At 46.9% G+C, this 71,882-nt stretch overlaps 5 protein-coding genes across 5 annotated transcripts; 1 reads left to right on the top strand and 4 right to left on the bottom strand.

Annotated features, from left to right (window-relative positions):
• Positions 1 to 19,209: 19,209 nt before the first annotated feature.
• On the bottom strand, positions 19,210 to 21,117 carry LOC109754875 (uncharacterized). The gene has a single exon (XM_073499585.1). It carries the CDS (start codon positions 21,115 to 21,117, stop codon positions 19,210 to 19,212), a length of 1,908 nt encoding a protein of 635 aa, XP_073355686.1.
• Positions 21,118 to 25,192: 4,075 nt separating this feature from the next.
• LOC109754874 (putative disease resistance RPP13-like protein 2) lies at positions 25,193 to 27,330 on the top strand. The gene is made up of 2 exons (XM_020313763.2): positions 25,193 to 26,365; positions 26,456 to 27,330. The coding sequence occupies exons 1-2, from the start codon at positions 25,193 to 25,195 to the stop codon at positions 27,221 to 27,223; spliced, it is 1,941 nt and encodes a 646-aa protein (XP_020169352.2). The 3' UTR covers positions 27,224 to 27,330.
• Positions 27,331 to 32,468: 5,138 nt separating this feature from the next.
• On the bottom strand, positions 32,469 to 33,086 carry LOC109754872 (uncharacterized). Its single transcript, XM_020313762.1, has one exon. The coding sequence runs from the start codon at positions 33,084 to 33,086 to the stop codon at positions 32,469 to 32,471; it is 618 nt and encodes a 205-aa protein (XP_020169351.1).
• Positions 33,087 to 33,094: 8 nt separating this feature from the next.
• On the bottom strand, positions 33,095 to 33,718 carry LOC141023231 (putative F-box protein At4g22180). Its single transcript, XM_073499584.1, has one exon. The coding sequence runs from the start codon at positions 33,716 to 33,718 to the stop codon at positions 33,095 to 33,097; it is 624 nt and encodes a 207-aa protein (XP_073355685.1).
• A 583-nt stretch (positions 33,719 to 34,301) lies between these two features.
• On the bottom strand, positions 34,302 to 39,370 carry LOC109754867 (disease resistance protein Pik-2-like). Its single transcript, XM_020313758.3, has 2 exons — positions 38,468 to 39,370; positions 34,302 to 36,807 (listed from the first exon to the last, which is right to left on the bottom strand). The coding sequence occupies exons 1-2, from the start codon at positions 39,295 to 39,297 to the stop codon at positions 34,806 to 34,808; spliced, it is 2,832 nt and encodes a 943-aa protein (XP_020169347.1). The 5' UTR covers positions 39,298 to 39,370; the 3' UTR covers positions 34,302 to 34,805.
• Between the last annotated feature and the right edge of the window lie 32,512 nt (positions 39,371 to 71,882).

The raw sequence follows: 71,882 nt of genomic DNA, 5'->3' as shown, positions 1-71,882 counted from the left end.
ACTTTGTGATCTCCTTCGTGATGAACTCCTGCCTCTCCAGAGCTTGCTTCCTGACCTTCTGCTTAATGGGCCGTGCATGAGGACAGACAGCAAGATGGTGCTCAATCACTTCCCTGGGAACACCGGGGATGTCGGAGGCTTGCCATGCAAACACATCGACATTCGCCCGTAGGAAAGTGACGAGCTCGCTTTCCGATTTGCCGTCGAGGGTGGAGCTTATGGTAAAAGCTCCCCCCGTGCCATCCTCCTTGACGGACACCTTCTTGGTCTCTGGTGGTGCAGCTCTAGACTTCTTGCTCTTGCCGGTGGAGCTCTCTGGCACGTCCTCAATGGGAGCGCAACACCCCGAAGAGGTGCGCTTGCCGGAGTGGGTGCGAGGGGTCTCACCGGTCTTTTTTCCTCCCGGGACTCCGTCGGCAGGAGCAGGTGCCTTGGCGGCAGCTGTTGCAACTGCTTCCCGATAGAGTTGGTCGGCGGAAATCAACGCGTCTTTCTTGTCGGAGGGGACGGTGATGATGTTCATTGGCCCGGGTATCTTCAGCGTGTTGTAGGCGTAGTGAGAAGCCGCCATGAACTTGTCTAGTGCCGGGCGGCCGAGGATCCCGTTGTAGGGCAAGGGGATCTCGGCTACATCACAGACAATCCTCTCCGTCCTGTAGTTCAGCTCGCCCCCGAACCTCACAGGCAGCGTGACCTTTCCCTTCGGCTGGCTCCTCCCTGAATTGACCCCTTGGAATGTGCCCGTATCCTAGAGGTCTCCATCAGGGATCTACAGCCTCTTGACCACGACAGGCGAGATCAAGTTCAGACTGGCCCCGCCGTCAACTAGCATCTTCGTCACCTTGAGGTTGCGGATTTTTGGTGAGACCAACAATGGCAAGCACCCGACCGCAGTAGTGCGGTCAGGGTGGTCCTCGGTGTCGAAGATGATAGGCGTGCTGGACCACTTCAGCGGCATCCGTGCGTTGAACGACGGCTCCACCGCTGCGATCTCACGCGCCCACTACTTGAGCTAGCGGTGGGATGTATGCAGCGAGGCGCCACCATCGACGCACATGGACTCTGTGGCTTTCTAGAACTCGTGGTCGCCGGACTCATCGTCCTCGTCATGATCATCGTCTTGCTGCTCCTTGTCGCAGCCCCGGGCGGGCCTCTCCTGCTGATTATCTTTGCCGCGGCGGCCTCCTTGGCCGCCACGTTTCTTGCTGGATCCCTCCGCACCCTCTTGGCCCTTCTCGTTGTCCCGCCGCTCATACTCGGCTTTCTGCTTCTCAGCGAGCAGCTCCACTTGCCGGCAGTTCTGGAGGTCATGGCCCTTGGTTCGGTGGATCTTGCAATACTGCTTATCAGAGACCCCTGGCTTGTCGGCAGCCACCAAGGCCCGGCAAGCGGCACACCCGGCAACCTCCTTGACGGGGTCGCCCGCCTTGGCCTTCTTGGTGGCGCCGGTGTCGTCGGACCCCTCGACGGCAAGCACGGTCTTGCCCTTGCGCTTCCTGTTACAGTGCCGGCCCTTCTTCGCCGGGATGGCGGTGTCATCCATGGAGTCGGTTTCCGCGCCGGCATCTTCGCCGGGGTACTTCCTTCCCTCTTCAGCTCGAGCGCACCGATTGGCCAGAACATAAAGCTCGGCCACATCCTTGACCTTGTTCATCGCCAGCTCCTCATGCATCTTGCGATTGCGCACATTCTGATGGAATGCACTAATCACGGCGGCAGGATGAACGTCGGCGATGTTGAATTGCACTCGGCTGAACCTTTGGATGTACTTGCGCAAGGTTTCTCCTTCCTTCTGGGGGATGATATGCAAATCACTCGCCTGGCCATGAGCTCGGTGGCCTCCGGTAAAAGCGCCAACAAACTCATGACACAGATCCGCCCAAGAAGAAATGGAGTCCACCGGCAAGTGCATCAACCATGACATAACATTGGGCTTGAGTGCCAACGGAAAGTAGTTGGCGAGCACCTTATCGTCGCGAGCCCCTGCAGCTTGCATCACGATGGTGTAGATGCTAAGGAACTCCGACGGGTGGGTCTTGCTGTTGTACTTCTCGCCCACGTCGGGTTTGAACGTGCGGTGGGAGGGCCACTAGAACTGCCGCAGCTCACGGGTGAAGGCCGGAGAGCCCACCTCGTAGGGTAGGTCGCCGTAGCCTCCCGGCGCTGGGTGGTCCATAGTGGGCCCCGCCCGCCTGTCCAACTGGTGGCGCGCATCTCGTCGGTGCTCGATAGTGGTTCGAGCGTCTTCATGAGCTCGCTCCCGAAGAACTTGACATTGGCCGCGGTGGGTTCGTAGGTTGGACGACGCTATGGAGATATCATCACGAGCATCGTCATGACGGACCGACACCCGCGATGGCCGGTATGGAGGAGGGGAGTGCACCGTGGCCGCGTCGCCTCCGGCCCGTCCACCCCTGGCGTGCGGTGGCTCGACGGAGCGACGACCTATGGGCCCCGCCGGCTGCAACTCGTCGTTGTTAGCGATGCCGACGAGGCTCCGGACGGTGGCCCTCCATTCGTCAAGCTTCTCCGCGGCGGGAGGGAAGACAAGGAGCAGCTGCGCATGGGCTAGGGCTTCCGCTGGCATGGGCGGCGGCGAAAGCTGCGTGGACCGCAATGCGCTTCAACATCTAACCGCGTTAGAAGGAGCCCCATCACGGCCCTGCGGCCGTCCGCCACCTCCGCCAGTACCTCGGCGCGCATGCTGGCCCTCCTCGTCATGTGAAGGGCGCATGGGACTCTTCCCAGGGCGGCGCCCAGGGTCACCATCGGGGCGGCGCTGCTCATCGCGCACGACCTGAGGAGAGCGCATTGTGGGCGCCGGCGTTGGTGTCTTGGAGGTCGCCGCGCCGCCATCTGGTGGCACGACGACGCCCCTGGAGGGCCCCACGCCGCTTGCGGGGGGCCAACTTCGTCTCTGGAGCTCGCGACGCGTGGCTCGTCGCCCGGCGTACGAACGACGCCGCTCACCAGGCCTGGACTGCCAGGGCGATGTGGATGTTCGCGGGCCGCGCCACGAGTTCTCTCCGCGACTGGCCTGCTACTGGTCCGCACCGGTAGAGGCAGTCCGGTCCCAGACGAACCGATCGCCATGGTCGTCTTCTTCTTGGGAGCCATGGTGATGAAGAACTGTGCCACTGGCCCCCTACCTGGCGCGCCAAAGATGTCGGTGGGAAACGACACCTATGGGATCACGAGGATCCCTTCTGCGGTTGCGGGGCGCTGAGTGGTGAGGAGAGCAGGATCAACAGTCAGTACAAGCACACAGATCGTTTACGCAGGTTCGGGCCGCAGAGATGCGTAATACCCTAGTCCTGCTTGGATGTGTATATTTGTGTTCTTGAGATTCTCGAACTAGATACAAGGGGCGTAACTTGTCCAAGAGTCTGAATCCTTCTCATGGATGCACTGGGTCTCCTCTTATAGGCAAAGGGAGCGCCACAGTGGCACCAGGAGGTGGCATCGGGGTATTCTGGTTAAGCTTATCGCTAGCTATTATGGGACAAGACACATTTAATGCGTAGCTTAGGTGTCCTCTTGCTTTATCGGGGACGGGAGCGAGGCCCGTCCCGTCCGTCGCCGCTCCTCCTTGCTTCGACACGCGCCCTGGCCAGCGATGCATGCGGCGCCATGTAGGCAAACAAGCAGCTGAGGTGGTGCGGTGGTGGAGCCTTCACGAAGATCTGCATGCCACCACGCAGGCGTGTGTTGAGTTGGCCTGGAAGCTGCATGTTGCCACGCAGGTGCCTGTCTGGCTGGTTGAGCTGGCAGCTGCATGTGAACGGCGGTGGAGACTTGGTTGGTGCGGGCCTGGCAGCGGCCCCACTGACGCCCTTGGCAAGGGCCTTGCCGGGTGGCCCGGCAAGGGTCTAGCCGTGGCGCGCTGTCGTCCCCGGCAAGGATCTTGCCGGGGGTCTCGTGGGTTTCCTCGGCATGAATCTTGCCGAGGGCCTCGTCTTCTAATCCTCATCTGATCTTAAATATTCTTTGTCTTCACAAAGATCTGCATGCCACCATGGAGGTGCCTCCCGAGCCCTGGCCCAACGTGGTTGATGGTGTTGGAGACCGTGGGTTCGAGGGAGGCTCACTCCGCTGGTGTGGGCGAGCCGCCCCGACAAGGGTCTCGCCGGGGCTGCTGAGGCTGCCCCGGCAAGGGTCTTGTCGGGGAAACCTGCTTCGTCCATCTGCTTTCTGTGGTCTCGGTCTTTGGCGTTGTGCTGATTGTTTCTGTGGCTCCGGCCCTCTCCCTTGCCCTGCTTAGCGTGGTCGTGGCCGCGCGGCTCCGACTGCCCGTGCACTTAGTAAGGGGTACTAAAATAGAACCCCTATTTTAGTGCACCGACAGGTAGGCCCGCCTTCAGCCATAAGACCGACTTCTGCTGCATCCAGCAACCGGGTGATTCTCTTAATGACGGATTCTATGTCCTACACCACATGCTGGAGTACAGACGGGATCACCAGAACCTTCGCATGTCACCTAGATCCGACGATGCCCATATTCTTCAATGGGCAAAGGACTTAAGAGATATCGAGGATCATCGACTTCGAGCTGAGTTCTATCACATCCAGCGCAAACTTGCCCAAATCATCATGAAGGAGGTCATCGAAAAAATAGGGATGTTCTACGAAGAAGGACAAATGTCGCGGGAAGACGTCCGAACATGCATAGCCTCTCAGCGTCTCGACCTGAAGCTTTTCACTAAGCTCGGGGACTATCTCCCTGACATGGAAGGATGGCACAACATGTAGTGATTGTCGATATATGACAATGTGTCCGTTTAGTCCGTACTTTCTATATTACAAAACTTTGAGTTATGCACAACGAAACTTTATTTGTGATGTAATTAAATCGTCCTCCTCGACTAGAGAAGATCACTCTAGTTAGGGCATTTTGGGTACGATGAACTTTGTTATTTATGCTTATGATATGTTGCTTCTATTTTTGCCAAGTCTGTCTCTTTCTGTTGCTCAACTATATATGTTGCATATCATCGACTCATGTGACGATGCAGGTGCATAGATCATCGATGGCGAAGAAGTGCTATGCCGGGAGTATACGACGAGTGGACGGAGTGTCAGGCCCAGGTGTACCGCTTTACGGTTTCCGAGCGACAGCCAGTAGTTAGTTTAGGTTCACGCTAATGTGACAGAGGGATACGAACTCATGTACTGCATAGTTCCGCCCTCACTCATAGTGATAGCTCTTCTCGCGTATATCATTGTTTAGATGGATGACGATGTAGTTGCAAGTAATCGAGACTTGTATCACTATTTTCGAGATGATGACGAGAGACCACTTTGTGTTGGATGATGATTATGATGATGACATGATTTAATGAGACTATTTGTATGTATATACTATGATTACATTTGTATGTGTATGATATGCTAAAGATTATTGTATAAAGCCTATTCAAATACAAAACAAATATGTAGAAAAAAAAACAAAAACTAATAAAACTAGCAGTAGCGAGGGGAATAAAGTTAGCAGTAGCGCTCCCTTACCAGTAGCGCTTCCTGCTAAAAAGCGCTACAGATATTAGCAGCAGCGCTCTGCATTAAAGCTCGCTACTGCTAGCCATGTATAGCAGTAGCGTGGGATGACAGGCGCTACTGCTACACGTTAGCTGTAGCGCCTTATCAGTAGCGTGTCGTCCCGCGCTACTGCTAGGGTTTTCCCTAGTAGTGTCACCGTATTCAGGGGGCACATAGTTGTCATCATCCTCTTCTTCTTCGTCGTCTTCCATCATAACCCCTATTTCTCCGTGCTTGGTCCAAACATTATAGTGTGGCATGAAACCCTTATAAAGCAGCTGGGTGTGAATGGTTTTCGAGTCAGAGTAAGACTTCGTATTCCCACATATAGGGATGGACAACACATATAACCATTCTGCTTGTTTGCCTTAGCCACTTCGAGAAAATTATGCACGCCCTTAATGTACTCGGAGGTGTGTCTGTCACCGTACATCCATTGTCGGTTCATCTGCGTGCATTATATATAATTAAGTGTGTCAAAAACCATTACAGAACATCATGAATAGATAATTAAGTGATCAAATTAATAGAAGTTCATCATGACATTAAAACCAGAGTACATACATAGTTCTCATCTAACAACATATAGCTCTCGAGAGCATCTAATTGATTAAACCATATATTGAAACTATGTAAAATATTTCAATACGAAAACAAATGCGATCATAATCGCAACCAAGGTAACAATTGATCCAACGGCATAATACCAAGCCTCGGTATGAATGGCATATTTTCTAATCTTTCTAATCTTCAAGCGCATTGCATCCATCTTGATCTTGTGATCATCGACGACATCCGCAACATGCAACTCCAATATCATCTTCTCCTCCTCAATTTTTTTATTTTTTCCTTCAAGAAATTGTTTTCTTCTTCAACTATATTTAACCTCTCGACAATAGGGTCGGTTGGAAATTCCGGTTCACATACCTCCTAGATAAATAAAATATATGTCACGTTGGTCGGCATAATTGTCATAAACCATAAATGAACCAAATAGTTATAAAGATAATATATACCACATCTGAATCATAGACAGGACGAGGGCCAACGGGGGCGGGTACCAAAACAATCACACTATATAATAAGAAGGAATAATAAAAGTAAGAAAATTATACAAGTATCTATCTAAACATACAAGTAAGAATGTTTTCCTTTCAGAAAGAAGATATGAACAAGAGGCTCACCACGGTGGTGCCAGCGACAAGATCGGCGTGTGCGATCGACGGCGGTGAAGACGGGGACGGGACGTGACGGACCGTTAAACCTAGACAAATATTGAGGAAAATGGAGCTTGGAGGTCGAGCTTGGAGAGGAGAAAGCTTAAGTACTGTGGCTCGGGCATTCCATCGAACACCTCGTTTGCATAGGAGGTGAGCTAGAGCACCACAAAGCCCTCTCCCCTCGCCATCCAGAAAAACAGAGCAGTGTGCTATGCTCTTACGCGAGGGGGTATATATAGGCACATCATTGGTCCCGGTTCATGTCTTGAACCGGTACTAAAGACCAGCCTTTGGTCCCGGTTCAAGCCACCAACCAGGACCAATGGTGGTGGGCCAGGAGTGAGGCCCATTGGTCCCGGTTCGTCCCACCAACGGGACCAAAGGGGCCAGACGAACCGGGACCAATGCCCCCATGAGACCCGGCAGGCCCCCTGGCCTCACAAACCGGAACCAATGGGCCCATGGGTCTCGGTTCGTGACTAAACCGAGACTAATGGGCTTATCTGGCCTGAACGAAAGCCCTGTTTTCTACTAGTGGGAGTAGCAAAGGTAGGATCATTCACATACAAGTCTTTTATGTGCTCAAAGCCAATAACATTCAATTCAAGTTTAGTGACAAGCGTGCATATGCGGGAAAGGGCATCCGCCACTACGTTTTCCTTACCCTTCATGTACTTGATGACATAAGGAAAAGACTATAAATTCACTCCATTTTGCATGACGCTTGTTCAACTTAGTTTGTCCTTTTAAGTACTTAAGCATTTCATGATCGGTATGAATGATAAATTCATGAGGGCGAAGATAATGTTCCCATTCACGCAAAACTCGCACTAAAGCATATAGCTCTTTGTCATAGATGGGATAATTGACTTGCGCGCCGGAAAGTTTCTCACTAAAGTATGCTATGGGGCGCTTCTCTTGCGTTAACACGCCTCCTATGCCATTACCGCTAGCATCACAATGAATCTCAAAAGGTTTGTCAAAGTTGGGTAATGCAAGCACAGGAGCATGAGTAAGCAAATTGTTAAGCTCATTAAATGTGGTATCTTGGGATGGTCCCCAAACAAATGACGCATTCTTCTTACTCAAAGCATGCAAAGGTGAAGCAATGGTGCTAAAATCCTTCACAAAGCGATGATAGAAACCGGCTAAACCAAGAAAACTACGCACTTGTTGCAAGTTGGTTGGTTGGGGCCAAGTTTTAATAGCATTGATCTTAGATTCATCTACATGAACACCCTTAGAAGACACAACAAAACCAAAGAAAACAAGCTTATCAACACCAAAAAGGCATTTTTCCACATTAGCATAAAGGCGCTCTTTCCTAAGGGTTTGCAACACGGTTCTAAGATGGGTGACATGCTCTTTGAGGGATTTGCTAAAGACAAGAATATCATCAAAATAGACCACAACAAATACACCAATATAGGGACGAAGAACAAAGTGCATGACTCGCATGAAAGTGCCGGGTGCTTCGGATAAACCCATTGGCATAACTAGCCATTCATATAAGCCAAATTTGGTCTTAAAGGCGGTTTTCCATTCATCACCTTCTTGGATGCGCATTTGATAGTAGCCACTCTTAAGATCAATCTTAGAGAAAATGGCGGCTCCGCTAAGCTCATCAAGCATATCATCTAAGCGTGGAATAGGATAGCGATATCTAACGGTGATAACATTGATGGGACGGCAATCAGAAACCATTCTATAAGTACCGTCTTTCTTTGGAACAAGTATAACCGGAATGGCACAAGGGCTCAAGCTTTCACGTACTTGACCGTTGTCGATTAGTTGTTGTACTTGCCATTGGATCTCCTTAGTTTCCTCGCGGTTTACGCGGTAGGGAGCCTTGTTAGGTAGAGGTGCTCCGGGGATGAGGTCGATTCGGTGCTCAATGCCTCGTAGTGGAGGTAGACCCGGAGGTAGCTCATCGGGGAAATCATCTTGGAATTCCTGCAAAAGAGAAGACAACACTAAAGGTAGATCGTGAGAGGTGTTAGTTTTTGGTGCCTCATCTTTGCACACAAGGACAAAGTGCATAACATTAGATGGCTTCTCACACACTTCTCTCATCTCACTTTTGGTGGCAAATAGGACTAAGTTTTTCTTATCGGTCTTCGTGGAGGCACTCGATTTTGGCTTGTGGCGCTCACTCTCTTTTTGGTGGTTCACTCTCTCACTCTTTTCTCCATGATGGGTGGCTTGCTTTTCGGCGATCACTTGACTTGGAGACATAGGTCGTAGCACATACTCCTTCCCTTTCATCTTGATGCTATAGTGATTGGTACGCCCGTTGTGGATGACGCCGCGGTCAAATTGCCATGGTCGACCAAGAAGAAGGTGGCAAACGGACATCGGGACGACATCACACTCCAAAGTGTCTTCATATGCTCCAATTTTGAAGGAGACTTTGACCGTATGCTCAACTTGTATAGTGCCGGAATCACTTAGCCATTGGACCTTGTAGGGGTGCGGGTGCTTCATCTTGACCAATTGGAGCTTGGAGCATAGTTCTTCACTTGCCAATTTGTTACAACTACCTCCATCGATGATGACCTTGACGGACCTTCCATTGATGTCGGCCTTTGTGTGGAAGATGTGGCATCTTTGGTCTCCGTCTTGTTGATGTTAAGAGTCAAGACTTTGGAGACAACGAGAGCGGGGCTCGGATCCTCATCACAAAAGACTTGATCATCTTCGTCTTCATTCACGCGCCGGTGCATGGCCACTTTCTCAAGGGCTTCCATTTCCTCTTCACTCATGGAGTCATAGGTTCCATCGTTGTTGAGGATCATGGTGCGCTTGTCGGTGCACTCAAAGGATTTGTGGCCTCGGCCGCCGCAAGTGAAACACTTGAAGGAGCTTGTCTTGACGGTCTCATCAGTTGGAGTAGATGACGAAGCTCGCATCTTGAAGTTGCTTGTAGTAGGAGGACGACTTGAGGTTGTCGAAACTTTCTTGTAACCTGACTTGTCGCCGTTGGTTGTAGATGGCTTGGTTGAGGTAGAAGGTTGAGGAGTCGTTGAAGCTTGGTTGTTGGAGAAGCCGTAGCTCTTGGACGAGTACTTGGCATACTTGAAGTCATCTTGCACTTGACGTTCCGCTTTGGTAGCTTGATGCACGAGCTCAATGAGGTTGGAGTAGGGTTGGAAGTCGGCAATCTTCTTGATGGGATGATTGAGGTCATTCAAGAAACGCGCCATAGTTTGCTCATCATTTTCCGTGACATTGGCTCTTATCATGGCTATCTCCATTTCCTTGTAGTATTCTTCAACACTCTTTGTTCCTTGCTTGAGTAGTTGGAGCTTCTTGAAGAGATCTCGGTTGTAGTAGGTGGGCACAAAGCGTGCTCGCATGACATCTTTCATTTGAGCCCAAGTGGTGATTGGTGGTTCACCTCTTGCTTCTCGGCGCTCAAGGACTTGTTCCCACCATATGAGCACATAGTCTTGGAACTCAAGTGATGCCATAGCGATCTTCTTCTCTTCCTCATAGTTGTGAAAACAAAAGATTTTGTCGACCTTCAATGCCCATGATAGGTACTCTTCGAGATCATTGCTTCCATTGAACTTGGGCATGGTGAACTTTAGCTTGCCGTATCGTTGCTCTTCATTGTGTTGGGTCGAGGGTGATGATGACGCCCTTGACGTGGAAGATTATCAACCTCATGCTGCTCTTGGCGTGGCGGATTTCCATAGTCATCTTGCTCTTGTTGAACTTGAGGTTGTGGAGGAGCTTGTCGAGCTTGAGGAGGAGCTTGAGGAGCTTGACGATGAACTCTTGGTTGGTAGTTTCGCTCTTGGATTTCTTCGCAAAGTGCTTCCTCTTGATTGCGCCAATCGCGGTTGCGTTTGGTAATGGCTCGACTTGATTCTTGAAGGGCACATTGCGCCTCAAGAGCTTGTGCTTCACGTTGTCGTTGTTCTTGACGTTTGGCCTTGGCGTCTTGTTCGTCTTGATGTTGTCGTGCTCGCTCTTCCTCTTGGAGACGTTGACGTTGCCTTTCTTGTGCTTGTGCGAGAGGGACTTGGTTTTGTCGATGACGATGTGCTTGCTCGTCGAAATGCTCTTGTGGATGATTGTCGTGTAGAGGATTGTGAGATGCTTGACGATCTTGACGCGCGGCTCGACGTAGAGTGTTCGATGTCGGTGTACTTGAGCCGGAGAAGGTGTCGTTGGTGTGTCAACTCGAGCGGCTCCTTCTTGAGGATGAAGAAGTGGAAGAATGGCGGTTCACCAACAAGGCACGAATCTTGTCCATTCTTGTGTCGTTCTCTTGTTTGTGAGCGTCGAGCTTGTTGTCGAAGTAGTCTCTTGTTCGTTGTTCGGAGAGTCGCAAGTCGGTGGCGAGATTGTCGATGCGGTCGTCCATTGCTTGTTGCTCTTGATGCAACACTCGTTGTGCACCGAAGAGGTGGCTCTTGGTGACATAGGATGACATGTCGTCGTCTTGCTCGATGAAGAGTGGGTTGGTAGAAGAACTTGGCCTATCCATCATTGCAAGCAAATATGTGAGTGGGAGAAGGAGAAGAACATATACCAAATGTACCTTGACCGATGTTAAAGGCGGATCAATGATCACTCAAATGTGGACAAGGAAATAGCACAATTGGTACCAATTCTTGTCGGTTCTCACACCTACACAAGTAAAAGCTTATGGTGGAAGCTCGGTTAGGATGGTGGCACAAAATTTGATGCAATTGTTAGTGAGCTTCAATAATGTTGGAAAAGATTCACAAATTTGCAAATGCAACAAGTAGACAAATAGCAAGATGTGGTACACGAAAACACACACGCAAATGGATAAGTGGGGTCGTGCAACCAAGGGATGAGCCAAAATGTGGAGACCATGAAAATGCTCTTATTGCAGAACACTAGAGAGACGCTAGCACGATTGCACAATAGGTGGATACGGAACTTGTGCACAACCTACTAGGCAAAAATGCAACGACTTCTATCCCAAGTATGCTATATGTCTGGTATTCCGATGGTATGATCCAAGATGATCGGATATGACAATCTTAATGTAGTATGATGCTATGGTTCTTGCTTATAAGCTCTGTGCTTATCTTTCCCTCTTTGCTTAAAAGCTTGTTTGGCTCTTTCTCTTTTGAGCTCTTTTCTCATGCAAAACTTCACGAACCAAGATAGCAATTGTGTATGCGATGACAACTTTGTGACACAAAAGATGATACCAATATATGCACCATTATGATATGGTATGTATGCTATGGAGTATGATCACTAATGTGCACAAGTCACGTTGCCGGAAATACTCAAAGGCTAGTCTCGATGGGTAAGCAACGCAAAAGTAAAGCTATGTGGTTATCAATGCAAATGGCATGTAATAGACAAAGATCTCTTTGAGGTTACCGTCCTTGGTGATGATGAGTCCTTTGCGAAGATGAGCGGTGGTGATGTTGATGTCGAACCGAACCTATATAGCCGAAACACAATAGGACACGGGAACCACAACTCAAATTCTCAAACACCAAAACGGGTCAAAATCGTCGTAGGTGGTAGCGGTGAGCGATGGTGGTGCTTGCGGAAAGCGGTGGTGGTATTGGCGTTCACAAAAGGTGGTGGAAGGTGAAAAGGTGGTGGTGGCCGAACTGAAATTTTTTAGTTTCGTCAGGGTTCGGTGGACGTCCGGTGGGGAACGGTCGTCCGGTCGCCGGATGTCCGCTGTTCAGTGGTCGTCCGGTGCCTGGGTGAATTCGGGCACGGGATGAACACTCGGGTTCGTGGAGGAGGAAGGTGGAGAGGTCAAATCCGAGCGATTTTGTGGATGGAAATGGTGTAGAAGATGGGGGAAAGCTAGATCCACACGTGGCAAAACAAATCCGTGGATCAAATCCAACAAAACTTCAACATACCAAAAAATCACAAAAAAAAAATTGGGGCTATTTTTGGTGGGGATTTTTGGATTAGGACGAAAAACAACAAAATCAAGCTAGAAAACAAAGGGTAGGGGCTCCAAAACCGTGATCAACGTGGCTCGTGATACCAAGATGATGTAGGGTAGAACCCTAGAGGCCGATCTTTCACGTTTGGAGGGAATCCTACCAAGAACACGAAGAACACTAGGAGGGAAACAAGGGGAAAACACGAGAAAACTCTCAACCAACAAGAATATAGTCACACATGCGCTAGATCATTGAGACACAAAGTGATACAAGATCCGAAACCAACAAATGACGATATATAGGGTAACCGGTTCTTCTTCGAGAGGAGGTCTTGAGTTCTTCCCGTTAGGGGCCTTGAATTCAAGTGGATCTTCTCCATAGAGGCACGGTCTTTCTCGGAGGAGCAGATCCGGATGGATGAGCGAGGCTCTACCTCACAAATGAGCTATCACAACGCTAACCTTAGCTAGGAGGTGGGAGAGATCTATTTATAGTCGTAGTACAAATGGGGGCCGAAGTGAAGGGGTACATGGGCTTTAGCGCGAGGCTGCGTGCACACAGGCAACGGACGTCCGCTGGGGGCTGGTCGTCCGGTGGCTCACGGGCGTCCGGACGTCCGGTAGTCGTCGGACTTCCGCTGTTTCTGTTCTGTGATGGTGGTGCCGGACGTCCGGTCACTTCGGACTTCCGCTAATTTCCCTTCGGGTGTGTAGTTGCCGGACGTCTGGTGTGGCCGGTCGTCCGCTCGCTGGGCCGTGTCGCCTGGGACTTGAGTTGGTTGGGTCTTCAGGCGTCAGTTGTCCGGTCTGGGTCGGACGTCCGCTGGCTGGAGCGTCAGGCGTCGAACGTCCGGTCGTGGGTGGTCGTCCGCTCGCTGGAGCATCTTCTTTGGCTGGGACTTGGGCAGGCTGGGCATCAGGTGCCGGACGTCCGGTCCCGACCGGTCGTCCGGTGGCTGTAGCTTCAATGGCAGCTCTTCTTCTTGTCTATCGTACTTGGTGTCCTCGACGTCTTGGCCATTGGATGTAGCTGTTCCGTGGCCTCCTTCTAAGTACCTTACCACACATAGTGTTTCCGCTTGAGGTAGTAGCCATGTCTCATGTGTAGAAAGGGGTAGTTCGGAGAGGAGCGTGTTCGCCTTATCTTCGATAGCCTTTGCTCGAGCTCTTGCCATAGGTCCAAGTGGTGTCGTGGAAGATGTAGGTACGTCCATGGGGATGATCGTGGAATGCTCCGCATCATAGAGAAACTCGATAGGAGGCATTGGCCATGCCGTAGGTGGAGGTGCTATCGACCATGGTGGAGCAGCCATCAAGGCGTCCGTATCTAGCAATGGCACAATGGAGGACCATGTCGGCGGCAACATGGGGTGAATCTCATGGCCGAGGCACGTAGAGGAGTCAACGGCGGCTCCGCACAATGAAGTTTATCGTGGAGGAGCTGTGAAGAGGCCATGGTTGACGAGTGTCTTGACGGTCACGCACATGGGAGCTCATAGCTGGGGTGCCACTTGCAGTGATGGAGGCTGCAGATCTGACAATTTCTTGCGGCCTGTTGTGGAGGAAGAGGAAGGAGGGGAATGGTTTAGGAAGGGTTCTCGATCAGAGTTGGAGAAGAAGGGGCAAATGAATGGGCCAATAGCTCATGTGCGACACATTTGAGGTGAATTGGCAAGAGTGTGACGTTGTTCGAGCCAATGGCTGTGGTGCGACAATTTTGAGCAGGTAATTAGCCCACGCACGACATGGCTGTTAAACTGAACTGATGCCATCGTTAGCTATTGGGGGCTGGACACACCACTTATCCACGTAAGCGCTGGACCCATCACTTATCCACGTAAGCATGGGACCCACCACTTGTCTACTCGCAGGACCCACCTCCTCGCAGCTAGAAGAGACGAGCGCTCGTGCCCGTCCGCCCGCCGCCGCCCATTCATCCCCTTTCCCCAATCTTTCTCTTCTCCGGCGACCTAGCGCAAATGTCTACCTCCTCCGCCACACACTCAAAATGGCGACAGTATGGACCAGTGCTGCTCACAAGGTGCCCTGACTGCCCACGCCCAGACCCTCTTAAACGGTTGGTCACTAAGAGGGATGACAATGGCAATCTTGGGCGGGAATTTGTGAAATGCTTGAGCAAACCAATGGCAGGAAGGGATGGCAAGGTTAGATCTCAGTTCTTAGCCCGTACTTTCGCTGTCTTTTGCTCTGGTTTCTCCATATTTTGTTTTTTCTCCTCGAATTTGGGATTTAGGGTTCATGTTGTTCTTTTCAAATCTTGAAGAAATGTTACCATTTCGAGTGGATTGATGAATATGTTGATAGGATTCAGTTTGAGGGCTACGTTGATTCGAGCGTGGCCGCAACGTGGGATCTCAATTTGGGCGGGGTGCCGCCGATTGCTGTGGAGAATACGGGGAGCTCGGGCGGAGGGGCGGGCAGAGTCGTGCCGATGGCGATGTATGTGCGCAATGCTGAACTGCATGCGGAGTCCGAACTGACTGAGGAACTGAAGAAGATCAGGAAACATCTAATGCAGATGATCGATTTGCAGAAGCAAGCAAATATCATGGCAGCGGGGTTCTATTGTTGTATCATTGCTCTGTTTTTGTTTTATTTGTTGTTCATCCGTCATTAGAATGGGCATTTAGGCTTGTCAGGGTAGAGGATGTGATCTGTACGCCATGCCAAGTTATGTATCTGAATTGAAGCAGCAATTTGGAACACAAATTATTCAGTGTTCATGCTGTGTTTCCTCTGTTTTTGATCTTCAGTTAACAGAGTACACACCCAAATTCAGTTTCTAGTAAAAAACAAAATTGGGCTGCCGAATAGATGTTGGGCCGTGACCAGCCCACCCGCGTAGGGGCACCAGCCCACCCGCGTAGGGGCACCAGCCCACCTCTAACTTCGGCAAATAAAATGGGGCCCAATAAAATGTTACTTGTTTTTATTTTGGCCTTTTTCTTGCACTAAATTTTGTGATGGATCATTTTTGATGCACTAAAACTAAATGTTAATTATTTTTATGCATGTCTACGGTTCCATGAACTAAATGAGTTGATGCTTGCATGAAGTGCCCGAAGTAAATTAGTTTGCATTTCCTAGTTGCACCCATGTCCATAGTGGGTTTGCATGGGGCTCCTAGTTGCATGTCCATGGTTTGGCCAATATTTTGAAGATGGTGTGTGTGGTGATTGGGGTGTAGAAACCCGGGCCCGTAGCAACCCATAGCAATACACGAATAATTAGCAAAAACAACCCATAGCAATCCACAAATAATAGCACGAAACACACAATATATATAGTAGCATAACGATTATATAGAAGCATAACGATTGCAACCCATAGTTCCACGATAGCCTTACAACTCCATGATAGCCTTACAACTTAAAGTACTAATAAAACTTAATAATAGTAGCATAACGATTACAACTTAAAAAAACTAATACGATATATCTATAGCAAGCTAGATAGATAGGGGGGCACCAAACACAGGTTCTTCGGGTTCTTCTTCTCCTCCTCCTCCGGGGCCACCTCGCTCCTCCGGGCGCCGCCCTTCACTCCTCCCCGTTGTTGATGGGGTACGGGAGCATGTGCATAACGCCGTTGTTGGGGAAGATGCCGTTGAAGTCGGTGAAGATATTGTAGGTTGTGAAAGCTATGAACTCACAACCAACCCAATACGCTCGCCCGAGGAGATGGAAAGCATCGAAAGGGTTAGTGAACGTGGCGAGGAGCCCAACCACAACGCCGTTGTGGTTGACCTCCTCAAGGTGGTACATCCGAGGAGAGCCGCGGGGGAGGTGGCGGAAGCCGGCCGCAAGGAAGAACTCCGTTAACTCCCTTGCGCTCCTCCACCTCGAGATCGCCCAAACCCTAAGGGTTCTCTCTACATACACTCCGTCCGGGTAGAGCCTTTCCGGCACGGTTGGGGGGAAGCGGTAGGTGGGGCCATTGTACTGCAAGGTGGCGGGGTGGCTCAAGGGCTCGATCGGGTTTGATGGAGAGGAAGGAAGAAGGAGGGCAGAGGAGGCAGAGGATGGGGTGTGGATGAGGAGGGAGAGGAAGGCGATAGTGCCCGGCTTAAATAGCCCAAGTGCGACGTGGTTTCACCCTGTAGAATTAATGGGCGGGCGGCGTTTGGTGGCGTCCCATGAAAGTGTGTACACGAGCATGGGAAACGGGCTGCGATCCTTCTGTGCCACCGGTCGCGGGTCAAGGGGGACGGGCTCACGCACGCGTCTGTGCCGTCGTGGGTCAAGGGGACACGCCTGCCCCGGGTTCTCTGCGTGTGCCGCCCGTGCATTCATGCCGTAGGCCATTAATTTGCACACCTTGCTAGGGCCTGGCTAGAGGGCAACGTTCGGTCGATGGGAGACGTGACAATAATGGACGGCTTCATTTGCCCATCTTGTAATGGGCAGCACGCCGTTTGAACTGCATCGATACCCACATCGGTACCCCATGCCAGTATTGCGTCCTCAAAGAGGAGCACGCCATGTACAGCACGGCATGCAGCGTTGGCTTTTTGGTTGTCTTCATCGGGCTGCTGCTTTGTGGCCGGGTGCATGCTTTGATGCGACGATGCATCGGTTCTAATGGTAGGCATGCGACAGCTTACTGTGTCGATAGGGGTGGCGGAGCAGGGCTACGTCGAGGGCATGCATGCAACGCACGGGCGCAGTTCTGCGGGTGGGCATGCATGCTGCGGGTATGCACGGGCACGCATGCAACGATGGAAAGGGCACTGCGTAGGCTTGGTCCATGCACCGCGTCAACTCTTGCCGTTGGATTCAAATGAACGGTCCTGAGGCCCCAACGAGAGAGGCTGATCCAAACCCCACCGATTCAACCAATCAGCGCGTCTCATGCGGATCGATGCACACTGATTCAACCAATCAGCGCGTCATGCGGATCGATGCACACTGTAGCTAACCCTAGCGGATCTCAACCGTCCACGCACAACGATCGACGACCCGGTAGTGTGCGGGGTTTTGAGGGGTTTTGAGAGGGGTTTTGAGGGGTTTTGACTGATTCGGGTTGAGCATAACTAATTCAAAAAAAATCACAAAAATATATAACTTGCGCACATAGTCTTATTATGTCGTATAGTAACGAGAAAAAATATAAATATGGTTTACATACATTTTTACGAAAAATCCTTCACAAAATTGTCATTCCTCGAACAATGTAGTATGGAGTTCAAGGGAGAGAGTAGTGGGCACCCGAGAGTAGGTGGGGTTTTGAAAATGAAAAGTGTGAAAACCTCACCAAAACTTCATTTTGGATTGACTAAGAAAGATCTTAACTTAGTTTTCTCATTTTCATGTTTTAAACTTGTTTTATATATAAATTTCTATTAAACCTTGTTTAAAAAAAGAAAATAAGAGAAAATTAATTCAATAAATATTGAGACTTTAGATTTACACTATATAGGTAGAGTAGATGTGTAGAAAAATTATTTGGCTGGTTTAGACAAGGTGCCAAAAAAACTTGCTTAAATATGAGGCCGTTTACCCTACCTTTGGAGGTCATTTGAGACACACTTTTCATGACTATGAGTTCAACTTACCAAAAGGGCTCGGAATGATCAGCAAGCAAACATATTTCAGTTGAGGTACTTTAGATAGCATTAAAACATCAATACCCCATCCCTAATTCAAATTTGAGCCCAAATTTGAATTTGAATTTGAATTTTATTTGGCTGGTTTAGACAAGGTACCAACAAACAAGTTAGAAATACGGGGATACATAGTGACTACCAGTACGCACCAAGTTACAAATATTATTACATGCCCCAAATTTTCAAACTGTTCTCTGTTCTACCTCTTCCTACCATGTCGCGTGCCCTTCTTCACCTTAGCACTTCTTGGTTTTGGTTCTACTACACACACAAGTTCACTGATCATCTTGGTTTTCTCCACTGGTCTTTTCAACACCTCGCCAACACCCTCGTGATCAGTGTCTTCAGTCTCAATGTTGACAGCAGTTTCAGTTTCTTCGGTGTGTACCTCAACATGGGTTTCTTCAGTCTGAACCTCGACACGCTCAGGTTCAGTTTCAACCTCGAGAGCAGTTTCTTCAGTCTGAATGTTGACTGCAGCAGGATTTTCTTCAGTCTGCTCAGGCTCAGGCACACTTCTCTTCTTTCTACCGCCATTGACTCTTGCTTTTTTTGTTGGCCAACACTGTTCAACAACAAGGGGCTGACTTGCTCGCTTCCTCCTGGCCATTGGGAATATGTTATAGATATAGTAATTGGAAAAAAGCACCAAATCAAAACACAAACAAATAAACAAGAACATACTTTGGCTTATCAGGAGTGTAACGGCATTTGTCAGATCCCACTCTGTGCCCAAGTTCCTGACACAACTTGCATCTGTTTTTGTTACCTTTTTGGGCCCTTTTTGGCTTTCCATCTTTCTTTCCCTTCTTACTACTCCCACCTTTCTCAAACCATGCCTTGAATCTACTCTGTTTAGGCCTGCCAGCCTTTCTTTTCGTCAAGGGAGGACACATGGAAAATTCAATGTCCACTTCAGGCCACTAAGACTGATCTGTAAGTGCTGGAATTGGAGTAGCATATGCAGCTTTGAATCTTGCTACCGAATAATATTCATGCAAATATGGGTGCATGTTTATCTTCGGTTGGGATGCTAAGAAGAGAATGGCATGCTCACATGGTTTACCAGTGTGTTGCCACTCGAGGCAAGTGCAATCATGCAATTCAGTGTTAACAATATGTCTCCTTCCAGTTTTGTTATCTCTAACTTCAGCACCCCAAGGTGAAGATTTTTCAACAAACAAATGTGAAAGACATCTGCTCCTATTGACCACCTGCTGTACCATTGCTGGAAGCTTATCACCTTGCAGACAATCACCTATCCTTCTTCTCAATTCCCACAACCGCATGAGCATGATCCTGATTTGGTCAACCATGTCATGCACAGGCAAATCTTTTAACTCCTTCACCTTGTTGTTGAAACTCTCTGCCAAATTGTTGTTGATGTGGTCACACTTGATGGCAGTGTTGAATGATGACTTGTACCATAACAAAGAATGGTAGGTGTTCAGCCATGGACCAAACTCATCACATGCTGCCATTATCTTATCAAGATGATATTTGTGTGTCTGTCTAGTGTAAGATCTTGCTCCTGGCCGCATGCGCCCAAATTCTTCTCCTCTAAATTTTTTGATCAAATTCATCCACAAATGACCGAAGCACTCCCTCTGCTCAGCATGTGGGAAAACATTTTTCACTGAATTTTCAAGCCCCTTACATGCATCTGTGTGTATAGCCAAAGGTGACACTGGCCCTAGGCATCTTTTCAACTGGATCATGAACCATGTCCATGAAGCCTCTGTTTCTGACTGAAACAAGCCAACAGCAATAGGAAACATCCAGTTGTGTCCATCTAGAGCATTGCATGCTGCCAACTGACCATTCCACTTGCCTGTCAAAAATGATGAGTCTATGCTCAAATATGGACGGCACCCTGTTTTGAACCCATCGATGCAAGGCTTCAAAGCCATAAAAAACTTGGAGAACTTGACTTCACCTTCGGCTGATACCTCTGTATCTATCTCCACAACACTGCCAGGTGACCTCTTTTCCACCTCTGCTTTGAAGTTGTAAAGCATCCTAAATGTATTTGCCCAATCACCATATAAATTTTTCATTGCCCTTTGTTTTGCCTTCCACACTGTGGTATATTTCAGTTTAATGGGGTACATCTTTTCCAAGTCTACTTTGAGTTTCTTGGCAGTAGTGTTTGGTGTTTTGGCTAAAATTGGGGTGATCTTTTCTGCAACCCAAAGTTGTGATGTCATGGTTGATACTCTCTGTGAACTTGTAATACAAGTATGTTGATTGGGGATTTGGTTAACCCTGACAGTACTTCCATCAGGTTGCAGTCTAGCAGATATGTACCACTTGCAAGGCTTCACACTACCATCAAATCCTCCACACCTCGCATAAAACTTCTTTCTATCAGTCCAAACAGTCTTGGCATCAAACTCATGTTTCACTGCATTAGTCTTGAAACACATCCTAAACTCCTTCATGCTTGGGAACAACTTGCCTACTTCAATGACAGGGTTTTCTTTGTCATACACATGCACCAGCTCATCATCATGTGCATCATCTACTTCATCTGCAGCTTGTCCCATCAACTGTCCATCTACTTCTTCATCAGCATTAGCAGGCAAACTAGATTCGCCCCTCTCCTGCTTATCTCTGTCATCGACTGGAATGCCAAAAAGTTTGGCCATCTCAATGTCAGGCATTGGTGCAATGACCAAATCAGTAGGCTCATCTAATTCAACTACATTCCAATCAATAGTTGCTGCAGTTTCAGTTTCAGTTCCAGTCACCTGTCCCTCTTCGGCTATTACTGTAAGTTCAGTACACAAGGGATTCAATGGCCTCTGTGTAGCCCAATCATCATCTACCATCTGCGCAGCCAATTGTGATGGCACATATCCAACCTTCGAAAAAATGTTCAGATCAACGAGCTCAGCAAAAAAATTAGCCCGTTTGCTTGTCCAGCCGTTTTGCTGATCGATTTCTTCAATAATCTGTTCACCATCTTCTATTCTCACATACTCTCCTTTCCAATCATCAAACTGCAACAGTGATACTTCTTGCTCTGGACCCCAAACAATATTCTCCCCAATTTTTTCCACCTATTTCTTCACTGCCGGCTCTCCCATGTTCTGTAGAACTTGTGGATCAATCTCTGTAAACTCAACCTCCCATTTAACTATTGTGTCTCTCTCAATGTTCGATATGCTACCATCAACTAATTTTGCCTTTGATGGAAAGAAATTGACTGTCAATTCGAAGGTCCGAGCGGTAGCATCCCCTCTGTCAGTGGAGGACAGTGTGAGCCCGTGAGAAAGAGCAGACGAGGCCACCCCCTAATTGCATGCAAAATTGTATCGGAGAGAGGCGCATTACCTATTCGAAGTTGAATCCGGCGGCTCCATCTCAGTATGCCCACGGGCTCCCCTCACAACCTATCGATTCCACAAGTGAAAACAGAGGAAACGAGCTGAGATCTACGGGCCCGAGAGAGGAATGGGAGGGCGACTAGGGTTTGAATTCACTCACCATTTTCTGAGGACGAAGGCTCCGCCGCCGTTGAGAACGAGGGCTCCGCCGCCGCCACCGAGAACGCAAGATCCGCCGCCACCGGAGAAGAAGGGGGGCAGAGTGGCGGGCCCGGCACGGTCGGGCGGCAGGGCACGGTCAGCTGTTTTGAGGAACAATTAAGCTGGACCCACATGTCCTAACATAAACGGGCGGGCTTGGTTGACAACCAACTTAACCACATTTAACACCCCATGTGGCCTGGGCTATTTACCTGCTCAAATGTGTCGCACCGCAGCCATTCGCTCGAACAACGTCGCACTCTTGCCAATTCATCTCAAAAACGTCGCACAAGAGCTATTGGCCCCAAATGAATGGATAAGTGTACGGAACCACTAGAGGAGTTGGTCGTTTAAGGGAGCGTTCGGCATCCCTCCGCTCTGCAACTCCCGTGCGGAGCGGAGCGGCGTGTAGCTATGATTTAAGGAGCGGTTGGAACCACGCTCCGTGCGCTCTGCTGCCCTGGAGGGTTGCCGAACAGGGCCTAAGTATTGTGAGGGGGGAGGGACAGGCTATCGCCATCGTTTCTGGCCAAAACTGATAGCTATAACTAGCATCACCATGGGGCTCAACAGAGACTCAATGGCTAAACTATCGGTCACCTTCGGTTATGGAAAGCAACCGATGGCGATTGGCCATCGTTGCCATTGGCTATTGGCTGGACCTGATGGTGATGCCTGCTAGTATATAATACTGCATCGCAACCGGTCAAAATACATGGTCATTGGGCGTGTCACTATCGAATCGTCACTGATGTGACAGGATCGTCTCAAATGGACGATCAACCTTTTCAACCATCCGTTCTTCACATGACAACCATAGTTATCCATTCATTCAGATTCACATAAGTAACATCAAATAACCATCCATTCGTTCACATTCACGTATGTGACATCCATATATGACACTAATTCATTAAAATATAAAGAATAGATGACATCCATATATGAGCCAACATAATACATAGAGACTTCAGTTGTTGCCATCCTATGAACCGATATAGATATATATGGAACAACATAATATGTAGACCGTTCAATTGGTTAAGGTGATCTACTAGAAGAATAGTCAGTTCGGCAGAAAAGCCTTGCCTTCCTTTCTAGAAACTTGGTTCTTTGTGACGCCATTTAGCAACTTGTCGTTCAACACGGTACCCTGGTGACGGATCTGAGACTCTTGTTTTCTTTGAGCTGGATCCGAGGACTTTTCTCGGCGGGAGATCTTAAGAGGGAGGCACCTGGGACTTCCCGGTGAGCGGTCTTGGTGGTAGGTGGTGGACTGCGGGGTCCCCTTGCCAGTGGACGGACCTTCGTTGGTGGCCTTGTGCGGATCTGCTTCGACCGCCGCGGTGGGGCGACACAGTGGGTGTCGGTGGGGAGGTTGGTGGGAGGGATTGGCGGCGCCGTCGCTCAGGCTACCCGTCGCCGGCACGAGGTGTGACGGTCGTGGATGCGTCCGCTCCCCCTCCTCCCCATTCCCCATCCGTTTGTGTGCGGCGACAGCTCCGAGTAGTTCAAGGCCGGATGGGGGTTGTGGTTGCATCGGTTTTGGGTGTGCTCTCGGACCAAAGCTGGCCACTTTGGCTGCTCTTGGGGAGGTCCATATGTCGGGCGGCTGCCCGGGTGGCGGGAGGCGTGGCGTTCTTGGGCGGAGCATGCGTCTCAGGTGCGGGCAAGCAGCCATGGCCACGTGGGTGGCTTGGTTGTTGGTGGTTGGCAAAGCTAGGGTGCGCCGGAGGGAGGTGAGCGCCGGGGTATATCACCTGTCAAGCCGTGTTCTGGCCGACGGTGGCGTCGTCGGTGACGTCGTACCCTTACTGAATGCTCCGTCGTGGTGTTCCCTCTCCCTCCGTCTCGCTCCAGGTGAAAACCTGATCTCTGGATCGGGCGATGGCGGCTCTATGGTCGTTACCTTCTGGGAGGCACCGCTCTGGAGTCCTGCCTTTGTCGTTGTCTGTTTCACCTCTATATGGTGGTTTGTCATGATGGAGGTCTCCGTTGGCTCCAAGCGGTCTCCTTTGCATATTCGTAGTTAGCTTGGTGGTCAGTGGAGTGGTGTTTCGGTGCCCGGCACATTTGTATCTTGCCTTGGGTGTGTGTGTTGTGTGCGTTGGTGGCGTGAGTTTGTATCATCTCTCGGATATATTGCGGTTGTGCTTTATAATATAAAGCGGGGGGAAACCTTTTTTCGTCAAGAGGGAGGCACCATCATAGTCAGATAAATACACAAATAGAAGACAAAGGCAAACAAGTTAGAATGAAAGTACAAACATCCTAGTCGGTGAAGGACTCCAGTTCCTATATCTCGTGCCAAGGAAGGTAGTTAGCAGTCGACATTATACAGGTCTTCAGTTCTGCACCATCTCAGTGAGATCTGTAAGGCGGTGGTGGTGCCACGGACGATATCCACACACACGCGTCCATGAGGTGGAGGGGCGGCAACCAATAGGTGGAGAGAAAGAGAAGAAGAGACCACCATGGTATAGGAGTAGCAGGCAAGGGCGGGGAGCGACGACCGGGAGGTGGAGGGGCGACGAGTGGTCGCAGCTACCTCGTTCATATCTAGAGAGGGTGAGACCATGAGAGAGTGAACGATCTATAGCACTGACTATGTTGAGTCAAACATAAAAAACGCACACTCAATAATATGCTTCAGCAATGTGATACCTCACCTCGCACATGGGTCTTTCGGGCCGAGCATGTGCCATCAGCCGCGCTGGGCACGCTAGCCTTTGGGCCCCACCTCTTCTCAAACGCAAACAATTTGGCAGGCGTGTGTGGAAGTTGTTTCAGAAAATGATTTTGGGCTAACCATGTTCGATGAGGGGTCTTGTGAGACCTGCCCGCAGCTCAAAACTAGTAGAATACACACAGAATCCGATATTTATATATTTTGCAGTCCCAAGAAGCCACGACCACCGGTTTGGCTATAAATAGAAGTCCTAGAGCCCTCTTCCAAAACAACATGTGTAAACTACTGCTTCCATTCTTGTATGTAAGGCACAGTTATATTTTGGATCAAACATTGACCATGAATTTGACTAATAAAATGCGTTATATATGTAACAAAAATTATAGCATTGGTAACTTTTTTCGAATAAGAATCTAATAGTATACTTTTTGTATCATAAAACTTATATTTTGCTACTCAAATTCATGGTTAAAGTTTGACCCAAGATAGGAGGGGTCTTGCATAGCCAAACAGAGGGAGTAGTATGGCCATCACAACAAATCAAGCTACCTTTGAGCACAAGATATATTTGTTTATGGGAAAATGTTATAGAAGACGAATATATCAATGTGGCGTACTATATGTAAAATGCTTTGGCCCTACACGTTTTGAAGTTAATCAATCCATTGGTATTAATCACAATACTTAATGAACAGGCGGGATGGTTATGAGGATGCCATAGGTTTGCACAAAGATGTGAAGACAGTTAAGAACATGCTGCTACGTGAAGATCATCCTCAACAAATGTTTATCTCGATACTTGGGGAGAGTGGTGTCGGAAAGAGTACCCTAATAAAGGCAATCTTGCGACATAGGGTGGTGATTAATCAGTTTGAAATTATAGTTGGGCACGACCTGCCGCCAGATATGACTGCAGAAGAGATTCTCCAAGAAATCTACAGTAGAGCATCATCAGAAGGACAATGTCAGCTGGATGAAGGAATTGATATCACTGATAAGCTCCGACACATCCTGGAGAAAAAGAGGTACCTGGTGGTTATCGGTGAAATATCCTCCAAAACCATCCTCAACTGTGTGAGAGCGAGCCTACCAGAGGACAATAATGCCAGTCGTGTTCTGCTCGTGTTGGACAGTGAGAGCGAAGAAGTGGCATGGCATGCTAACTCCATGAACAAAGATGGCATCAACGGAATCCACATGTTGGGACGCTTGGATGAAAAACGAAGTGGAGAGTTGTTCTGTTGGAGGGCTTTCAGGAAAGAAGTGTTTGATGTAAAGGAAGACACGAGCAAGTATGACAACATTGTGCATGATATAACTGGGGGCTACCCTTTAGCTATAGTTCTCCTGGCTGGACTCCTACGATTCAAGGAGAAGCCAGGCCAGTGGGAAGCAGTGTTGCAACAGCTCAGGCATGGACCAGGAACAAGGAAAGAAGCACAAGGCGTTGAGGGCAACAAGATGAGCTCTACAACACAAGATAACCTATCCACAAGAACGACCCTCGAGAGAGTGTTCTGGGAAAGCTTTGAAGACCTTCCCAATGACCTCAAGTCGTGCTTCCTCTACTTGGTCGCCTGCCCCAAGAACACATCAATAGATGTCGATGTGATCGTGAGGATGTGGATGGCCGAGGGATTCATCAAGCCGCAGTCGGGCAAGACTATGGAGGAGCTGGGTTACAACTTCCTCAAGGAACTAGCCTTGAGATGCCTTGTTCACATTGAGAAGATGAACCGCATGGGCAAGATTGAGTTAGTCAGCGTTCACCGTAGCCTCTATCAGTTCCTGTATTCAGAGGCTCGCGAGGCTGGATTCATTGATGTTCATGGCATGCATGACATCTTTGTTCCACCATCGGTGCGCCGACTCTCCATGAGTTTCCAAGGATGACACACGACATTCACCAACAAATTCAGTAAGCTGCGTTCCTTCCTATGCTGGGTCAAGGAGAAAGACCCAAGCAATGACAGCCAAAGCAGGAACCACAAGGGTCAGAATGATCTCAAGTTTTTGCGTGGGTCCAAGTTCCTTCGTGTAATCTCTGTACGTGGATTGAGGATTAAGGAATTGCCCAGTGAGATTGGCGACATGGTTCACTTGCGGTACCTAGCTGTTACTGAGTGCGAGGACCTCAAGGAGCTCCTCTTCAGCATTAAGGGTCTGCTCAACCTGCAGACACTAGACATGAGAGTAACTCAAGTCGAGGAGATACACCCATCCTTCTGGAAGATAAAGACGCTGCGGCATGTGCTTGCAGACAAGCTCACACTTCCAGCGTCCATCAAGGAAGAACTGGACGAGCTGCAGACGCTATGGGGTGTAAAACCAGCCCTAGAAGGAGAATGGGATCAAGGGAGTTGCCCACTGCACAAGATGACCAAACTCCGGACATTGTATCTGCACGGATTCAATCAATTTAAACACGGGGCTGCACTTGAGAGTGCTCTTGGGAAGATGAGTCTCCTTGAAAACTTGTGGCTTGACGGTGATGAGATCCCTTTGTGTGTTTTCACCGCACAGAGCCTTCGATACCTTCAGACAGTATGGCTCGGTGGCACAATCAAATGGCCTGAGGCTGGATACGATGTTCGCAAGGTCCGGCCAAACCTTGTAAGGCTCACAGTCACAGTGGTCATGGATAGCAGTGAGGAGGTGCCCCAGCACATCAAGGACGAACTGCACGGGATACTAGTAGTAAAGGTAAACGATCTATAGAGCCGGACTCTGCCTTCTCATACGTATTATCTACTACAAACCTTCGTTGGCAGTTCACTCAATAGGGTGCCTTACAAACAAGAAGAAAGCGATGCGGCAAAGTTGAATGGCAGATATGCAGCATAGCATGAAGGAAACTACCTCCTGCCTTTGGGTTGGTTGTCACTCATGTCTCTAAATATCTTTACTGTATGAAACAATTAATATATTATTGTATATATAGTGCTGTTATGTATTATTTGTTTCGAACCTCTATTTACTCATGTCCTGTTGGTGCTGTTGCAATCGTGAGCTGTCCTGTCAAATAAAACAAAAACGATAATGTATTTGTAATTCAGACACTAGGGTGATTTTTTTTTTTTTTGAAAAGGAGGATGACTCCCAGCCTTTGCATCTGGGCGATGCATGCAACAATTTTATTAATTATTCACAAAGACGTTACAAAGTAATACAACACTAAGTCTGAAGCCACCATCCTGGCAACATCTATCGCTACTCCTATGTATTTGATGAAGAGGCGTTGAAAGTCTGAGCCGAATACCAAAAAAACCTCAGACCAAAGCTGAGCATCAAAAGCCGGGGCGCCAACCAAGACATTGCCCGGGTCTGGGCCACACACCAGTCCGACGCACTCACAGAGGCCGCCACCACCATCTTCCACTGATCCATCCTCGGATCATGTACTGGCGCATAGACGTTGTCGGGCCTGCCGACGACACCCCCACGGCGCCAGACAACGCCTCCTCCCTACGCGCGTCCATCATCATGCAGCTGTCGCGGAGACCTCGCAGCACCTCGTGCCTAGACTCCACAACATCAATACGTCACATGAAACACCGCTCAACCGTTAGAACCATCCACTGGTCCCTTAAGACAATGCACACCTCCAAGGAGGACGCCCCCAAGGGGAGAACGATACAAGAGCACCGCCGTCATCCGATCATATGATCTAAGGTTTCCCCCGGAGGTAGCGGAGGGAGTCTGGAGCTTCTCCTCGGCGATGTCTTCCAAGATGTAGATGACACAGGAAGCGCCGCCATCGCCGACTTTAGCAACTGAAAGCAGGTTTTTGCCCGGATCTACTTTATGAATCTCCGTCAACCAGCGTGTGCACCAGACTGCCACCTTCGGACAATCACCAGTACAGCCCGACGCGCCTCCAAGGCTTGGGCTGATGTGCCAGTCAGCCTGGCCACGCCTCATCGGCGCAGCCTGGCCACCATATCCCATGGGGCCGTCGGCCACCCCCAAGCCAGCCGCCTCCATCCCCAATTGGATCTGGGCAAGGGCTCCTAGATCCGCCACCAGATGGCTACACCACCAGTGGTTCCCAGATCGTGCTAGAGCGAGAAGACTCCACTGGCGAGACGAGGGCATCGTGGGAAGGGCCGGACTTGGGGACAACTTGAATCCCCACGGCGCTGATGTAGAGAGGAGACCCCCCACCCCACCCGCATGCCAGGAGAGGAGAGCCCCATCGCTGCCAACACCATGAGGACTTTGCCGGTGCCGCACATCGGCGGCGGCGAGCAGAGGGGCGGTAGGGATGGGGAACCCTAGTTGCCGGCGGTGTTCTCCCGGGTCGCCCACGGGGGAGGAGACACCCTAGGGTGATATTGCATACCCTTTTTTTGACAAAAAGAAACATCTTTATTAATTGGAAATGACGGTTACATCGTCTATTAAAAGTGCTACAATATCGTCGACTGGCTCCTCAAACCAAGAATTTGGTGCAGAAAATTTTCCTAGCCTAGCAATTGCATGAGCAACCATGTTCGCTTCCCTATTACAATGTTCGAACTTAGTGAGAGGAAAGTTACAAGCCAAAAAGTAGCAATCATCAAACGCTGACGTCGTTGCTCCCGCCGACCGTCCTCCATTCTTCATTGTCTCGATCACTTCCATATTATCAGAGTTAATAACAAGACGATTGCATCCCGCCTTTTGTGCAAGAGATAATCTGGATCTCAAAGCTAGAGCTTCTGCTGTTAGAGCATCAGCACACCATTCAATCTTCCAGCTTCTGCCAACAATAAATTTTCCTTTGTCATCTCTGAGTACTGCGCCAGCGGTGCCCCTCAGTAGATGATGACCAAAAGATGCATCCACATTTAGTTTAACAAACCCCATAGGCGGTCTACTCCAACCCCCTCTTTTCCTACTTGCATTAGAGGAGTGAGCTTTCACATAGTTCGTCGTTATTGCCCCGGACACCCATGGAAGTCTGTTGTGCATCTTGCAGTTGTCCGTCATGAACCAGCAAACGTCTATCCCAATCATTTGACGTGCGTTCTGGAGGCCCAAAATAGATAAGTCCTAGTCTGGCATAAGGAGTAAGAATTCAAGAACCCCCTCACCCGCACAATCTATAGCACACGCCGTGTTAATCATCTCATACATCCTTAATTTTTTCCAAACCTCCTTTGCTTTATGACAAAGAAATAACACGTGTTTTGTGTCTTCTGCCCCCCCCCCCCCCCCCAGAACAGGAAGGGCATATAGGGGAGACTTTCATGTGTCTCTTGGCAAGTGTAACACGACACGGCAGAGTTCCATGCAACGTACGCCAAATAAAGATTTTTACCTTTGCCGGACACGATAACTTCCAAATCTTACACCAGATGGGTTTGACATTAGTTCTTCCCATACCATCAGTATGTTGCAATTTCATCCCATGTTGCTTATTCCATTCCGCCAAGTAAACTGATCGCACAGTGAACAACCCATTTCTTGTGTAACTCCAAGCAATAAAATCCGACATATTATGCATGGATAGGGGAATGGTTAGGACCAGTTGGGCATCAATTGGCCACAATGTTTGTCACACCAAGTCATCATCCCAAACATGCGTGACTGGATCAATAAGATCTGAAGCCTTTGATAGAAGGTGCCCTCTTCTATGGTAATAATTTTTCTATTTGCACAATTTGGAATCCATGCATCTTTCCAAATGTCGATGTTCTGTCCATTTCCAACACGCCATATATAACCATTTTTCAATGAGTTTACTCCCGCCATAATGTTTTGCCAAGTAAAAGAAGAGCCCTTTTTTAGACTTGCATTCATCAGACCACCATCAGAAAAATACTTTGCTCTCAATATAGTGGCATATAAGGACTCGGGATTATCAAGAAGGCGTCACACTTGTTTAGCTAACAATGCCAAGTTGAAACAATGTATATCTTGAAAGCCCATACCTCCTTGATCTTTTGGAACACACATCTTCCTCAAGCCTTCCAATGCATTCTCTTCTGATTGTCCTCGTCACCCCATAAAAAATGCGACATTACGTCAATAATTCCTTTTGCAAATTTTTTAGGAATTTTAAAGACGGACATGGCATAGGTGGGGATAGCTTGTACAACGGATTTGAGAAGAATTTCCTTCCCTTCAGCGGATAACAATTTTTCTTTCCATCCACTAGTTTTCGTATTGCATACCCGTTTGTTGTACTGTGCACACACTTTGTGTGCTTAATACTGGAAAACTGGGTAGAGCAGGAGGGGTACCAGTATCGCGAATGCAAATGTTGTGCCCCAACATATCCAAGAGAAACTGAGAAAGGTAGGATCTAACCGCTCAGTTTATTGGATTCCGTACATATAAGGAGAAATAGTTGCGGAAAAACGGGAGCATCAAGGTAAATCAAGCACAAGCAAAACGAAACAGTGGCACCAATGGTGAGGAAGCTAAAATGTGATTCGGCCTCCTGGTTTATATCTCCCGAGATAACTCACTGGCACCAATCACAGGGGCGCTGCTACCAGATCGAACTCGGCACGAATCCAACTTCCAACGAGAAAACAGGGCCGTTAAGCATGGCCAACTTGATTACACCAGAAAAGATCAACAAATGAAAAGTGTTGGAAATTTTTTTTTAACATAGTACAGACGCAACCGCTCATATACACACGCATACACTCATCTCTATGAATGCGCACACGCACACCGTACCCCTATGAGCACCTCCGAAAGACTAAGCCGGCATATCATCTTGAAATTTACGAAGTCACCGTAGGCACCTCGTCGTCGACGGGAACGTCTCCTCCCACTGAATGCGCATCGCCGGAAGTCCTAAAATAAATCCAGGAATAAATGCGAGCACCAGGATTTGGACCCTGGTGGGCTGAGGATACCACAGTCCCTCTAGCCATCCAACCACAGGTTGGTTCGCAAAAGTGTTGAAATTTTATCACATGATCGATCACATCAAATCATGACAAACAAGCGTGCACGAAACACTGACAGCCAAGGGCGTGCCTTTTCCTGTTTATTTATTTTCTCTCTTTTCACCTCACATTACAAATAATCGACACAATTTCTAAACAGAGTCAAACACCTAGCTAAGACATCCGTGCAATACGACTAGTACTCTCCTGGTTTTGCCCGGACTGAAACTAGCTACGTATGGCCTACAAGCCGACTACAAGGTTAACTCTTAGTACTACTTTGACTAGTAATCATACTCAGCATACACAATATATAGCAAACTAACCCGTATCCAGCTACACAAATTAGGCAAGATTATTCCAACAAAAAGTACTGTCGGCACAAGACACAAAATCCTGATTTGTATACGTACATACCACAAACAATGTGCTAATATTTAACAAATAATTTGTATGTTTCACTGCACTGACAGGTGGGTCCAATGGGTCCACCTGTCAAGTCTTAATGTTTCAGTGATAGGTGATTCTCCGAGGGGTCTTTCGTGGCTCTTAATATAGATAACAACAAGTCATGGAGCCGTCAGATGCAAACGGACATGCTATGTGGCTAGTCTTTGCCGTGTGGGGCTCTCGGTGTCTGTTGCATTTGCTGACTGTGCCTTGTTCTTCATGATGCACCGTCGGCAACATTACCTCGTTGCCGTGAACGCGTGGTTGCCGAGTGTTACTCTCGCATATATTAGTTTGCCGAGTGCCCGTGGTTTGGCGCACGGCGAAGAGCCAGACACCCGGTGTATAAGGAAATTCCAATAGTATATCAAAGGAAGGGTGATACCAAAATTCTGATTTGTATAAATTACAGACAAATTCGAATAAACCTTGGCAAATGTTTGGATCAACTCCCGGATTTTACTTTTTATTTTTTCGGCCAGTAAGCAAAACAACCATGTAGTATTTGCCGCCCTAACCAGTAGTTAAAACCTTGGCATGATCCATATTGGAGCCGGTAAATGCAGCCAAGAATACATGTTTGGCCACGCATCATCAAGTTTTTGCATACTCCTATTCCTGATGTTCTAGATGCAAAGAACTTTTCGTAGCATTGGGCCGTAGTATAAACAGGCGTCCGTGAGGTAGACGCTGTTTGGCTCGAACGCCGGGAAGTCCTTGGTCGGAAGGCACACGGCAGAGTTGAGCCCAAGAAAGAGCGCGTGATCCCCAATGTCCCTTAGTTTCACCAACTTCCGCCGCTCGATGTCAACCTTGAAGACCAGGAGCTGGACCGTGCTGGCCTTCTTGACAAGCCGATGTGCCATTTCAAGCGGTCGTGATGCATCAATATCTTGGTCATCTTCACTGGCTAGGTTGATGTCTCGGTAAGTGTCATGATACTTTAGTGAAATATTTTTGGGACTCCACTTCCTTTCTACCTGCAAGAGTTCACCTGATGAACCAAGGGCGAGGTACATGGTATGATAAGGGGACGAACTTATCTCGCGGCGCATGATCATGGTCAGTGATGGTGAAGGCCCGCTGAGATCCAAGGTACCAATGGAACCATTCAAATATAGGATGTAGAACAAGCCATCCTTGTCATTGTAAAGGATGTCGCCGACCGCGTGTGTATCTTTGGGGAGCACCCTTGTCCACCTCTTGTCTCCAGGCCTGGCGAAAGAGAGACCAAACCACGACATGTTCACGATCAAGACGGTGCATTCTTTGACATCGGCGGCGGCGGAGAGGCGACTCCCAAAAACTCCCGGTGACGCGCCCATTTGATTTTGGGTTTCATGATACCATATTCGGGGGCAGCAGGCCAGACGTGCTTGCCGTGGTCGTCATAAAACTTGTCACTTCCGTAGATTGTCTTGAGCGGCGGGAGCACGGCCTGGGCGCCGGTGACGGGGTTGAGGAGGTACGGGTTGCCGATCTCGTCGGTGGTGAACACCCAGCCGCCTTGGCACGCGAAGGCGAAACCCCGCTTCTCGTGCGGGGGCCCCGGGAAGGGGACGCGGAAGGTGGCACCAGTGGCTGGGCAGTAGAGGGCGGCATAGTTGGGCCCGTACTCCTCGCATGCGTAGAGCAGGCACGGCGCGCGCTCAAGCTCGGGGAGGCGGAAGGCGTGGTGCGCGGCGCGCCAGGACTTGCACACGGCGCCAGTGCGCCGGAGGCTGGGGACGTCCAGCGACGCCATGATGGTGAACAGGAGGTCATCCGGCAGGCTCGACCAACCGGCGACGTCATCTGCCGTGGTTGACCTCCTTTGCCGCACGTAGTTCTTGGTCGCCGTGGCTGCGTCGGCGGCGTAGGACAAGACTGATCCCATGGCTGCTGGCTAGTTGCGTCGAGCTTGCAATCGGCTGTTTTGAATATCGGCTGAGAAAAACGGATTTCGGCCATCTCGGCCTAGGGCAAAAAATACCGTCCAGCAAAAAAATGGATTTTGGTCAAAATTTGGTCAAATTTAAGCCAATTTTTGTTCAAATTTTGGTCAAATTTCGGCCGAAATTTTTGAAAATGGCCGAAATTCGGCCATCTCAGCCTGGGGCGAAAAATTTCACAAACCGAAAATCAAAACCTCGAGACGGCGCACTTATATACATACAGTACAGTAATACGGACAGCGAGCACCAGTCCGAGCCGGGCGGGGCTCAGGCGCTCAGCTTGTTCATAATTCTGAGTCAGCAACATTGTTGGGCAGAACACCAGTCCAGCCCGAGTCCGAGTCGAGCACCACTCCGGCTCGGACGCCAGGCTCTGCAATGCAGTAATAAAAGCTTTACGAAAAGAGTGCTCTTTCAGGTTACAGCACGATATCGATACATAATAACAAATAATCCAAAATACAGCAGACGGAGCACATAGCCACATACAGCCGTCCGACATAAATAATCCCGAATACAAATATCCCTAAAAAATAATCCCGAATACAAATAGAGCATAGCTTATTAGGTCTACCAAAAAGTACACACCGGAAACATAATACAAGTGTTCAAGATGAATAATACACAAAATCCCAGATGCAAACAGAGAAGCCTTAGTCACCAAATTAAGGTAAGCAACGGAGAAAATCAAACACAGTGTATGTATGTAGCAAGTAGCAACTTGACACTAAAATACCTCTGAAATAATAGTATACTTCATTTTGGATTGACTCTCTTTCAGCTTTTGTTTTCAAGTTATTACGGGTAAGTGCAAGGAACTGTAGCTTCAGCCTCCTTCTGTATGGCATTCCAAGCTAGCCAGCCAGGCGCACATCATCATTGGCTGGTAAAGCTAAAATATTAGAACATGTGAGTTTGAGAAGCATGCAGCACTTGTGGAAAAAATGGATCATATACTTGATTTGAAGGGAAAAAACATTTTAGTACCTCTTGACCTTGAGGACCATTTCATCTGGGAGAGTGACCATTTTAATTCCCCTCCTCTCTGCTCTTTCCTTCATCATTATCAGTCTTTTCATTGTTATCTTCATCTTCATCCGGTTCCTCCAAAATACAGACTTCGGGATGGTTGGGATGGGCACCTGCTTCCTCCCTGATGGCAGCGGCTGCAGCCTTCGATTCCGAATGTGTGGCACCTTCGTTGCGAAGAACTACTTGTATTAGTTTGAGAGATGGGAGATGCTCAATGCCTAAATAGAAGCCATACGCTTTGGCCACTGACACATCAAAAGACAACAAAAACTCCTCAAGATTCCACATGGACCCTTTCGTGAGCATCACATATGCCCCATCCCAACTAAAGAGGTTAAACCTCTTGAGGCATGGGAATCCAATTACGGTAAGCTTTTTGCTTCCTCCTGAACGCAAACACAATGCTAGATCCAGTAACGATGGGAGCAAACCAAGAGTGTGCAGACCTTCCTCCCTCAGTTCAGCCACATTGATATCCAGATTAACAAGGCTTGTGAGTCCCGGAGAAATCCACTTTGGAATGTTTGCTAAATGCATGTTGCTAGACATATGAAATATCTGAAGGGAGGATGGAGGGGACCAAGAATCTATAAAGTTGAGTGAACCCCATTCCCTACTTATGTATAAGGACCGGAGTTTGCAACGGCTAAGCTTGCATAGTGAGGAGAGTAGCACCTCCTCATGCGTCTTGTACCTATATCCATCAGACAAGTGCAAAGAGAGCTCGTTTAATCTGGTTAGGTTCCCAAGCTCCTCCACTGCATCCAATGGACTCTTGGTAATATTAAAATTTGGGGTTACCCGTAAGCTCCTCATATTGGTGATCCCAATAGGTATCTTATGTTGTGTTTCAGTGAGTAGATACTGTAGTTTAGTGAGCAGAGCAATTCCATCTGGCAGATCTTGTTGCATGGATGTCATCCTAAGATCAAGGGTCTGTAGGTTACGTAGCATTACAATCCTTGATGGTGGCTTTGTTATGCACGTGCCCCTAAAGCTGAGGTACTTTAGTTGGAATAATTTGTCTATATTGTTCATATCATACTCCTGCAAACCTTGACAATCTTCAAAGTCCAGTACACGTAGAGATTCAAATTCAACAAGACTAGGAAAGTGTTTCATGCAAACTGATGATGTTACCGTCAGAGATCGAACATGGCTTAGATCTTCATTTGCCAATGCTGATAGCAACTCCTGGTCAATGTGTTGGACTGATAGTCGCCGAATAAAACCTTGATGACTTTTCAAACTTATCTGACCTCTGCGTACCACAGTGACAAAATTATCTTCAATGGATTTTGAAATGATAATTTCAAGCATCATGTCGTGCACTTGGCAGGCACGAACCTTGCCATCATATCCAATATCCACTGGTTGAACCATGCTTTTGTTGACAAGCTCATAAAAGTAGTTCTCCGCAACTTCTTGCTGGCTCTGCCCATGTTGTTCCGAGATAAATCCTTCTGCTATCCATCGCCTCACTAACCTCTCTCTGTCAATAACATAATCCTCAGGGAATACACTTAAATACAACAGACATGTCTTGAGATTAGGTGGAAGATCATTATAGCTAAGAGATAGTATACTACTCATTCCCTCTAGACTCTGGTTATTTTCTAGTGCGCAGCCAATTGATCTTTTAACCTTCTCCCACTCATCCTTCATAGCTGGCCTATTCGCCAACAAACTTGATATACTGATAATTGCTAGTGGTAGGCCTCCACATTTTTTTAGAATTCCATCTGAAACTTTGTGCAACACTTCAGGACAATAGTTACTAGAGCCAAATATTCTTTTCGAAAACAATGTCCTAGAGTGAAGATCATTTAGGGCTTCCATTTTGTACATGCGGTCATCAGTATTCTGACAACATGACTTTGCTACATCAATGATGCGGGTAGTAGCTATAATTCTGCTAGAACAATTATTCTCTGGAAAAGCACACTTGATAGTATTCCATGCTTGTCTAGACCATACATCATCAATGATGACGAGATACCTAGAAAAATTAGTATATGGCATCAACCAACTATGATAAAACCTCTTGAAAACTCAAACATGCAATGAGAATCCAACGTTGCATATGCTTCATCTACTTAAATGAAGTAATTAAGAATTTCTTCATGCTTATTTCTTATGATTTTCTTATAAATTTATCTCATGTATGTAGCATGCGTACTTCATTGAAATTTTAACTATGACTAGAAATTATCTCTAGTCACTCGAGCATAAATGAGGTATAATTACTTTTGCAATGCTTATTTGAGTTTATATGAAGTTCAGAGTGAAAATAATGAACATGACATGAGACTCCAGTTTAGCATATCCCTTAGGTGTTCAACTACTAGTTAGTTAAGCGTACATGTTGTACACTTTAGCTTCTATATGTAGTCTGTCGTACATATGTGCCACGCCTACAGTTTATTAAAGATTTAACTATTGGAACTCATTTCTATTCAATGGATTATCACATCCAAAATCTTTCCTTGGTGTCTTTTCATTTGTAAATATATTCCACAAATGTTTATTGAGTATATGTGAATACAACACATATAGTAATAATATTGCTGCAGTCGTCATGCATGCGCCAATGAGTTGACCTACAAGCTACCCTAAGCTAAAAAAATACACACACGTGTATACTACTCAAAACGGGGTGAACTAGTCTGTGGTGGTCTTGAACACATATCTTTCAAGTTATCGGGATTTGTTTGCCTGTACAAGTTTTTGAATTGGGTAACTAGCTCACACACAAGACTAAGATGTCAAGGAATAGAAAGGTGTCCAATATACTCATACTTGAGAGGTTATACAGGTTTAGTTGTTCTTTGAACGTTGGAGAGAACATTTTGAGTTCTCTGAGTACTTTTTTTCTTTGAAAAGAGGATTACCCCTGCCTCTGCATAACAAGGATGCACATGGACAGTTGTCTGAGTACTTAAATAAAAGAGAAGCAACCAAGTGGATTCGGGACTAAAGCAATGGCTATAAATGTTTTGGGTATAACCTTATTTCATATTGGGAGTAGCAATCAAGTGAAACAGTAACGGAAGGAATGCTATAACTGCTTTCATGGTATGCTTATTCTATATTAAGTGTGAATCAATCAAGTTGGGATCCGCCTCCCTATGGGTTTTTTCAAACCTAATGTTGATGCTTCTTTGGATCAAGACTTGCTTCCCGTTATGGCAGGAGCGGTTTTGAGGGGTGATAAAGGAAATTTCATCATCAGGGGAGTAGAAAAATCGACACTGAAGAAGGGTGTAATGATGTCCTGGAGGCTGAGAGCAATCTGTAGGTTATTGACACTGAAGAAGGGTGGTCATTCTTGGGGGGGGGGGAGGGGGGGGTCGGTGATTGCTATCATTCTATTTGTGATTTTACTATTTCTAGTTTCGAACATTGTAATGGGGAAGCAAATAAATCTGCTCATGGGCTTGCTGCTAGGTTCGCTAGATTTTTTATTTTGACGTTTGATTGGTTCAAGGAACCTCCGATTGTAATTGTACCCTTTCTCATATACGATATAACTGTTATTTCCAATGCATAATGTTTTTGTGTTTTGTTTCAAAGAATAAAAAGTAGGAATTTTCCTTAAAAAAAGGAACTGAAGGAATGGCTAGACATGTTTTAAGGGACATAATAAAGGTCAACATTACCTTTTATCTTGTAGCATTTCTCTTAGCTTTGCAATGGACTTCTTTTCATCCCAATCCATGGTATCTTGTGTGGATCCATCTAGGCATGGCATTTGAGAGATAACATCCTTGATAATTTTCTTTATATCTGGCTTTTGCGAGATCGATACAAAAGCTTGGCAATGGAACCGTCCTTGAATCTTCCGACGGACCTCATTTGCCAATGTTGTCTTTCCCAATCCACCAAACCCAACAATAGACAACACCTTGCAATGGCTGGACGAGTTGTTTCCTTCTTCCATCATCCAGTTAGCAAGATCGTCTCTTGGACCTTCCATACCGACAAGATGTGCCTCTTCGGCAAAAATCGCGTGCAGTCGGGGATCCACGACTCCATGGCGAGTTGTGCTGGAAGGAGCACCATCCAATGTGTAGCTATCCTTGAGATCTTTCACATGCTTAATGCGGTCCTTGAGGTCGTCAATCTGGTCAGCGATTCCACGGCGAGACCCAAGCGTCTTGAGATGACAGATGGTCTTCCGGAAGAGCTTCTTGAAACCGCCGTGGTGCCTTCGACTTCCATTGACAAGCTGGTGGACGAATTTGTCCAAGGCATCCTCGGTGTCATAGGCCAACTCCCTGACCAGCGATATCCATGTCTTCACTTGGTCATTTGGGTCTTCTAGCTTGGTGTACTCTTTGAGTGCAGCGTGCATGCTGCTGAGCTCTGATCTGAGGGAACGGATCTCGCGGCGGACCCCTTTGAGCCTAGCATACTCGTCGACGAGCAAGGTGGTGAGCTTCTCCAGCAGAGGACCAAACGCACCATGTGCAGCGCTCACAACCTCCATTGATCTCTCTACTATTTTTCTCTGCTCTTCTAGGTGTTTGTGTGCTAGATTGGAGTATTGGAGAGATGGGTCAAGCCAAAGCTTTCCTCTGGCTCAGCATGTGCATCTGCATCGATCCAAGGACGAAAACTAGCGCTTGGTGTATTATTAGAGGACGGGGAGAGGGAACCCCAGTATATTACTTAATTCACATTATAATACACAAAACCGCAGCAGGAAAGGACGCATTCACTCATAATGCATCTTAGAGGCCACTTGTATGTTTAATTAGTCCCCCATTTTTCGAGCTAGACGTGGACGTGCTAACAAATGTAACATTAGTCTGCCACCACATTCTGCATCGATGCCCTCTACCTATTCGTTGACTCTGCACGGCGTCTCCATCGTGCACAGTTTGTGGTGGTATTTGGGTGGTTGCTAGCTACAATTGAGATTGTGCTTGCAGTCGAAAGAAGGGCAGTTGCTTGACTCACCTCACAATTGCGCAATTAAGAATCAACATATGTATTCTGACCACTGGGTTTCCGACAGGGAGAACCTTATTGGCAGTAACATATTCAGGTTAGTAGTCAAACCAAGCAACTTGCCGGCCACATGCATGTACATCGATCGCAGAGAAATCAACAACTTCTATTAGTTTCTTGGATGCCAGGCAAGTTTCGCTACCCCCTTCTCATTGATCTCCAAACTGAAAATTGGATAGATCCAGCTACAGCTACACACTGCTACAACTTGGAGGCCGGCCTCAGCAAACTTCTGTTACTTGACAATGACATGCATCAAGGCTCAAGCTGCAGCCAGCGTTTAGTCTTCTGAGTATGTATGCCATTCCTGTAGTATTTCATTAACACTGACACATTTCATTTAGCTGCTGCAATGATAGTGACATATTTATTTTTTGTAGTCACAAAAATAAAAGAGGCTACTGATTCAATATCTGCTTCAATAATGCACTTGTGAATAGTAAATATGAAAAATATTTAGACCAGTGATATCGATAGCATTGCACTTCTTCATACATACGTTTGTGTGTGAATATATGAATCTCATTCAAATATGCCATGGATGACTAACCTGTGCCCTTGAAGTAAGTGCCCTTGGCTTCCTTTTTCCTCATAAAGGACGCTTTTCATTGGCTCATAACATCACTGTTAGAAGGAATAGAGAATGATTGGTGGAATCGATGGATGGTGTAATGCGTTGAATGTATTACTGAGCCTCGAGGGCGAGTATATATTAAGTACAAAATTTGGAGGGCAACGCGCCTCCTAGGGATAAGATGGAAACAATACCTATCTAATCCCGGACAATCTCTAAATACCAAATATATCTCTAACATCCCCCGCAGTCGTAGCGGTAGAGCTGCGAACAACAGGAGCGTCGCGGACGGTCAGACTAGAGAGTATAGCAGCCGACGGGCTGACATCCCCCCGCAGTTGCAGCGGGAGCGTCGTCGATGGTGTCGCGTCGCGTCGCAGATGCTTGGACTGTAGAGGAAGCCGAGCAAGTTGCTCAAGCGAGGTGATAGCCCTTTGTGCCGTTGTAAATGTGGTCGAGAGCATACGGTGGTGTAGCCGTGGTCGAGGTAGCCGTGCGAGGGACGCCGTGGTGGATGTCGAGTCGGGGTGGCCGGTGTCGAGGTAGTCGCCGTGGACCGGGAAGAAGAGCGGTGGCGGCGGCCGAGGAGGCGGCGGCTAGGCTTGGCGGCGGCGGTGCTCGATATAGGCGAGGAAGAACCCGACAGCATGACAAAGACCAGCGCGGACGGTGTTGTTCCCGCGCCTAGGAAGGTGGTGTGGCGCATACCATATAGAAGTCAACGTGCCTGGACGGCAAAGTGGACCACATGACGCGGCGGTACAGCCCGAAGGGGCAACGTGCTGGTTGGGATGACGGTGTGAAAGACCTCAGGGAGACGGTAGGGACCGTGTGCCACGCTCGCTACGGCTCGATGGGTGATGCAACGGCAAACGAGGGTCGGCGCAATCACGAGAACGTTCTGGAGCGGACGGCCTCGAGGCATCGATAGACCGCGGGCCCCAGCACTACGATCCAAAGGGCGACGCAGCGATAGCGCGTGGGTCGATGCAGCTATAGGGAGTACCACGGGGCGGTGATGCTGCGGCCCAACGAAGCGACATAATGGCAGCCCGTTGCTCGCTCGATGGAGCAACACGCGTACTTGGAGACGATCTTCTCAAAAGCTTGCGAAGCTGTGCAGAAACGGTTGATCAGACCACCGGCAGGCGAGATCAAGAAGACGGACCGGACTGTGGAGGAAAGCTGAACCGTAAGTCGTCCATGCAAGGAGGCACAGTCGCACGGGATGGAAAGACGTGGGAGCAGCAAAACATGCATGGCTGAGCAACCCACACGCGGGATGCGAGAGCGGCTCGGATCAGCGGGTTTGCAGACGGGGCAGGCGGCGGCTGCACATGATACACTGCCCAACGTGAGGCTTTGGATGTGGTGATGCCGCAGATCTGTCTGGATGGAGGCCGCACACCGCGACAGGCTACGCAATCGGAGAACATGTCGGTGTAGCTGCCGTCAGGTCGGAGTAGAGGCGCACTGTAGACAAACGATGTGGGTTACTCAATCCTCAATCTGATCTTAGATCCGGAAACAAAAAACGTCGATCAAACGAACGGCAAGAGAGAGAAATCCGGATCAAAGGATTAGGCAAAAAGACTCTAGGGCAGCCGGACAACATGACCAGCGGACGAACCCTAGGTACGGGCAGCGCGGTCCCTGGTGGCGATCATGGTGATCGACTACCCCGGGGGCGCCGCGGTGCCGAAGCAGCCCCGGTGGCTATGGTTTGGATCGTGGTTAGGTTGACACCATGTTAGAAGGAATAGAGAAGAATTGGTGGAATCGATGGATGGTGTAATGCGTTGGATGTATTATTTTGAGTATAAAATTTGGAGGGCAAGACCTCCTAGAGATAAGATAGAAACAATACCTATGTAATTCCGGACAATCTTTAAATACCAAATATATCTCTAACAGACACATCAATACAATACAAGCACAATTAGCATACACCCAATCTCAACGTAATTGAGATGTACAAAGCCAATACGAATACACACATGGCATCAATCCTGACAAAGAGCAAAGTCATGCTAGACCCGAACTGTGCCTAATGCTTAGGTGGGGCTGCAAAAATCTGAAGACTATGCCCCCATCCATGTGTGGTAAAAACATCACTACATCTTCCTACTGCATACACACCGAATTGAAAATAATTGTCAGTGTTCCTGTAGCTGAAAATAGATCACAAACGGAGTTAGTGTATATACTAGTAGGTATCTGTAGTACAGATTTTTTTTACCATTAAAACCCTATCATTTCTGCAAAGTTAGCAATCAAATCAAGGTTGACGCTTTCACTCTTATCATGTCTGATATAACATTGAGCTAATGACCAAACATATTGGCAAAACAAAAAATTGCTAATAATTGGCAACTTTTTGAGAGGTAGGCAAGAACCAATTGGTAGCCAACAAGAACCAATTGGTAGCCAACATTGTTGGCTACCAATTGGTTCTTGCCTACCTCTCAAAAAGTTGCCAATTATTAGCAATTTTTTGTTTTGCCAAATGTTGGCTTGCCAAATATTGGCAATGCCAAACTTTAACAGCGAACCAATTAGCCTCTTAGTGCTTTGGAAGACCAGCCATGTATGAGTCGTTCAAATCAAGGATGATGCTTTCACCCTTATTAACATGCTAAACTTGTGTGATATAACATTGAGCCAATGATCAAACATATTGGCAACCCTGCAAGGCGGATATAAATTAGTGACTTGGATGACTAGCCATGTAATGCGCGGGATATTTGGATGAGCCGTTCAAATCAAGGTTGACACTTCCACCCTTATTAGTATGCTAAACTTGTCTGATATAACATTGAGCCAACAACCAAACATATTGACAACCCTGCAAGGCGGATACAAATTAGTGACTTGGATGACTAACCATGTAATGCGTGCAATATTTGGATGAGCCGTCCAAGTCAAGGTTGACGCTTCCACCATTATTAATGTGCTAAACCTGTGTTATATAACATTGAGCCAATGACCAAACATATCGGCAACCCTGCAAGGCGGATGCAAATTAGTGACTTGGATAACTGGTCATGTAATGCGCGCAATAGTTGGATGAGCCGTTCAAATCAATGTTGACGCTTCCACCCTTATTGACGTGCTAGACTTGTGTGATATAACATTGAGCCAATGACCAAACATATTGATAACCCTGCAAGGCGGATACAAATTAGTGACTTGGATGACTAACCATGTAATGCGCGCAATATTTGGATGAGCGTTCCCTCTAGGTCGCGGTGAAATGCAGGCCATCGCCATGGGCATCGCCAACAAAATTGATCGACCGATTGTGTCACAGCTTATTGCTTTCGCCGGCACATATGTTGTTTGGGCTCAACTCCATCGTCCTCAAATATGGTGTGTATAAACTAAATCAAAAGTCAGTGCTTTCTAGGTTTGACCAATCATATATGCAAAAATGGAAATAAACAATGTAAATCAATGTCAAAATATCCAACCTTAGATACATTTTTATAATAATTTATTAATTAATTATTATAGTTGTTGATATTTTCTTCTATTAGCAAAAGGGCTTGTGTGTTGCAACGGGAGAAAAAACATAATCTCCTATGGCCATGAACACATTTTGCTACATCACCAGGATACACAATCACTCTGAATTTCGTGATAGCCTGACAATTTTTGAAATCATGAACATTTTTTAAATTCAAGGACACTTTTACAAATTTTCAAACATTTTCTAAAATCAACAACATTTTTTAATTCATGAACATTTGATACCATTTGCAAACCTTTTTTAAAATTGTGAAAAATTTCAAAAACATTTTTTAATAGCCAAACATTTCTAGAATCAGCGGACATTTTAAGGAAATTGGTGGAACCATTTTTGAAATTCACGAATTTTTTATTTAACAAACATTGTTTGAAATGCATGATAATTTTTGAATCAACGAACATGTTTTGAATGAATAAACTATTTTCTAAGTGACGATTTTTTTTAATTTTGAGGATAATTTTCCATTCATAAACATTTTTTGAATTGGCAAAAAAAGTTTGAACTTCATTAACATTTTTTAATACAAGAACCTTTAAAAAAATATAAACACTTTTTGATTTCCCGAACATTTGTTTTCAATATTTCTAACATCTTTTAAATAAGGAAACATTTTTAGATAAACTCGTGAATTTTTTTGAATTGACAAACTTTTTATGATTTATTAAGAATTTTATTAAAAATCATCATTTTTAAGAATTTTGAAACTTTTTTGAAGTTCAAATATATTTTAAGTACAAAATAAAGAAAACAGAAAAGAAAAAGAAAAAATAAACAACAAAACTTAAAAAACAGGCTGCCCAGACATGAGCCAGCCCAAATGGACGTGGTGCGTCTTCTCCGAGCGCACAGGGCGCAGTATAGGAGGTCCCTACTGCATGACCGGCCCAAGCGGGGATTCCGGTGTGAAACGTTTTTTATCACTTATAGGTGGTATTGGTGGCTAATATTTTGCAAAATTGGGGGCAAATTTCGTGGCGTACGACCAGTAGCAAAAGCCCCTTTATTATTGGACCCCGGTAACTACTGAACATTCAGTCTGGGAGACCCCAATCCCGAACGAGTTGTTCGTTAGGTCGCGGTTTTTTGATCGAACGATTTTGTTCGATCGGCAAACATCCCATGCCGAATGATCCCCTGCTGGCCTATCTGGCCCACAAGCAGTCACCCAAAAACAGAAAAGGTGAGGCAGAAACCAATTGCGTACTGTGAAGCTAAAAAAATCCCCAAATCGGAAAAAAAAATTACAAGAAAAAGAGTGAAAACATGATAACCTTGAAAAACAAAATATAAATAATTGCCATGAAAATGAAATGAAATTTCCGGGCCACATCGGACCTGCCACCTCTAAGCCATTTTGAACTAGAAAAACAAAAGTGGCAAAACTGGATGGTTTTCGTTTGAAACAAACGAAACATTAGCCCATGATCACACTACTTTGCCATGGAAAAAAGACTATTTACCATTGCATGATGAATCGTAAGTTCGTGATAATTTGAATTTCATGGCAGAAATTTACCGAACCAACATGGAAAAAATATTGTATATCCATCGCAAAAATATTGGACTATGGCATTTCTTGACTGAACACAACATGTCCATGGCGAAACCTACATGGTTTTTGCATCTGAAAAAGAAAAAAATTGCTATGATGCAAGTAGTTGCCATGACAAATAATTTTTTCAGAAAAATGCCATGGCAAACACAATATAACTAAGATGGCATAATATTTTTGCTGTTAGTTAAATTTTTATACCATTGTCAATTATTTAATTTACCATGGTTAATCCTGAAAATGCCATGATAAAAAATAAATTTGCCATGGTCAATTACTAAATTGTGGTGATCGATAAACTAAATTTGCCATGGTCAATTATTAAATTGCCGTGATCGATAACTAATATGATAAGTTTGCTATGGTCCAGTTAAAAGATAGTTTTGCCATGGCAAGACTACTTGTTCTTTTCCATGCTATGAAACTAAAAATTGCCATGGCAAGTCTAATTGTTTTTTTAACATGCTATGAAACTAAAAATTGCCATAGCAATAAAACTAAAATTTGTCAAGTATGTTAAAGTAAATTTGCCATGGGGATAAAGATAAAATTATCATGGTAGAAATTAGAATTTTAAATTTTCTATGGTCAATTACTAAATTTATCCTGACCGAGAAAGTAAATTTTTCGTGATTCGTTAACTAAATTTGCCATGGTCTAGTTAATAAATAGTTTTGCGATGGCAACACTAGTTGTCTTTGCCATGCTGTGAAACTAAAACTACCATGGCAATAGAACTAATATGTGCCACAAAAATATATGATTTGCCATTGGCAATCCTGAACGTTTGGGACTTATCGACGTCCAAGAAAAGTTGTTTAAATTTGCCATCATGTTGAACACAAAAAAAGTGTACTATGGCAAATTAAAAAAAACATGGCAAATATTTTTTAAAGATTGCAATGGAAAAATAAAAAGTTAATTTACCATGGCAAATAATAATAATAATTTACCGTGTAAGATAAAGTAGAATTCCCATGGCAAAAAGAATTAATTTGACTTGTATGTTAAAGTAAAAATTGCCAAGGCCATGAAGGTATAATTGCCATGGCGGTAAAAGTAAAGTTTCCATGGAAAATTTTAAAAACAAATCAAGAAAAAAGGTTAATTTGCCATGTATGTCAAATTAAAATTGCCATGGCAATACAGGTAAAATTGCCATGCCAATAAAAGTAAATGTCAATTGCAAATTTAAAACAAAAATTGGCCATGGAAAATAAAATAAAATTTTCCATGAAAAAAATAAAAAATAAATCTTGCCAAGTTCTTTCTGTACTAAAAATATGGAAATTTTGCCATGGCGAAAAATGAAGAAATGGCAACATTAGAGGGGCAAATGCGTTCTCATGGAAAAAATGCCATGGTAACAAAAGGTGTTAATTTGCAATCAAAAAATAGATTTGCCATGGCAAAAAAGGGGAGACGTGTAAAATATGGATATGTTAGAGAACACTATTCTTTATGTTCCATGGAAAATTTACTCTCTATGGGAAACATGGCAATTTTTCTCTTTGTACATTAGCAAATTTACTTTATGTATCATGGCAATTTCCTTTGGTCTGGTCATGGAAAACATAAAAAACTTACCATGGCAAGTAATTTGCTATCATGGCAAAATTGTTTCGCAAACCATGGCAAATGTGGTTTACTTATCATGGCAAATTTATTTATTCGACCACGTCAAGTAAGGCACCTGGTACTATAGTGCTTGTTTCTGATTACTAGGACTAATGGCTTTAAGAAGCCGGTCGTAGAACCACAACTGGTGACCTAATTCACATCCCAATCAAGAACAAAAACTCAAGAAAAATACAAAAACTCACAAAAATTAATAAGAACCCATGATCTCTAAGATGCTACACAAACTAACAAACACATAATGTGAAGTTCCTAGCAGCAAAACACACGGTTAAAAAGAGTTGCCATCTAAACTAGTTGCCATGGCAACACTTCATGTTAGACATATGCTTTCAGTTGCCACGCATTTACTGATAAAAAATAACTAGAATTACAGTGAAGTTGACAAATACATGCGGATCACCTCAATGATGAATTTATGAGATAGAGTTACTCAAATGAAAAATTGTTGTCTCTAAGATGCTACAACACACATAATTGTGAAGTTCCCAAGAGAAAAACACATAGCAAGAGACATCTAAACTAGTTGCCATGTCAACACTTCATGGAAAACATATGCTTTTAGTTGCCGTGCGTTTACTAATGCAATTAATGAGAATTACAGTACGAACGTAGTCATAAAAATTCTGTTGAGCTTCTAATCTGTCATAACATGGCAATTTGTAGATAAATGAACAGGAAAATGAAACAAAAAGGGTTGATTAGGATGTTACCTGCCAAGAAGTAATCCAACGTTGGGGCCCTTGTTCAATGCATCGATGTGGTGGTCGAGCTCAAGCTGTAGCTGTGGTGTCCAATAAGCTAGGATCTTGCCTCCTCATACCTATCCCTCATTCTACTGTCAGACTTAGAACCACGACAGTTGGCACCCACCATGGGGCTGGTGTCTTAGCGACTTTCCGGTGAGGTTGCGATTTTTCCGATTCCCACCATCATGGTTTCCGGCGGTGGTTTGGCCGAGGGCCGCGAGATCCGTCTCGGTGCGCTCGTCTTCGTCGCCGATGACTCCGCCTGGCTCCAGGAAGCCCCCCTCGACATCGAGACACTCCCCGTCTGCGGGGCGACGCACTTTCCCGCGTGCGTCCGCGGCGTCCTTCTGCGGCAGCCGTCGACCCAGTATCGGTCGGCTCCCGCGGTGTCTTCGCTCCCCGCTGTTCGTCGTCGCATGCGATCTGGTCGGTCGCGACTTCAGCGGTGGGTGAAGTATGCAGTGGCATGTCAGTCAGCCACCCCTCAAGTCGCGGCAATCGAGCCCGACGAATCTCTCTACGGCCTGTTCGACTGGCTCCGTCGAGACCCTATCCGAGTGCGACAGTAGCGACCCTGCGGAGGAAGTCCTGATGGTCGACACGCCGCGCAGCCCGCCTGGCATGGGTCGCAACGGTGGCGGCGACGGCGGCGGCGATCCGTCGCGCGTTCACGAGGAGTACCACCGACACCCTCTCTTCTCAACAGAGGGAGGAACTTCACCGTCGCAACGTGGGGGCGCTCCACAAGCCCATTGTCGGAGAGACCTTTGAGGCTTGGGCCTTGGAGGCGGCGCGCCTGGCCACTTTGGCTGAGTGCACTCGACTGGAGAACCTTCGGCATGCACTCGATGAACGTGCTCAGCGGCAGATCCCTGAGTCCAGTCGACGGCAGCGACAACTGTTCCCGCTTGAACCACAGGTATACCGCACTCCGATTCAGAATCCTACAGCTGCAGCCCGTATAGCAGAGTCTATTCAGCCGTCCCAGTCGGAGGCTGGAAGAGGTTTGATGCAGATTAGAGCGTTGCTCCGGGCAGCAGGAGAGCAAAACACAGCAGTATCTCAGTCCCGTAACAGGATCCATAGCAGATCTGTAGTAGCCGACACAGTCCAGTCGGCTCACAGCCCTAGATCGCCTCCGCGGCGTGAGGGACGTGGGCATCGCCAAGAGCAGTACTTGGGTCGGAACCACGAGCAGTGCGATCATCGACTCGGCCGTGATGACCGCCGTCGAGTGCCTACGCCCCCTCCGAGGGGCGGATCATATGTGCCCCGGCATTATGATGACAGGCGCCTATATAGCGAGGAGCGGAAGTTTCCAGTCGACCCCAGAGAGCCGGGATTTGATGCAAGGTCAATTCTGGTGCAAGGTTTAGTCGACAGAAATCGAGCACACAGAGAAAGGCAAGACAGAGATCACCCGACTGAAAGCAGAGTGCATGTTTCTGGTCCCGAGTGTTTTAGCAGAGCCATCGGAGCCGCAGAGATCCCTCCCCACTTCAGGTTGGCTACTGGAGTTAGTAATTTCACTGGTGAGTCGAAGCCTGACACTTGGCTTGAGGATTACCGAGTGGCTGTACAGATCGGTGGTGGTAATGATGAGGTGGCCATGAAGTACCTCCCCCTGATGCTTGAAGGGTCAGCTAGAGCTTGGTTGAATCAGTTGAATCCAGGCAGTATATTCAGCTAGGAAGAGTTAGCCCGAGTGTTTGTCAAAACGTTCGAGGGTACATGCAAACGACCTACAGGGTTGGCAGAATTACAACATTGTGTGCAAAAACCGAATGAAACTTTGAGGGATTACATCCAGAGGTGGACCACTTTGCATCACACAGTGGAGAATGTGTCTCAGCATCAAGCAGTTTGCGCCTTCAAGGAGGGCGTTCGGTATCGAGAGCTTAACCTGAAGTTCGGTCGAACAGGAGACATGACCCTGACCCGAATGATGGAAATAGCCACTCAGTACGCTAATGGCGAAGAAGAAGACCGACTCCGCAGCGGCAAGAGCAAACCAGTCGGCCAGGACACTGGAGAAGGTAATTCCAATCGGAAGCAGAAACGCAAAGTGAACCCGCAGGACCTGGTGAGACTGCAGCCGTAGTCCAAGGAAAATTTAAGGGAAAACCTAAGGGGCCCTGGATCCCCAAGAAAGTGAAAGATCAAGTAGGAAAAGATGTGTTGGATTTGCCATGTCACATTCACACCAAGAAGGATGAAGAGGGAAACCTGATTTACCCCAAGCATACCACTCGACAGTGTCGACTCCTTATCCAGCAGTTCCGAGAGAAACAACCCAGTGAGAAAGAAAAGGAATCCGATAAGGATGAGGACAAAAAGGAGGAGGATGGTTTCCCCAATGTCAATTCCACGTTGATGATTTTTGCTGATGTCGAGAGTAAGAGTCGACTGAAAGTCATCAACAGAGAAGTGAACATGGTTGCTCCGGCAACGACGACATGTTTGAAGTGGTCACAAACTGCAATCACATTCGACCAGTCTGACCACCCGGCACACGTTGCCACTCCAGGACGGCAAGCGTTGGTAGTCGACCCAGTTGTTGGGGGCACTCAACTGACCAAAGTTTTGATGGATGGTGACAGTCGTCTGAATATTCTCTACGCTGAGACCCTTAGAGGGATGGGCATTCCGATGTCCAAACTTAGTGAGAGCAACATGAGGTTCCACGGTGTCATCCCTGGAAAGAAAGCTGATTCACTCGGCCAGATCACTCTTAACATGGTTTTCGGTGATTCAAAGAATTACCGTAAGGAGAAGTTGACATTTGAAGTTGTGGATTTCCAGAGTGCCTATCATGATATTCTAGGCAGACCTGCGTATGCTCGTTTCATGGCTCGACCATGTTACGTGTACCTAAAACTCAAGATGCCTGGTCCTAGGGGCGTGATCACAGTAACTGGTAATCGGCAGCGAGGAGAAGAGTGCCTCCAAAAGGGCTCAAAGATTGCCGATGAACAGATGGCAACAGTAGAAATGGAAGAATACAAGAAGATTGTAGATCCGAGTGATTTGTTGAGAGCTAAAAAGCCTGCTTCAGACTCTGCATTTCAGTTGTCTGGTGAAACGAAATTAGTTCATATTCACCCGACCGATCCCAATGCTGCTCCGACTCATATCTCAACAACACTCGACAGCAAATAGGAAGAAGCGCTCATCCAGTTCCTCCATGAGAACTGGGACATCTTCGCATGGAAACCTTCTGACATGCCAGGTGTACCCAGGGGACTGGCTGAGCACCGTTTGCGAGTTGACCCAAAGGCAAAACCTGTCAAAGAGCATCTCCGACGGTCCGCCATGGAGAAAAGAAAGGCAATTGGCAAGGAGGTGGCTCGGCTTCTGGCAGCTGAGTTCATCCGTGAAATTTACCACTCCGAGTGGCTCGCCAATGTTGTCATGGTCCCCAAAAAGGACGATTCACTTTGTATGTGCATTGACTTCAAGCATATTAATCGGGCCTGCCCGAAAGATCACTTTTCTCTTCCCCGCATCGATCAGATAGTTGACTCGACTACGGGATGTGAGCGATTGTCCTTTCTGGACGCATATTCTGGGTACCATCAGGTCCGACTGTATGGAGCCGACGAAATAAAACAGCTTTCATCACCCCGTTCGGGTGCTTTTGCTATGTTACTATGCCTTTTGGTCTCAAGAATGCTATTGCCACATTCATGCGCATGATACAGAAGTGCCTGCTCAATCAAATCAGTCGGAATGTGGAAGCATACATGGATGACATCGTGGATAAGTTGCGTAAAGGTTCCGAACTGCTGACTGACCTCGCTAAAACCTTTGCCAATCTGAGGAGATATGATATCAAGCTTAATCTGTCGAAGTGTACATTCGGGGTTCCAAGTGGAAAGTTACTCGGTTTCCTCGTTTCCGAACGTTGGATCGATGCAAACCCAGAGAAAGTTGGTGCAATACTCCGAATGAAACGCCCTGTGCGTGTACACGACGTTCAGAAGCTTACTGGTTGTCTGGCAGCTTTGAGTCGATTCATCTCTCGTCTCGGTGAAAAGGCATTGCCTCTTTACCGATTGATGAAGAAATCTGATAAGTTCGAGTGGACTCTTGAAGCTGACGCAGCGTTTGCACAGCTCAAAACCCTGCTTTCCACCCAGCCGGTGCTCGCTGCTCCAATCAGCAAAGAGCCTTTACTGCTTTATATTGCAGCCACTGGACAAGTTGTCAGTATAGTACTCACGGTCGAGTGGGAAGAAGAAGGTAAAGCCTACAAGGTTCAGCGCCCAGTGTACTATATTTTGGAAGTCTTAACTCCATCCAAGCAGAGATATCCGCATTATCAGAAGCTTGTCTATGGAATTTACTTGACCACAAAGAAGGTTGCACATTATTTCTTAGATCATTCGATCACAGTCGTCAGCGATGCTCCATTGTCAGAAATTTTGAACAACAGAGACGCAACTGGTCCAGTGGCAAAGTGGGCGATTGAACTCCTTCCGTTGGATATCAAGTTTGAGGCAAAGAAAGCAATCAAGTCCCAAGCAATAGCAGATTTCCTCGTCGAGTGGATTGAGCAGCAGCAACCGACTCAGATTCACTCGGAACATTGGACTATGTTCTTTGATGGATCCAAGATGCTAAATGGTTCTGGTGCTGGAGTAGTCCTGGTATCCCCGCGAGGCGACAAACTCAGTTACATTCTCCAGATTCACTTTGATTCCTCCAACAATGAAGCTGAATATGAGGCACTTCTGTATTGGTTGCGTATGGCCATTTCACTCGGCGTCCGTCGCCTAATGGTCTACGGCGACTCAGATTTGGTGGTCAATCGAGTGATGAAGGAGTGGGACATAGGAGCCCAGCTATGACTGGCTATTGCAATGCAGAGAGAAAGTTAGAAAAGAAGTTTGAAGGGCTAGAGCTCCACCACATTCCCTGACTGAAGAACCAAGCAGTTGATGACCTGGCAAAGATAGGTTCCAAGCGGGAGCCCATTCCTAGCAATGTGTTCTTGGAGCATCTTCACACACCATCAGTTCAAGAGGACCCCTTCACAGAAGAGCCCCCGCAGCCTAAGAGTTCTACTGATCCGACTGAAGTTGAAGTCCCAGCCGTGGTCGACTTAATCATGGAGGTTTTGGTCGTCATTCCTGATTGGACAGTGCCGTATATTGCATATATTCTCAGGAAAGAGCTTCCAGAAGATGAAGATGAGGCACGTCAGATTGTTCGTCGATCCAAAGCCTTCACGGTAATAGGTGGACATCTTTACAGAGAGAGTGTTACTGGTGTTGCTTAGCGGTGCATCACGCCAGAAGAAGGTCGAGTGATTCTCAACGACATCCACTCGGGGACCTGTGGTCACCATGCGTCCTCTCAAACCATTGTGGCCAAAGCATACCGAGCGGGATTCTATTTGCCGTGAGGGAATGAAATGGCAAAAGACATAGTCGACAAGTGTGAAGGCTGTCAGTTTTACTCCAACATGTCTCACAAGCCTGCATCAGCCCTGAAGACCATTCCACTCATCTGGCCTTTTGTAGTTTGGGGATTGGATATGGTTGGACCTCTGAGGACTGGCAGGAGTGGCTTCACTCATCTGCTTGTTGCTGTCAACAAATTCACTAAGTGGATCGAAGCCAAACCCATCAAAAACCTCGACTCAGGTACCGCCGTCAGCTTCATCAGAGAATTAACATTCAGATATGGGGTCCCATACAGCATCATCACAGACAACGGTTCAAACTTTGATTTAGATGAATTCAGAGCTTTCTGTGCTTCCCAAGGCACTCGGGTCGACTATGCTTCAGTTGCCCACCTGCAGTCAAATGGACAGGCAGTTGATCCTCCAAGGGTTGAAGCCCAGGTTGATGCGCGACCTCAAGCATGCGGCTGGTGCCTGGGTAGATGAGTTGCCATTAGTACTATGGGGTCTGAGAACAACGCCAAATCGGACGACTGGCCGAACTCCCTTCTTCATGGTCTATGGAGCCGAAGCTATGCAGCCGACTGATTTACTCCACAATGCCCCGCGAGTAGAACTTTTTTCAGAGGCAGAAGCAGAACAAGCTCGGCAGGATGCTGTTGATCTTATGGAAGAAGGAAGAGAGATGGCCCTGATCAGGTCGACCATTTATCAGCAAGACCTTCGTCGGTTCCACGCTAGAAACGTGAGAGGTCGAGCATTTCAGGAAGGAGACCTGGTTCTCCGAGTGGATCAGCAACGGCCACACAAGCTTGCTCCCGCTTGGGAAGGCCCCTTCATCATCACCAAAGTGCTCCACAATGGAGCGTACCACATGTACGATGTGGAACACAAGAAAGACGAGCCACGCGCTTGGAATGTGGAGCTGCTCTGCCATTTTTATACTTAAGCATTCAGACTATTGAGATGTGATAAGAAGTACCTTTCAGTTTATTTATCAAAGACACGGTTTTACAGTCTCCTAAATGATTGCTGTTACTTATACATATGTTCAAAATCCCCAAGTGGGTGGCTTAGCTGCGAATCCGATTCGCCTAAGTTTCAAAAACAAACACCGAGTGAAGAGCAAGCCTCTCACTCGGGGGGCTTAGCCGCGAACCCGATTCGCCTAAGTTTGAAAAATCCTACCGAGTGAAGAGCGAGCCTCTCACTCGGGGGCTTAGCTGCAGTCCCGTAGTCGCCTAAGTTTGAAAAAATCCTACCGAGTGAAGAGAAAGCCTCTCACTCGAGGGCTTAGCTCCAGTCCCGTACTCGCCTAAGTTTGAAAAAATCCTACCAAGTGAAGAGCAAGCCTCTCACTCGGGGGCTTAGTTGCAGTCCCGTACTCGCCTAAGTTTGAAAAAATCCTACCGAGTAAAGAGCAAGCCTCTCACTCGGGGGCTTAGCTGCAGTCCCGTACTCGCCTGAGTTTGAAAAAATCCCACTGAGTGAAGAGCAACCCTCTCACTCGGGGGCTTAGCTGCAGTTCCGTGGCACTCCGGTGATGTGGATGAAGACGATCACCGCGGTGATGATTCCCCTCTCGATGGCACTCCGGTACCACCAAGAGAGAGGAGGAGAGGTTCTCCCCCTTGTGCTTCCTCCTCCATGGCCTCACCCCTGGATGGGAAAAGGTTCTCCCTCTGATCCTTGGCCTTCATGGCGATGATGGCCTCTCCGGGATACTCCTCCATGTCCACCGGTGATGATGGCCCCCTCCGGCAGGGTGCCGGAGAGGGCCTAGATTGATTTCTCGTGGCTACAGAGGCTTGCGGCAGTGGAACTTCCGATCTAGGTTTCTTTCTGGAAGTTTGGGTATATATGAGAGGTGTTGGTGTCGAGAACAAGCCAGGGGGGGTCTCCGGGCTGTCCACGAGGCAGGGAGGCGCGCCCAGGGGGGTGCCCCCACCCTCGTGGGCAGCCCGGGACCCTTCTGGCCCAACTCTTTGACTCCGTGGCCTTCTTCTGGTCCAAAAATAAGCTCCGTAAAGTTTCAGGTCAATTGGACTCCGTTTGGTTTTCCTTTTCTGCAATACTCTAAAACAAGGAGAAAATAGAAAATGGCACTGGGCTCTAGGTTAATAGGTTAGTCCCAAAAATCATATAAAATAGCATATAAATGCATATAAAACATCCAAGGTTGATAATATAATAGCATGAATACTTCATAAATTATAGATACGTTGGAGACGTATCAGCATCCCCAAGCTTAATTCCTGCTCGTCCTCGAGTAAGTAAATGATAAAAGAAATAATTTATGAAGTGTGAATGCTAGCAAGTGCTTAAGTTTGAACAATGATAACTTCAATCACTTTTTCTAGCATCAATACATGTCATAACAGTAGCTCATCTCATAAAGCTTTTCACGATCAAGTAACAATCTATTCACATGTTAAAGTATAGATCATAAACTTTCTTGAAAACTAACAAACAGTGTTCTTAGTCATCAAACAATTGCAATTCATCTTATTTTCAGGAAGGGTCTATGTCAGAGCTTTGATTCAGCAAACTTCGCATACTCAACTATCATTTAATCTTTCACAATTGCTAACACTCACGTGATATTTATGGGTTCAAAGTTTTAATCGGACACAGAGAAAGATAGGGGCTTATAGATTCGCCTCCCAACCTTTTACCTCAAGGGTAATGTCAACAATAATAGTTCATGATAACTTACATCCAATTGGATATATATATAAGGATCTTTCCAACACAATGTGCTTGCCAAAGGATAAAATGTAAAAAGGAAAGGTGAAGATCACCATGACTCTTGCATAAGGTAGAAGATAAAAGTAAAAGATAGGCCCTTCGCAGAGGGAAGCAGAGGTTGTCATGCGCTTTTATGGTTGGATGCACAAAATCTTAATGCAAAAGAATGTCACTTTATATTGCCACTTGTGATATGGACCTTTATTATGCAGTCCGGCGTTTTTATTTCTTCCACATCACAAGATCGTATAAAGCTTATTTTCTCCACATTAATAGATCATACATATTTAGAGGGCAATTTTTATTGCATGCACCGATGACAACTTACTTGAAGGATCTTACTCAATCCATAGGTAGGTATGATGGACTCTCATGGCAAAACTTGTTTTAAGGGATATTCGGAAGCACAAGTAGTATCTCTACTTGGTGCAAGGAATTTGGCTAGCATGAGGGGGAAAAGGAAAGCTCAGCATGTTGGATAACCCATGACAATATATTTTATTTCAGATATAAGAAAACATAACCCATTACGTTGTCTTCCTTGTTCAACATCAACCTTTTAGCATGTCATATTTTAATGAGTGCTCACAATTGCAAAAAGATGTCCAGGATAGTATGTTTATATGTGAAATCTCTCTTCCTTCAATATTCTTTCATGAATTGTTCAAGTGACCAATTCTACGTTTGCTAACTTTCAATAAGTTTACTACCTATACTTATTATGTGTGAAGTCATTACTCCCCATGTTAAGCATATGAAACATATATAGATTCAGATTTATGACATCCAATTCATTCAACCATTTACTCATAGGATATACGTGAAGCACATGAGTAAATGACAAACTACCCCAAAAGATATAAGTGAAGAACACTGAGTAGTCAAATAATTAACTAGCCATGGGAGGATTCTTTTTCATTCAATGATTCAGATCCAATGATTTTATTCAAACAGCAGGTAAAATTGAAAATACGCTCCAAGCAAAACACATATCATGTGACGAATAAAAATATAGCTCCGAGTGAGGTATACCGATAGTTTTGAAGACGAAAGAGGGTATCCCCAAGCTTAGGCGCTTGAGTCTTCCTTGAATATTACCTTGGGGTGCCCTGGGCATCCCCAAGCTTAGGGTCTTTCCACTCCTTGTTCTCCTCATATCAATATCTCACCCAAAGCTTGAAAACTTCAATCACACAAAACATAACGAAACTTCGTGAGATAGGTTAGTATGATAAAGAGTAAACCATTCACTTTGGTACAGTCAAAGACAAGGTTCATAGTTTTTCTCAGACAATGCCTACTGTACCTTATCATTTCTACAATTATATTGAGAAATATAAGCCATAGAAACTAGAAAACAAGCAAACTATGCAATGAGAACAGAATCTGTCAGAAACAGAACAGTCTGTAATGATCTGAACAGCAACCATACTTCTGCTACTCCAAAAATTATGAAATAAATTGGTGGACATGAGTAATTTGTCTGTTAATCTTCTTCAAAAAGAATCAACTCAAAAGCACTCTTCTGGAAAAAATGATAGCTAATCTCGTGAGCGCAAAGTTTCTGTTTTTTTACAGCAAGATGACATTAACTGTCACCCAAGTCTTCCCAAAGGTCTTACTTGGCACTTTATTGAAACAAAAGCTAGAAAACATGATTACTACAGTAGCTTAATCATGTAAACACACAAAAATAGTAAGGGTAAATATTGGGTTGTCTCCCAACAAGCGCTTTTCTTTAATGCCTTTTAGCTAGGCATGATGATTTCAATGATGCTCACATAAAAGATAAGAATTGAAACATAAAGAGAGCTCATGAAGAATAGGACTATCACATTTGAATCTAACCAACTTCCTATGCCTAGGGATTTTGTGAACACATAATTTATAGGAACAAGAATCAACTAGCATAGGAAGGCAAAACAAGTATAACTTCAAAACTTTAAGCACGTAGAGAGGAAACTTGATATTATTGCAACTCCTACAAGCATATATTCCTCCCTCATAATAATTTTCAGTAGCATCATGAATGAATTAAACAATATAACGATCTACAAGCATAGAAATTTTTCTACTCTCCACATAAGCAAAATTCTTCTCATTCGGAATAGCGGGATCACTAGTTCCTAAAGTTGACACTCTTCCGAACCCGCTTTAGATGATAGTATTATTCATACTCCCAAAGATATAAGTGAAGTTCATGGAGCATTCTACAATTAATATAGACTAACCAATATCCAAGCTCAAAATATATAAGTGAAGCACACGAAGCATTCTATAAAACCATACTCAAAAGATTTAAGTGAAGCTTAAAGAGCAATTTCCATAAGATCATACTTAAAAGATATAAGTGAAGCACATGAAGTATTCTATAAATTGATGAAGGGACATCTCATACTAGCATGGTTCTTAAAGAAAAAGAAAAACACAAAGGACACAAATCATGTGAGCAAAACAAAAACCGAGGTATACCGATAATTGTTGAAGAAGAAAGATGGGATGCCAACCGGGGCATCCCCAAGCTTAGATGCTTGAGTATCCTCTTAAATATTTACTTGGGGTGCCTTGGGCATCCCCAAGCTTGAACTCTTGCCTCTCTTTATTATTCTCATATTGATAGCTCCTCGATCTTCGAACACTTCATGCACACAGAACTTCAACAAAAACTTTCACTACTAGGAAAAGGCCTGTTAGTGGCGCACCTATTTTGGCCATTAATGGCGCACTATAGGTGCGCCACTATCACCACGCCACTAGTAACAAGTACTAATGGCGCACCCTTGGTGCGCCATTAGTATACAAGATAATAATGGCGCACCTGGCAGTGCGCCATTACTATGTCCAACGGTGCGCCATTACTATGCCTCCTAGGGGGCCATATTTACCTTCACGTATGCCCCCAAGTGCGCCATTACTATACCCCATAATGCGCCACTGGTATTTAGCCCTGGTGCACCACTAATGCTCAACAAGGTACGCCACTACTATGAATATTAGGATTTTTTTTGCTTTTCTGATATTTGCACAGGTTACAAAATAAATTACAGCACAGAATATAAACAGCACAACATATAAACAACAGATTTATCGAATACAATAGAAGATTAGTCTCCGAATACAATTCATCATATTAGTCTCCGAATTCAAAATACCAAACAAAGTTAGAACATTACAAGTCTCGAGACCGCGAGTAGCGAGTTTGTCTTCACATTACAAGTCGATATCTAAACTACCATCACATAGAAGAGAGCTGCGGTCACGATGAGCATCATCGCGATGAAACTGCTCTTCATCCGGTTCCTCCTCCGCTCCCTCCTCTCTCCCGCTAGATAGCGCGCGTATCTAGCTTCCGCCTCCGCCTAGTGGTGTACCCTTTATAACTGTTACCGCTGAAACGGTGAACCTATTTCTGACACCCCTCCCAGTCGTCGTAGACTCCGGCAACCTTACCCTTCTACACGACATACGACGGCATCTCTATGCACTAGACAAACAAAATGTTAGTAGCAATTCACATACAATACATAAGCAATATATAAGTATGCAACAAAAGGATCGGAAGAGAAAAGCAACACATTAATAGCACGATTCATGGTCCTACTAATAAATAGCATCGATTACATATAAGTTGTACGACTGTCCAGACCAAAGAGACATACAAGTTCATTAAAGTTTAATTACAACATGAGCTAATCGATATTTCAGAACTACATAGCATCACTACTTTCGACTCGACTCAGGGACCGGAGCGTGGATGAAGCCGCCATCTTTCGTGATGGTCACGAATGTGCGGTCGTTGTCAGCCTGCATTTGTAGCGTTGTTTCTATTTCACTGTTGGACGGTTGATATTTGAGGTAGAACTGCCCTGAGGTACGAAGGACATCTTGATGGATGATTTCCGCAAACTCCGATTGGATGCGAAAGAATTCTTGTCTGAGGTCCGCGTCCTGGATTGCCGACAAGCGTGCGGCCCAATCTTTGAGACAATTTGGTAGCAGAAGGTGATTATGGTCCCGTACGATCGCCCGCATGTGATGGACGGCGTAGTAGGCATCCTTCTGACCGCCAGGCGGCTGCTTGACGCAGGGGACCGTCGTTACATGGGTGAACACGTGCTTGCCATACCTAAAAAGTGGCCTCCTGAAGGTGCCTCCAGATTTGGCGTAGCCGGGGAGAACATCATCAAGAACTTTCTTGATATTTGTGTAGTGACGGTCTGACTCGAAATACGTGACCATGGAATAGTTCGGGCTTAAGAGGATGAGTGTGCAATGTGTGTCACTGCACAAAACACGGAATGTTAGAAATAAAAAAGAACGATCGAAATCTAAGAAATCATATGTTACGGGGCGGTGAGGGGATGACTTACTCGGGAAAGTAAGGCACGAGGAAGTTATCCTTATCTGGGTTCGCCAGAATGACGCCTTCGAGGTATGAACTCGCGACTTGCCGGTCCCCAGCGCTGCCCAAGATCTTGGCACGCATGTAGAAGGGGTCGACTATTACGATGTCCGGGGTCTTGTCTCTAATGATCCGCATCTCCATACCGAGCGAAAATAGCCGAATGAAGGTGTAGTGCAGCGGATGAAGGTTAAACATAGCGAAGATGTCATCAAACCGCAGGACGATCATACCCCTGATGCTGCTATCGACAAAGCCCTTGCCCTCTAGCACCTTGGCCACGAAAACCGGGTATGCCACATCATTCTCGGAGAGACGCCGCTTCTCCAAAGAAAGAACACTGTCATGCAGACTCCGCATAGCACCGGTTGCAGCAATGAGCAGATTAGTCGGTAGCATCGGCCTACCCGCCACATGCACCCTCCTTGAGATATCCTTAGGTGAAGGTGGCCCGCCCTGAGCACGGATCGAGTATGCCGGCTGGCTCGCACCCTTGTTATTCTTTCTTTTCCGTCCCTTCTGCTTCTTCTGCTATAATGGGATCAAGTTCTCCTCAGACACCACCTTCTTGAGTGTGTTGGGGCTGATAATATTTCGCACCTTGGCTATTTGAGGCTCAGTGAAGGTGGCAGCTGGAGGCGTCTCCTGAGAACTGAACGCCAGACGACGCCTGTTGCAATTGGGTTTCTCGATCGCGATCTTCTTTTGCAGGGTTGGGTTCTTGAGAAGGAGGCCCCAAGAATTCGTCATCGTACCCATGTTCGTTGAAGTACTTATCGACGTTCGTAAATGTACCGTCGTCGTCGTCGTCCGGATCCTGTGCCATATGCATGTCCGGATCAGCTGACGGCGGTAGCGTTGCGGCGGTCTTGACATGGCTTGGCGCTGGCACGACTGGCGGTGTTGTCTGTGCGGTGGTGTCCCCCGCCCCCAAACGAATCTGGCTCTTCGGCCAATGCATGGACCAGCTTATGTAGGCGCTGAGGGTCATCACATCATCTTCGTCGGCCCCAGGGGGTCGATACGGAGGTAACAAGTTGTCGTAGCCCCGCAGCACCCGAACCAGTTGAACCCTATACACGATGGGTAGCATCGGATTACCGTGGAACACGCGGTTGCCCGGTTGAACGATTCTGGCCTTGGCGACATCGATCAACTCGCCGTCCATGAAGTGCAGGAGAGTGCATGGAACGTCGGCGGTGCCCTGCGAAAACATGTAGGGCGTCAGGGATGCCCAGTCAAAGGCAAGGAGTTGAAGTCATCGGCCGAGAGGCTTAGTTACCGTGATGGCGTCGAGCTCGGCTAATGTCGAGGCACCGCCAACGGCGGGCGTGCAAGTGACGGAGGGGCCACTTGCTGCCGAGGTGCCGGCCGGCGTATTCTTCCCACACCTGGGTGCATTAAGCTCCAATGCTGGCGCCGACGCCAAAGACACCAATGCCGCCTCCGCCGGAGACACCAATGGCGCCGCCGGGGCGTTGTGCGAGTTGCTGCCCGTGAAGCTGGGAATCGGGGGCGGCCCCTATTGGCCGCCCGCAATCCACGCCTGCAACCCCTCAATCAAGGTAGGCACAATGGCAGTGATCGCCGCTCCCCGTTGGTTTCGCACTTGCTCTTCGACTATCTCCAGAATCTGCGCCACTTGTGCCTTGAGTTATTGAACCTCGTGCTCCTGGCTTTCCGAGCTGGTCTTTCTCTCCTTTCGCCCAGCGGTATAGTATTCCGACCATTTCGTGGACAAGCCTTTGCCGGCCACACTACCAGCTGAGGACGGCTTACTGAGCTTATCCTTGTGTTTCATTACGTTCAACGCCCTATTTAAAGTGGTGTCCCAAGGGGAGCTCTTAGACAACCCCGCGCTACTGCTTTCAGTGTCCTGCGGAAGGAACGTGAACCATTTAGAAATTTGGCTTCATTAATTAGAATGCAACCATATGGAGCTAATTACGCGGGGGGGAGGGGGGGGGGCGGTATTCCTTACTAGAACAAGCTCAAGCGCCTTGGTCTTCGGATCCGTGGTAAGGTCCTTTGTTACCGGGCCAATCTTGTACCGGGCCCTGACATAGTTCCTGGTCCGCTTGTCACGGTATTTATCGAAGAGGGGCGGTAGGCCTTGCTCGGCACGCTCCGCGTCCTCCTTGTCCCATATAGGTTCCGCCACTCTGTAACCGCCGGGACCGAGTTTGTGGACCCCTAAGTTCATGTCCCGCATATCTTTCCCCCACTGAATTGATTCCGCGGTTGCGTTGCTCTCGCACTTGATCTTGAACTCCAGGTAGTCAGCTTCGCTGATCGAAGGATTTGTCTCCTTGATCTTCTCATAACTATCACCTCTTAGAATCCTTCTCTTCACCGCGGCTCTCCAAGTAGCCAGGGCCGTGCTCATCTTCGTGAGGGCGGCACTGTTCACTTTATTCCCTGAGAGGCGTGTGTTTGCGAAGTCACCGGGGAACTTGTATCATTCGTGCAGCTTCGTGAAGAGGAGGTTGCGCAAATTCCCTCGGTCACGATGCCTTAGGTTCTCGGTGTTGATTGAGACGGTGCTCCGGAGAATGCACCCGAGCTGTGCCACGTACCCACTGACTAATTCTTTGGGCGTCGTTGGATGCTACTAGAGGACACTTCAGTAAATTCCTCCTTCACGGTGCCGAGCACGTTCGGGCGCCGGTCCTTCCGTTGCCTCTTCGGTTGGCTGCCATCTGTGCGTGCGCTGCCATCATCACTGGTGGCATCCTCGGCGGCACCATCAGTGGTGTCATCCCCGACGCCACTAGGGGTTGTGTAGTCGGGATCGGTGTCTTCCACGGCGTCCTCATAGCGGTGAGGTTCTTCCTCCATCTCCTTGGACAGCTCCCAGAATGCCTTGCCCGAACCGCCGACCTCATCGTTGTGGGCCATGTTCGCTCTAAATAGGAAAAAAGTTTGGTCAAAAAGTTGGTTATTGTCAAGGAACAAGATCTCTAAGTTGACCAAATAACCTAATTCTCGAGGAATGTCGCCAAAAAGTTGGTTATTGTCAAGGAACAATTGAGAGATGTTTATGATATTGCCTTGGATCTTGAAGGCACTGTTGCATGATGCAGTGGTACAGCCAGCATGGGACCTCATCTTTGCAGGCTAATTTTCTAGCTTGTAACACTGGGATTAGTAGCTTAATTAATTGACTAGTTGGTCGTATGGTGGTGTAATTAACTTGTTTTAATACTGGCCAGTCATGTGGAGTATACTAGCTCACTGGGTGCCCCTAAAGATACCCCGGCCGTATCGTTTGATTAATTAGTAAGTAAGCAATTGATCTAGCTAGCATTGCCATGCCATGCATCCACCTTTACCAAGTGCAAGCAACTGATATGATACAGATACAGATAGATACCAACAATTAGTTATTGTTATCATCTAAGATAATTTAATCAGGGCAGTGGCAGTGGATTTGTGCACAAGCTAAGCTAGCTAAGACAGTAGCTTCCTTGCAACCCACAAAAGACAAAGGAAAAGGGTGAAAAGGGGGAGATGGTTAGCTTTGATGAGCAGTCAGCATCTTCCTAACCCCCTTCTTCTTGTCTCCTCTCACTATCTCACTCACACACATGGCAAGCAAGGGTGTCTAAGTGTGTGAAAAAATACTAAACTAATCCAACCACTAAAGCACTAGATCACTACTATTGTATAATCTTTTTATAGCTTTGTATATATGTATGGCTCCAATGGGTGCCACTGCCATGAATCCCTCTCCTATCATTTAATCATGATTAGCCCCTCATTTTGACCAGAGATTAGTTTTGGTCAATTAATTAACTAGTGTGTGCCACATCAGAGCACAGATCTCCATCTAGCCAGTAGGAGTAGCTTTCCAAGGCCTCTTTCCAAAGCCACAACTCCTCTAAGTTCTCAAGATAACCTAGTTGTCGAGGGATGTGTCCAGAAAGTTGGTTGATGTCAAGATACATGCTGATTAATTTTTGTTTCGGTTGAGAATCGGGCACCTTCTAGGTCAAGAAAATTGGGCATGACCTTTGCTAATTTTCTTGACCTAGGAGTGCCCCATTCTCAACCGGAACGGAAATTAATCAACATTTCAGGAGAAAGGGGACATTTCAGAAGATCACAAGTAGGAGCAGCATCACTTGACAAAATCACAAGTAGCAGCAGCATCACAAGTAGTACAATAGCATCATCATCACAAGTAGTACAGCAGTAGCAGCAGCATCACAAGTAATACACTTAGCTACCAGTTCAGAAATACAGCTAAATGCTTACCAAAGGCTTGCTGAAAAAGTGAAAAAATCTGGAGTCACCAAGCTGGTTAACAAACTCCCAAAGTCCACTAGCAGATCCATGGTCTAATTCTATTACACACAACATAGCAATTTAAGAGAATTAGAATAAGGATAGTAGGAAATGAAAAAGAATTATGCTCAAAGAACAATGGTAACAGCAAAATATTGAACCATTGGTAAGCATTATATTACAAAAAAACAAGATATGCAATATTATACAATATCCATTACCAGAAAACAAGACATGCATAGGCTATATTTGAGAAATCAGTCAATGTTTCTGACAGACAAAAGACCAACTGAATAAGCATGGGTGCACAAAGATGAGTGAGAAGTGGTCTAAGTTGTATAATTAATTTTAGGCTTCTGAAGCCAGCTGGAGTCAAAATTGGAGCTTTCAAGCACTTTTAGGTTTCCTGATTCCTTAAGACAGAATAAGTAGAGTATCCTAAACTGAGTAAACATGAGTAGAGAGTATCCTAAACTGAGTAAACATTAATTTTAGGCTTCTGAAGCCAGTTTGACATATACGATAGTGATAGATGTAAGAAGCAGGACAATGCCAAAGCCACAACCTCAAATCAGGAACAAAAACACAAATTACACCTATAGTGGTAGCATGCTCTGCCTAGAGCTACTGCAGCACGCACTATGAACCCCTCAAACGATATACTATGAGCACCCAGCGACCATATAAACATCTAAATTTATATATACTGAGCATTCATGGCAGTTCTAGTAGCAACAACATCAAAATCAAGGAGAGATAGGTCAGATTACACAAATAGGTTCCATATTCTGAGAGAAAAGAATAAGTGATAAAATGTATTGCTGGAGCTTTTAAGAAAAAGTTGCAGAAGCTTGTAAAACTATACTCTGAAGTTGAAGCTTTTAAGAAGAACAAAATCCAGCCGTTGGCTACCTTGCTTGCCTGCCATGGTCACGGAAGAAGGAGCAGAAACTTACATTGTTTATACTATAGTGATCAGTAACAGAGCAGAGGAGGAGAAGGTGATGGCAATGTGAGTTAGCAGCTAGCAAAGTGTGCAATCAGTAACAGAAATGGACTAATTTTGGACTCGTTTATACTATAGTCACTAGCAACTGGTTGCAGTAATGGAAATACAGATAGCAGGAGCAGAGGAGCTAAGGTACAGATCCGGTCTGGGCCTTGGACGAGAGCTGCGGGCCCTGTGCTCTGGTTCTTCCAGGTGCCGGCGACCGCATACGACGGCAAGTAGAGGAGCGCGCGGCTAGCGGCGGGCACCGCGCCGGAGACGAAAGCGGGCTCCCGCGGGAGGGTTCAGAGCGCGGCGCGGTTGGTTTAGGTGGGGAGGGGAAGTAAGAAGCACGGAACGGTTGAGATGAGGAGGAAGGGGGGTTTACCGTGGCGGCGGGGCAGAGACCACCGGAGCAGAGCAGATCACGGTCGCCAGAGACGGTGAACCAAAGCAGAGGAGGAGGAGGCGGATGTGGGTGTCCGCAGCGACGTGTGCGGCGGAGGCCTGCTGGGGCTGGAGAGCTTCGGCACGGTCTGGGTGGCGGCGCAGGTAGGGGCGTGCTACCTCTTGAGCACTGTGTTGGTTTTCCCTTGAAGAGGAAAGGGTGACGCAGTTGCTACCTCTTGAGCACTGCGTTGGTTTTCCCTTGAAGAGGAAAGGGTGATGCAGCAAAGTAGCGTAAGTATTTGCCTAAGTTTTTGAGAACCAAGATATCAATCCAGTAGGAGGCTACGTGCGAGTCCCTCGCACCTACACAAAACAAATAGATCCTCGCAACCAACGCGATAAGGGGTTGTCAATCCCTACACGGTCACTTACGAGAGTGAGATCTGATAGATATGATAGGATAATATTTTTGGTATTTTTAGGATAAAGATGCAAAGTAAAATAATAGCAAAGTAAAAAAGCATCGGAAATAACTAAGTGTTGGAAGATTAATGTGATGAAGAGAGATCCGGGGGCCATAGGTTTCACTAGTGGCTTCTCTCAAGAGATAAGTATTTTACGGTGGGTGAACAAATTACTGTTGAGCAATTGACAGAATTGAGCATAGGTATGAGAATATCTAGGTATGATCATGTATATAGGCATCACGTCCAAGACAAGTAGACCGACTCCTGCCTGCATCTACTACTATTACTCCACACATCGACCGCTATCCAGCATGCATCTAGAGTATTAAGGTCATAAGAACAGAGTAACGCCTAAAGCAAGATGACATGATGTAGAGGGATAAATTCATGCAATATGATAAAAAACCCATCTTGTTATCCTTGATGGCAACAATACAATACGTGCCTTGCTGCCCCTACTGTCACTGGGAAAGGACACCGCAAGATTGAACCCAAAGCTAAGCACTTCTCCCATTGCAAGAAAGATCAATCTAGTAGGCCAAACCAAACTGATAATTCGAAGAGACTTGCAAAGATAACCAATCATACATAAAAGAATTCAGAGAAGATTCAAATATTGTCCATAGGTAAACTTGATCATAAACCCACAATTCATCGGTCTCAACAAACACACCGCAAAAGAAGATTACATCGAATAGATCTCCACGAGAGAGGGGGAGAACATTATATTGAGATCCAATAAGAAAGAGAAAGCCATCTAGCTAATAACTATGGACCCGAAGGTCTGAGGTAAACTACTCACACTTCATCGGAGGGGCTATGGTGTTGATGTAGAAGCCCTCCGTGATCGATGCCCCTTCCGGCGGAGCTCCGGAACAGGCCCCAAGATGGGATCTCGTGGGTACAGAAGGTTGCGGCGGTGGAATTAGGGTTTTGGCTCCTCCCTGATCGTTTGGTGGTACATAGGTATATATAGGAGGAAGAAGTACGTCGGTGGAGCAACAGGAGGCCCACGAGGGTGGATGGCGCGCCTGGGGGGGGGGGAGGCGCGCTCCCTACCTCGTGGCTTCCCTGTTGGTTGCTTGACGTAGGGTCCAAGTCTCCTGGATCTTGTTCGTTCCAAAAATCACGTTCCCGAAGGTTTCATTCCGTTTGGACTCCGTTTGATATTCTTTCTGCGAAACTCTGAAATAGGCAAAAAAACGGCAATTCTGGGCTGGGCCTCCGGTTAATAGGTTAGTCCCAAAAATAATATAAAAGTGAATAATAAATCCCAATAATATCCAAAACAGAAGATAATATAGCATGGAGCAATCAAAAATTATAGATACGTTGGAGACGTATCAAGCATCCCCAAGCTTAATTCCTGCTCGTCCTCGAGTAGGTAAATGATAAAAACAGAATTTTTGATGCGGAGTGCTACTAGGCATAATTTCAATGTAATTCTTCTCAATTGTGGTATGAATATTCAGATCCGAAAGATTCAAGATAAAAGTTCATATTGACATAAAAATAATAATACTTCAAGCATACTAACTAAGCAATTATGTCCTCTCAAAATAACATGGCCAAAGAAAGTTCATCCCTACAAAATCATATAGTTTAGTCATGCTCCATTTTCGTCACAAAAGAATGCTCTCATCATGCACAACCCCGACGACAAGAGCCAAGCAATTGTTTCATACTTTAGTAATCTCAAACCTATAAACTTACACGCAATACATGAGCGCGAGCCATGGACATAGCACTATGGGTGGAATAGAGTATAATGATGGGGGTTATGTGGAGAAGACAAAAAAGGAGAAAGTCTCACATCAACGAGGCTAATCAATGAGCTATGGAGATGCTCATCAATTGATGTTAATGCAAGGAGTAGGGATTGCCATGCAACGGATGCACTAGAGCTATAAATGTATGAAAGTTCAACAAAAGAAACTAAGTGGGTGTGCATCCAACTTGCTTGCTCACAAAGACCTAGGGCACTTGAGGAGGCCCATTGTTGGAATATACAAGCCAAGTTCTATAATGAAAAATTCCCACTAGTATATGAAAGTGACAAAACAAGAGACTCTCTATCATGAAGATTATGGTGCTACTTTGAAGCACAAGTGTGGTAAAGGATAGTAACATTATCCCTTCTCTCTTTTTTTTGGGCCTTCTCTTTTTTATGGCCTTTCTCTCTCTTTTACTTATATTCCTCACTTGGGACAATGCTCTAGAAAATGATGATCATCACACTTCTACTTATTTACAACTCAATGATTACAACTCGATACTTGTCGTGGAATTGTCACGGCAGATGTCCTCGAGCTAGGACTTAGTCGTGGAGCCATCGCAGCTAGGAAGCTTGAAGGGGTTATGTGGGACAAGGAACACGAGGGTTTATACTGGTTCGGCCCCTTACGGTGAAGGTAAAAGCCTACGTCCAGTTTGAGATGTTATTGTCTAGGGTTACGATCGCCAGGGAGCTAACAGCTTTGCCCGGCTCTCGATTAGATTGTTGTCGCCCTTAAACCGCTGCCGGGTCCTCCCTTTAAATAGGGAGGCTGACGCCCAGCAGCCTTTAGAGTCCCGGCCGGCTCATAAGAGTGTCCGGCTCGGACTCTAAACAATACTTGCCTTACACTACAAGTCTACTATAACAATGATCGTAACTACAGGCTTTAAGCCATATCCGGGTCTCAGCCCATCTCTGGCCCATCATCTGATACTTGGCTCCGGGCTTCGGGCGTCGACCCTACGAGTAACCCGGCCCCTCCTGGCGGGTGACTCTAAGGTCTATATCCTCAACATTAGGCCCCAGATTGACTTGAGCCGGCTCATGTCACTCTTCAACTCTGCCGACCGAGAAAATCTCCGGCTCACCTTTCATGTGGAGGCCATAACCCGGAGTGACATCATCCTCTGGACTCCGGATAATCCGCCGTGACGTCATCCTCCATTAAGTCCGTTTTTTACTCCGCCAGATCCGCAACGGATCTTCGCTTTTACTGTCTTTCCGAGAATTGAGGCGCCGTGAGGGGGAGATAACCACGCCGTGGTCTCCTTGAATCTCGCGCCCACTTATGACCCTGCCTTATAAATAGGCCGGCCCAACACTTCACATCTCACGCTTTCCTTCTTCCTCCTCGCGCCCTCGCTCTTCTGCCCGAGCTCCGTCACTGCCGCCGCCGTCGCTCCCTCGTCCTTCCTCAACCCGGCCGCTGCATCAACCTGACTCGGACCAGATAACATCGGCGACCTCCGCTCTTCTCCAGCCCCGGTGAGTCCCCTCTGCCTTACTAGCATAGATCTAGGACAGAGTTCGTCCGTGTTCTTCATGTTCGTCACCGTAGCCACAAGCTTCAGTAGCTCCTGTAGTTACCGTAGTTAGTTGATCTTTAGCCTTGCGTAGAACCACCGCGGTAGATGTTCAAGACTCATTTCATCTGCAAGAACACCTCTTTTCACTGCATAAGGAATGTGTTCAACCTTAAGAACTTCCCCTGCTTCTGTTTTTAGGTCTAGAAAAATTTCATCTCGCCCGACCATTTTGATCCGAAAAAGTTACTGCCATATGTGAAATCTGTTTTACCACACTTAATAAAAATTGCAGCCCTTGAATCTTGACGGCTTATACTTCCGACTTAAAGAAAACACGCGCTGTAGAACTTTCCGGTTTAAAGAGAACCATGCTCTGTAGATTCCTCCGGTTTAACTGTAGTAAACCGTAGATGACCCACTTATTCTGAATGTTCCTACGGCTCAGATAACTCACCGTTCATGAGTATATATCATTAGTCCCCTTCATAAGCCGCCACTTTAACTTGTACAATAAATCTCCGGCTTATAATTGACCCGGATACCTTTCTCTTTATTATAGACCACCATCCTTCACCATGCCTCCCAAGGCCCCCATTACTTGCAACTGGACGAAATCCAATGTCACTGAAGAGACCCTAGCCAACTTTGTTAAGTCCGGGTATCTGCCCAAGAAAGAAGTGATGTCCTACCGAGCCCCTGATCCGTCAGAAGAAAGACCACAGCCGAGGGACGGGGAGGTAGTGATCTTTGCGGATCACATGACCCGGGGCTTCGCACCGCCCGGCTCAAAATTCTTCCGGGACGTGATGTCCTAGCCAACTTTGTTAAGTCCGGGTATCTGCCCAAGAAAGAAGTGATGTCCTACCGAGCCCCTGATCCGTCAGAAGAAAGACCACAGCCGAGGGACGGGGAGGTAGTGATCTTTGCGGATCACATGACCCGGGGCTTCGCACCGCCCGGCTCAAAATTCTTCCGGGACGTGCTCAACTTTTTTGACCTTCGGCCTCAGGATATAGGACCCAATTCCATATCCAACATCTGCAACTTCCAAGTCTTCTGTGAAGTGTATCTTGGAGAAGAGCCGAGCCTGCTACTCTTCAGAGAGCTGTTCTATTTGAACCGGCAAAATGAGTGTGCCAACGGGCCAAGTCTAGAGTTAGGCGGCATATCTATCCAGCGACGTAGGGACTGCCTGTTCCCTTATGCAGAGCCGCCGAGCCACCCTAAAGACTGGAATATGACTTGGTTCTACTGCCAAGACACGTCCCCGGCTGACGAGAATCCACTGCCCGGCTTTCGCCCAACACGCCTGGAATCCACGCACCCGTTATCCGACAAACTTACTGCCGCGGAACGCCAGCCTCTGCTTCCAACGATCAACAAGATCAAGGCCCTGCTAGGCAACGGTCTGAACGGAATTGATCTAGTCCGGGTCTGGATCACATGGAGGGTGATCCCATTGAGCCGCCGCCCCGGCTTAATGTGCGAGTACACCGGGCGAAAGGATGACCCGCAAAGGCACAGTCGCAACGATCTTCCAGAAGACGTTGCTGAAGAGGAGACCAAGGCTCTGTTAAACGAGAGCCTGGCAGATTGTGGAAGAACCGGGCTGGCCCCGTTCTGCAAAACCAATCCAGCCCCAGCGGTAAGCCGCTGACTTTAATCTTTCCACTTCTTTTACATGTCACCTTGATCTGGACCGCTTTAAGAACTCATTACTGTACTTCCCAGGCTGATGACAAATTCTGGCGGGTTAAATATGACCACGACGCGGCCAAGAAGGCCAGGAAGGCGAAGAAAGCCGCCAAGAAAGCCGCCCCTCGCAGAAAGGGAAGCAGACCCACCGCTTCGGAGCTGCTGCAATTAAGCGACAGCTCCGAGTCAGAGGTAACCCGTAAACCTTTAAATTCTTGCCATATATTTTTTTTGTTTGCTGCTGTCCACCTTATCCACCTTTTGCTTATTGACAGGACGACACCGGCGCCAGTAACCCGGTGATTGAAGAGGTAACATCACTTTCCTCCGGC

Source organism: Aegilops tauschii, chromosome 5 (assembly GCF_002575655.3).
Source record: "Aegilops tauschii subsp. strangulata cultivar AL8/78 chromosome 5, Aet v6.0, whole genome shotgun sequence".
Taxonomy (NCBI): Eukaryota; Viridiplantae; Streptophyta; class Magnoliopsida; order Poales; family Poaceae; genus Aegilops; species Aegilops tauschii.
The sequence above is the reverse complement of the archived record's forward strand: the minus strand, read 5'-3'. Positions and strand labels throughout refer to the sequence as shown.

Bases quoted from the DNA above. Each gene is read 5' to 3' on its own strand.
- LOC109754875 (XM_073499585.1), bottom strand. From the start codon at position 21,117: ATGGTAGATGATGATTGGGCTACACAGAGGCCATTGAATCCCTTGTGT.
- LOC109754874 (XM_020313763.2), top strand. From the start codon at position 25,193: ATGAACAGGCGGGATGGTTATGAGGATGCCATAGGTTTGCACAAAGAT. The intron at 26,366-26,455 runs GTGCGCCGACTC...TGCTGGGTCAAG, and splicing joins ACATCTTTGTTCCACCATCG to GAGAAAGACCCAAGCAATGA.
- LOC109754872 (XM_020313762.1), bottom strand. From the start codon at position 33,086: ATGTCGTGGTTTGGTCTCTCTTTCGCCAGGCCTGGAGACAAGAGGTGG.
- LOC141023231 (XM_073499584.1), bottom strand. From the start codon at position 33,718: ATGGGATCAGTCTTGTCCTACGCCGCCGACGCAGCCACGGCGACCAAG.
- LOC109754867 (XM_020313758.3), bottom strand. From the start codon at position 39,297: ATGGAGGTTGTGAGCGCTGCACATGGTGCGTTTGGTCCTCTGCTGGAG. The intron at 36,808-38,467 runs GTAATGTTGACC...TAATTTTTCTAG, and splicing joins GAAATGCTACAAGATAAAAG to GTATCTCGTCATCATTGATG.